General features: G+C 45.8%; 2 protein-coding genes across 3 annotated transcripts; both read right to left on the bottom strand.

The window, feature by feature from the left end:
• Positions 1–16773: 16773 nt before the first annotated feature.
• On the bottom strand, positions 16774–23245 carry LOC124656892. The gene is made up of 15 exons (XM_047195551.1): positions 23034–23245; positions 22131–22221; positions 21965–22040; positions 21762–21846; positions 20748–20817; positions 20037–20106; positions 19724–19769; positions 19582–19633; positions 19386–19454; positions 18971–19176; positions 18770–18841; positions 18062–18131; positions 17844–17924; positions 17526–17605; positions 16774–17364 (listed from the first exon to the last, which is right to left on the bottom strand). Exons 1-15 carry the CDS (start codon positions 23243–23245, stop codon positions 17253–17255), a joined length of 1392 nt encoding a protein of 463 aa, XP_047051507.1. The 3' UTR covers positions 16774–17252.
• Positions 23246–23871: 626 nt separating this feature from the next.
• LOC124654575 (transcription initiation factor TFIID subunit 2-like) lies at positions 23872–38874 on the bottom strand. 2 transcript variants are annotated; one of them, XM_047193573.1, is made up of 25 exons: positions 38694–38873; positions 35245–35878; positions 35001–35152; positions 34841–34907; positions 34455–34654; positions 34163–34316; positions 33630–33714; positions 33445–33536; positions 31990–32115; positions 31857–31910; positions 31385–31441; positions 31147–31244; positions 30712–31047; positions 30549–30636; positions 29680–29805; positions 29557–29613; positions 28951–29030; positions 28796–28838; positions 27265–27351; positions 27064–27153; positions 26346–26404; positions 26170–26260; positions 25908–26073; positions 25655–25838; positions 23872–25150 (listed from the first exon to the last, which is right to left on the bottom strand). In XM_047193573.1, exons 1-25 carry the CDS (start codon positions 38804–38806, stop codon positions 24103–24105), a joined length of 4287 nt encoding a protein of 1428 aa, XP_047049529.1. In that variant the 5' UTR covers positions 38807–38873; the 3' UTR covers positions 23872–24102. The 2 variants fall into 2 exon arrangements, with proteins under 2 accessions (XP_047049529.1, XP_047049528.1); XM_047193572.1 differs by having other exon boundaries at positions 30549–31047; positions 38694–38874.
• Positions 38875–72089: the final 33215 nt, after the last annotated feature.

Here is a 72089-nt window from a genome sequence, read left to right on the forward strand (position 1 = left end):
AAGCCGGTGAGATTGACAACCTCACCGTTACGTTGGGGCAAAGTTCCGTGATTGTGTTGTGCGAGGTTCCACGTTGGCGCCGGAATCCCTGGTGTTGCGCCGCACTACACTCCGCCGCCATCAACCTTCAACGTGCTTCTTGACTCCTACTGGTTCGATTAAACCTTGGCTTCTTACTGAGGGAAACTTGCTGCTGTGCGCATCACACCTTCCTCTTGGGGTTCCCAACGGACGTTTCAACTACACGCATCAAGGTAGCAAATGAAAAGACAAAACCATACTAGATCATGAAGTTGTTGTCACTATTCTATCACTAAACCATGCTACTCCATCTAATACACACATCACCCCACACACTCTTGCATAAAAGTGGATCAGAACAAATACTTAAGAATGGTGTACATAATATGCATCTATCAATATATCTTGCACATAATATGATCAGATCTCATAGTACAATATCATAGAATAAGGATCTACCACATAGGTATTACAAATATGGCCATAATCATGTAGGGCAGCTCATATGGCGCTAATAACTATGAAGAACATGAGAAAAATAGATCAAGCTACTGCCACAAACCCGTAGTCCAGAGGTGGACTACCCCGCCCCCCCTTGATCATGGTGATAATGATGAAGTTGGTGGAGAAGGTGGAGATCCCTCCGGCGGTGAACCCGGCGGAGTTTCCCCTCCAATCTTCGTTGTTGTAGCCTCTATTTTCATGTTTCTATCTACTGCGGCGCTTTTCTCCCGAGAACTCTTCGGGGCCATATAGATATATAGTGATTTTTAGGTGAAAATACGTCGGTGGACGAAAGAATCAAGTGAATTGGACGATCGACGACCGAAAGAGGCTGGGTGGCACGCCCAAACATGTAGGTCGCGCCACCTGTTCTCTTTTGGGCCTCATGCCCATCCAGGTGTGCTTCCAGGTCCCAGATTGCTTCTCCCAATAAAAAAATGATGCTCCAAAAATCCCAGGTCAATTTGACTCCATATACGTCTCTGAAAGTGAAAAATAGAGAAAACTAGGGATTCCTGTTCTGCAAAGTTATAAACCAAATAAAGGGGATCATTGGTAAATCCCCATAAATCAATGTAAAACATTGTATTATCATCGCAAATATGTGTGAATTAAATTTGATAAAGGACAAAGTTCATGTATGCATTTTACATGCATCACCCTCCTAATGAGAGAAAGCCCGATCACTCAAACCCTCAATTCCACCACCAAACTCTTGTCCCTAGCGGACGAGTGCGATTGCATAGAGGAAAGAAGGCCAACCACTCAATGGTGAAGGTGGGAACCCCCTCCCTAGGCAGTAGTTGACGAAAGCAACGAGTTTAAGCGTGACAATGCCCTTCGCTGCCTCACTAGCGGAGGCAGTTTGGTGCGTGGCATCTCTCCTAGCCCCACACCTTGACCGGGGTTTCCCTCAAGCGGTGCCCCGAAACCACCTCTCCTTGACTCGAAAGGCAAACGTATCACATGTCGCGAATGCGGAGGAAGATGGCCTAGGGTCATCGCCAATGGCCATGGTTACGTACCGAGCTGCAGGTGATTCTCAGGCTTCAACGGAAGCCAGAGAGCGTCCTAGAAACTACGGTCGAAGATGGCTTAACGGCCATTGTTGAGAGCCCCAGGCAAACAACCCGAGTGAGGGACTCTTAGCACCCATGGATGCCCGAAAGTGCCTCCTCCCAACCCATGCAACTAGGACGATAAGGAATTTTTTTGCCTTGGCGAGAGTATGGGAGGTTAGGATCGGTGCAGCATGCTGACACGATTCCACATGTTCCCCGGCCAAACCTCGGGAGCTCTCGCCAGCTCCTCGTTTATCCCGACGGAGTCGAGGACACGCTTCTCGGAAGCATTCTCTCCCACTAGCACCTTGGATAGGGGGAGTCCCCGAGCGTCCGGCAGCACCACCCAAAGGTTTACCTCTAGAAGCAGAAGGTGGTTCATCAAGGGAAAGGGAGGAGATGACCTTAGGGACATCACCGATGGCCCTAGTCTCTGGCTGAGCTGGAGGCTTATTCAGGTCTTCAATGGGAACCAAAGAATGCTCCTGTTGGCCCGACATTGCCTCTCTATGACCTCGATGAGATGAGGCCCACGAAGGAAGATGACACACAGGTCATAGTCTAGGGTCGCGGTTTAAAACCCGAGCTGGGAACGGCTCCCTAGCTCCGCGAGCAGGGAGATACTCCTGGATGCCCCAAAATGCCTCCTCCTTGCATTGGAGGATCTATAGGGTGGCTAGGGTGGTCCATGGACCACCCTGGGATTTCATTCCGACCCAAATAGGATATAGGAGAAAAAAGAATGCCCAAGTGGCCGTGTCCGACCCTCACGGCCCAGCGACCACCACGACATGAGCACGCTCGTCGTTCTGGCTCCCATTCGCTTCCTTTTTTCGACCTGAGCGACGAGCAACCCGACACCGTCTGCTCGCCTCACGCCATCGCCGGTCAGTCCAACCTCCGGCCGCCACCAGCACGCCATCTTGCGCCGTCGATCTTCTCCCCTGAAGCTTCCAGTTCCCATCAAGTCCCACCGCTCACCTCCTAGCACCTCCCCTTCCCTTCCCCTAATTTATGTAAAGTAATTATAAGAGAGATACTCTTCTTGGAGCTTTTGAAGGTATGTAGCCATGTACGCCCATTTTATGTAAAATTCATATTTAATCATGAATTATTACTTATTTGTAAGATCATAGTGTTATTGTTAAATTATATGCTAATATGTTGACATTTCCCTATTTTTGTCAAAAAAAATTGAAAGATGACCACCCTGCCTCCAATTCCTAGATCCGCCACTGCCTCCTTGTCCTCATCACCCCGGCAACAAGCAACCACGACTACCGAGGACAGATGAGCGGTCACTGCCACTAGTAGAGAACAGCCGTTTCGTCCAGCACCCCTGGGAGCAATAGTCCCGGTTTTAAAACTAACCGGGTCCAGTACGGCAGAGTATGGCAGGGCGTGTCAGGCCCTGACATAGGCATCCCCAATGGGCCTATCGAAGATGGTACCCGGGGTTTACTGAAAGCCCACGACCCGAAGTTTATGAAGCCCGGAAGCCCAGTTAAGAGATAGTTTGGAAAGATAGAGTTGTATTAGGAATAATGACTTGTATCTATTACGGGACGAACTCAAAGAGTCTCCCGGACTTTGTAACTTGTACATCACGAAACCTTTGGCTCCACCTCCTATATAAGGGGGAGTCGAAGGAGAAAGAGAGGATCGATTTCATTGTCAACACAACCCTAGTTTTCTAGTAGTCGGGTACTTTTCCAGCTGAACCCTCGAGATCTACTTGCCCTCTACTTCCTACTAAAACCCTAGTCTACAATCCGTAGGCATTGACAAGTCGATACCTTGTCAATTGGCGCCGTCTGTGGGAATTAGAGGCGACAAGGAGCTGATCTCGATGGCACGCTCAACATCATCGACATCTTCGGTGGCAAGCAACACGATGGACAGAGGTAAACAGATCGAAACTGGTCTAGTCTATTTTGTTCCCCACCCTCCTCCCGTGTGGATGCATATGCGTATCTGGAGGAGCCTATGGAGATGACGTTCGGGAGGTTCCACTTCCGCGTCGGGAAAGAGGGATCACATCGTCTCGAGGTTCCAGTTTCGTCGGGATCGTCGGTGGCCGACTCCGATCTTTCGGAATCATCGTCATCGTTCGAGACGGGCGATGAGGAGATCTCACCGCCACGCTTCGTCAATACTGCGACAAGCGGAGAACTCGTCAAGATCTTTGGCAGCATGTCCTTCGAGTCGTCTGCGGACTCCAATATAAGCAGCGACTCAGACAGCGTCGACAGCTTCGATTTCATCGACAAATCTACTTCTGTTAGGGAGGTCTTCGCCGATCTATGCGACGGTGTCACCAACCCCGACGAAAGTCAAACTCCAAAATACCATCAAGTCTATGTAATTGGGGAAACAAGTCGCCCACAGGAGGAGACATCAGAGGCTTTCGATGATGCGGGAAATCCATACATCGATCACGCTGATCTCATGCGAGGTTTAGGCACCAAGTATGTCGGACCTGCAACGTGACAGATGGTGCAACTTCCGCAAGCGGCTTGGGAAAGAGCTACAAAATCCATTGATGGCACGGAGCCGATGACTACGACTGCCACAGCTGAAGAGTTGCAAACATACCAATATAGACTCGCCCGTGCTGGACGAGAACTCGAAAAACAGAAAGCCGAGCTTGACAGGAGGAGAGCCGCAGCTTCCGAGTCGAGCAGGCGAAGAGCTGAGCTGAGTCGACAATCAGGTACTTCGGGAGGAGATAGTCATAGAGCAGCTCGCAATAGGGGGAGGTCTCGGTTGCAGCATATACCTGAAGCCGAGAGGGAGAATCTAGTCCAAAACCTCGACATGTCCTTTATGTCGATATACACAAGGGGAAATATTATTCTCAAGACACCAGAAGCTGGATATATGGCGACCCAGGCTTTCATCCTGGCGTCCAGGCCACCTCCCGGAGATCCAAGAGAAGCATTGTACAATATGGCCATGGCAGGAGTTGGAGCCATGGGAACAGTGTTTGCTAGTACAAGCACACCTCCCGAAGGCACTCCAAGGCAAAATAGTCCACGACCTACAGTAGTAGTGCAAGACCCTCCGAGAACGAGCGGTGCAAGAGATACAGCGATGCAGGCAAGGGTCGACAGAGCGCGGCAAGAAAGAAGAGAATGTCGATACTCACCATAGGTCAATGAGGAGGATATGTGCGGGCTCCCCTGCTTCACCCGGCGAGTTCGTAAAACTCGGGTCCCATCGGGGTTTAAATTACCCGACAATTACAAGAAGTTCGACGGCCTGCAAGATCCTGAGGACTGGTTAGTCGACTACCTGGAGACGGTGAAATTGACGGGTGAAACTAAAGCAACGGCAATGCAAAGCATCCAGGTGCACTTGAGTGGAGCAGCACGGTCACAGATAAAAAAGCTGCCGCCTGGTTCCATCGACAGCTGGGAAAATTTCGAGGATATATTTGTGAAGAATTTCCTATCCACGTGCAAGAAACCCGCGTCATTGGAGCAACTAAGGGCCTGCAGACAAAAGTATGATGAACCAATGAGGACGTATATCCAGAGGTGGAACATCATCAAAAACTCGGCAGAAAACATATCTGACGAGAGAGCAATAGATGCGTTTGTTGCTGGAATCCAAAGGAAAGACTTCGTCGAGGATTTGGGAAGAACTAACCCGAAAACAATAGCAGCACTCATGGAAATAGCAAATTGCTGGGCAGATGGAGAAGATGATGTTCACAACAAACGGCATAGGTCGCCTGAGGATGAGCGCAATCGAAACATTCAAAATAGACGGCGATTTTCTCACCAGTTCTCAGATTATGACGCTCCCGGCCAAATATCGGCTGGTTTTCGAGGAAACAGCGGAGGTAATAGTCGGGATGATTATCAAAAGAGTGGTGAGCAGCGCAACGATTACAGGGACTCACCCCTCGAGATCTACTTGCCCTCTACTTCCTACTAAAACCTTAGTCTACAATCCGTAGGCATTGATAAGTCGATACCTTGTCAGGCCCCAAAATCCTTTAGTCCTGGTTTGTATTACAAACCGGGACCAAAGACCTACCCTATATTCTTTTTGTACGCTATATACTATGCAGAATGAAGAAGCTCGAATGCAAAAGAGGCAAGCTCTATGACATGGGGATCATTGACCCAAACACCGTTCATGAAGTTACAGTTTGAAACTACGCCAAGAACACAGAGGACAACATGCTAATGTTTTTACAGAAGCAAGCAAACAAAGAGGATATATTCTTTCCTTACAACTTCAAGTGAGTGTTATAACATACATTATGTTTGTGCAGCTTCCACTTTATTCTCTTAATCATTGAGCTATGCTTGTGCAGCTTCCACTTTATTTTCCTAATCACTGAGCTTAAGAAAGGAGTCGTACTTGTCATGGACTCGAAACGTAAAGAACATGCGGAATGGGCAAACATGGCTTCCCTGCTCCAGAGGTAAATTTCAATCAATTTCGTATCGGCATCTTCATCTGTTCTCATTCGACGATATCATGAACTAATCAATAACTCATTTACTCATTTTTTTCTTTGCCAGGCAGGGCTTGGCAACGGTTCATCAATACTGTTCCGGGTAAATGGAAACCGGAACTTACATTTAAAGATTACCCTGTAAGTAGTACTATATATATAGCTATATCCGTGAATCTCTTTGATATTTTGTTTCAATACGATGCTTGATTATTAGTTTGATCGAACTATTTTTTCGTAAAATGTTTGAAGCAGGAATCCGGGAATAACTTATGTGGATACTACGTCTGCGAGTTCATTCGTCAGATGGCCTGTCACAGGGATGCGAAGTATGCTATACACGCCACTCGTGTACGTGAACAATATTTCACAATTAATCTTAGTTTATTACCATCAATTGTATTGAGTTCCATTCATATATATTAATCTCCTTTTTTAATATAGATGATACGCCTGCGGGACTCTCTCCTAACGGAGGATCGCATAGGAGCAATTCAAAAGGAACTCGTGTGATTCTTTCTTACCGAGGCCATAGGCCGAACTAGAGAACACTATCGGGAGTTCATAACCGACATGAGATAGGCATATGAGGTAGATATATTAAAGAGGTCCGACTTTATATGTAAACATGCATTACTTGTACTGTATTTCATGACGACGTCTATATATACATGACGATGTTTGTGGTTTCTTGAATGATGTATGCATTGCAGAATTGAATGAATAATATAGAATCCTGAAACTCTGCCGCGGCAGAGCAACGGCCAGTTTCTCTGCCGCGGCGGAGAAAAGCTGCTCCACCATAAACCTCTGTCGGGGCAGAGAAACAACCATTTTCTCTGCCGCGGTAGGGACCCTCCAGTCCCGGTTCGTATCTCGAACCGGGACCAAAGGTCCTTCACCACGAGCCCCCTGGCCGCACAACGTGGCGGGGCATTTGGTCCTGGTGCATATTTGAACCGGGACTAAAGGGTGGACCCTTTAGTCCTGCCTGGTTGGTCCCGGTTCGAAAACCGGAACTGATGGCGCAAATGGACCGGGACTGAAGCCCGTTTTCCACTAGTGTGCTCGTCCGCCCCTCAGTGAACTGAGCTACGGTGGTTTCTTCCACGAGCCGCTGGCTCACCTGAAGGCCAAGTAAAGAAGAAGATTGGGCGAATCCCCCGGTTTCTTGCTCTACGTCCACGCAAAGAAAAGCCATTGGAAGGACCTATTGAGGGTCAGCGCTGGAAGCAGATGGCTTCATTAATTACGGCAGCACAGTGCTAGGTGCCGCTGCCAAAAAAATTGTTTCAAAATATGATCATATGTGACATGTGCAAAAAGGAGAAGAGATAAGTGAATAATAATGTCATGTACTATTTACACATATGGTCATATTTTTTAATGAAACTTTAAAGATGCACAAGATACAATACAATGTAGGTCCATAATTTTAGTTTGTATTCTTTTAAAAACTTGGAAGTGTCAAAAAAAAAATTTCACCTAAAACTAGTTGCGCATCGAAGTTTCCCTGCTCTACATGGTAGCACACAACTGTCCCACGACACCAAGGCTATTCCCAGAATACCATACGATCGAAAGCCTAAGTCCTTCATTTTGTGTGGTTTTTCATTGCAAACGGGCTAGCGCAATGCTAGTACTTATATTCCATGCTAGCTAGTGTGATTTGTTCATCGCATGGCATATATCTCTATGCATGCACCCCTGCCACACGCGCATGTGTTCACGTCTACATCGACATTGGACTGATCTGATCCTCCAATCAACATTAACCAGCCCAAGACAAGATTAAACTAATACGTACCACTCCACATAGATTCAAGAAATCGAACTAGGCATTGTATTTCCACGCATATTAGTCAATGCCGTCTTTGAAAGTAACATCCTGTCACTCATTCCTGCCGGGCAGAAGCAGCTCCCGCTGGCCCGGCCGGCCGGCGTTCCCGCCGCCGCCGCTGCCCCTGCTGGCGCGCGCGGCGTAGGGCCCCACGTACCACCGGCCATACATGCATGCAGAGCATGCATGGCGCACACCCTGCGATCGACGGAGCTAGAGCTGCAGCATGCGCGCGCGCGCGCGATTGATCGGTGTGTGAGTGGCCGTACCCTGTCGTTCTCCGTCAGGCGATCGACATGGCCCGTACCCTGAGTCGTCATTTGACGGCCGGGGCCGGCCCCGGGAGAATCTCACTCGTGTTAACTTCTGAATACAAGTCCACAAACTTTCCCAGGCTTTGAATAGAGGTGCATTTGTTTTTCTCCTAGGTTGCCTCCTCTCCTCTCGTGCTGTGGTACTTAATTACTGCGTCGATCGTCGTTGTCCTGTTGCTAGCTAGCGGTAGCTCTCCATCGATCGCTGTCTCGTCGATCCCGGCCTAGAGCTCGTGCATATATGCTTGCTGCGACTTTAAATATCCAGTGTTCAAACCCCAGAAAAGCCCAATCTCTCTCGTACACGTAGCTAATTAGGCTCAAGTACGGATGTACTATGTGGCTTCAAATTAAGTTCAGATAGGTTAAAAGTGCAGCGACGAGATGAGGATGATTAACGTGTAGCTTTCCGTTGTTTCTTGCTCTTGTCTTTCCGTTTCCGCAGGCCGCCACTGCTGGACCGACCAATCGCGCACCTCAAATAGGCTAGCCAAGCTTTTTTCAAGAGGAGTTTGAGACCCAGTTTCCACATAGAAAAGATGCATAAATCTTCTATTATTTATTTACATGACAAATGTCTGACAAGGGTATACATCAAACAACATAAAACCACTATCAAACCCAACAATGGGAGAGATCATGTCATCAGAGCCTTGTGCCCTAGACACACAACAACAACCCACCAGCTAGATCCGGGGAATCACCTAGTCACCCGATAGCGAGCCGGGAGTATACATCTAATCCAGCATACCATCAATGTGTACCGCATGCACACGCTTCAGAAGCCGCCAACGCCATTGTACCATCAACACATCTTCAGAGGAGAGATTCGCATAACCCTCGCCTTACCTGCCATTGACGCTGCCACGACAGCGCCACAGTCCTGTGCTCGTCGATCGTGGTGCATCTACCGCTCAGACCCGCCTTCATCGATGCGGTAGATGCTACTTTGCGCCACCTCGTTGAATACAACCATCTGCCACTGTCACTACTCCCACAAGTCCCACACGTGTCCCCCAAGGAGGAGAATAACACTAGGCTCGCCCAACATCCAACTTGGAAATAGGATCTAGGGTTTCCCTGGGATCATTTGGGCATGAGCCCGAATTTCATCACTGACGTCTTCAATAAGGTTACGATGCCAACGGGTGCCATCTTTGATGGATCCAACCGCCACCAGAGCCATGTATGCATCGGCAGTCCCGCTTGCACACCTTGATGCGGACCGACTAGTCTGCCTAGCAATTTACCCATGAACTGCTCAGCCGCAAGGAACCATGCCCAAGCCCCAAGTTCTTGCAGTTGAAGGAACTAGAGATTCATATCAATGGCTTTGAGGCGCAAGAACCGAGGACGTAGGGCCCTAGCTAAGACCGTCTCGTCAAACGCCTCGTCCCGGCCCCATAACATGAAGGAGAGGCATTTTGGTACCCAGGTTCTCCCGTTTTTTCAAAGGCAATTAGTAGGCAGCTCCAAATGTAAAAAAAACATAGAGAAAAATATTCGCTCGTAAGTTTTGGGCATTCTATGTGTGATCCCAAAGTCGTTTCACAAGTAACCAATATTTTCATACTATGTGTAAAAAAAAGATAATTTTTATGCTAAAAACGCTTTTCACAAGACATTTGTTTTGCCTTCTTGCGTAGTACACAGAAAAGTTGATTAAAATTTGTTATGCGCAAATATAATATTACTATGTACTCCCAAAAATGATTTTATTAACATTTTAAAATATTTTTACGGGTGGCAGGAGCATATCTCACATGTTCATTACTAAATTTCTCCTGTTGCGCGCTCTTTTTTTTTCTCATGTTGCGCGCACTATTTACACGAGAGTGAAACTAGGATTATTTATATTTTTTTTACCTAAATGGTCTTTTTTCAAACTTTAGATCACTCTTGGCTCCTCCTAAAATTTTAAAACTTCTATGGTCCTTAGTCACGACATGCCTGATGGCTTAACTGAAATACATGACACTCTAGTAGGACTTTCTAGACTGAAATGACTTAGCCGTTTTTGTCCCAAAATCAGTTAGGTCACGTCATTTAGGTTGGCTAGTTTGCAAAGATCTTGGACCATCTATGTGTTTTCGAACCCTCCCTCTGGGTGAGAAAACACGGGTAGGTCACGCTATTTGGAATGGCTAGACTCAAATGACTTAGTAATTTTTGTTAAGCTTCATGCACTAGCCACTTGAACCAAAAGTCCGAACTGATGGAAAGGGCTAGGCAATCCACATATACATTTCACAACACCCCCACTCGCGTGTGACGGGAGAAGAGAAAGTCAACACGTGAAAGAAGAAGAGCACACCGAAACAGGGCATCAGCGGTGGCTAAAGAGGGGACAATAGCAATTTTTAGGCTTAATTGCGAAAACCGGGGGACAACAACAATTTTTAGGCTTAATTGCAAAAACCATGTGAAAGCCAGGATTTAAACTCGAGACCTGGGCTCTGATACCATGTTAAGCTTCATGCACTAGCCACTTGAACCAAAAGTCCGAACTGATGGAAAGGGCTAGGCAATCCACATATACATTTCACAACACCCCCACTCGCGTGTGACGGGAGAAGAGAAAGTCAACACGTGAAAGAAGAAGAGCACACCGAAACAGGGCATCAGCGGTGGCTAAAGAGGGGACAATAGCAATTTTTAGGCTTAACTGCGAAAACCGGGGGACAACAACAATTTTTAGGATTAATTGCAAAAACCATGTGAAAGCCAGGATTTAAACTCGAGACCTGGGCTCTGATACCATGTTAAGCTTCATGCACTAGCCACTTGAACCAAAAGTCCGAACTGATGGAAAGGGCTAGGCAATCCACATATACATTTCACAACAATTTTAAGAACAAATTTTGAAGAAACTTGCCAACCAAATTGGCATTTCTTTTATTTCAGTTAAGCCATCTTCCATGGCGTGACCAAAAAGAACAATAAAATATTAAAATTTTAGAATGCGCTGAAAATGGTCTAAGGTTTAGAAAGGAACCATTTAGGATAAAGAACACCCTGATTTGTCTGGATGGAAAACTAAAGCGTCCTGGATCGGCCGATGCATCTCGTACGTCTTCTTTCCGCGCCTGCATGCAGACGTGCGTAAAGTACGTACGCACACGTGCAGCACAGTACACTGGTCGTGTTTTCCCCCTTTCCCCTTGAGTGCATTTCCACAGTACACTGGTCGTTGCAAAGGAAGATCGAGAAATGGCTGGGAACCCTAGAACAAGAATCAAGAACCTTCAACCCCTACACCCAGGCTACAGTGCCTGCCTAGCTATGGCCAGTGCGGCTTCAAGCTTAGATGAGGGTTCGGCTGGCACTTGCAACGGCCACACACGTAAGGGAAATAAAGCAGGCGGCTTTGCGGCCTAGCTAGCAGCCGTTCGGGAGCGACTTGGCACGGATGGGCGGCGGCCACCGGCGAGTGACGAGTATCTATCGACTGGGTCATGCACATGATCGATCGAAGGCCAAAACCCCAAAACGTACGGCAACGTATGGAAAGCAAAGCGGCTACACGCCGACTATACATATGTACACACGGCATAGTGGATGCCCTATTGTAGCAGTGTTCTTAGCTTGTCGTGGACAACAAACGCATGAGATCGAGCTTTGAGTTGTCTCTTTCAATTCCCTTTCCGTCTTCCTTGCAAGCTGAATTAACGGATATGCATGCTTGCACGTAGATGTACTAGCAGTAAGATGACAATGGATAGGGTATAGACAAGATATGGAGGCGGCCAGCGCCCCATGGCACAATCCCTTATAGCTACGGTGCATAAAGAATGATCCAACTAAAAAAGTCTGTGTTACCGGTGATCCAGCTAAAAATAGCAACGAATTAAGGAGTAGAGGTTTGTGTTATTGTTTGATTGGACCCTAGCCACCGTTTATTTAGCTCCGCTTCTGATAGAGCAATATCATACCCATATTCATATAACTCGTGATACAAAATGTTATCCATGGATATAATTGTTTTACCATTGGGAATCATTAATTGGGTAGATCAATATCACACAATAGTTCATAGTCTACCGTGCGTCGGCGCATCAAAAAAATTGTGTTCTCCTTTTCCACCACCTGCATGCTGGGCTTAAAAAATAGAGAATGGAGTGGATATAGAGGGGCATTGTCAGCGTGAGGGGAAGGGTTGGTGGATCAAGAACTCGAAGGCTCACATATCAGGTCGTGATGGATAGGATATGTGTATACCTGTGTGGACTGGTGGCGTGTCATGGAGGCCAACCCGGATGGTGGCCAAGTCTTCGCAAAGTGAAAATTGTTTTTATCATACCCAGAGATCTTCTAAATAATGGCCCATTAAGGATATTTGTATACTACCACCAAGAGTTAACAATTTGGTCCATACTAATATTTCAGTCACGCTCTGTACACATGCCCTACACATAAATTGATGGGTAAGGTATATGGGTGGTACCGGTGGTACCTATAGATATCAAAATATGCACATACCCAATTTATATGGCTAGAGTACCTGCAGGTACCCATGTTCATGGGTAAAATTACCATCTTTAACAAGCGGAGCAACAAGAGCTATACATACATCAAATCACGCATATTTCCTCTCTCTTTCCGATCCACTCCGCGGTCATTTTTTTCCAACTGGGATTTCCTCCCCTTTCCATTAATTGCTCAATGGAAATACAAATGTCTTCAGTTATGTGCACCAACAGTAATTCAAAGGAACACATGAAAGAAGAGAAATTATTTTGGTAGGAAAACCAGCTGCATGCCCTCGGCATCAAGACCATACCACAGGGCAAAAAACCTACCCCTAAACTACTACGGAACATCCAGTCTTCTCAACAATAGTCACGACCATCGATCAACCAAAAAAGCCACAAAACAAAGAAGACAGTAGCACGCATCAGCAACACACATCCCTTTAGCCTTCCATGATCATTAACCTTCCTGGAACAACAGAAGCCGGGTGCGCCAGTCCATCAACAGCCATCGTTTTCTGGAACCCCATAAGCTCTGACGCCTTGTACATCAACTGCTCAGCACCCCCTTTGATCAACATCTCGTCATCAGCTCCATATAAACCTGCCCAATAACGAAGAAACGAGCACATAGAGAAGATGGTTACCATAGGAGACCTCACCACCTTTTTTCAAAGGTTATCAAATTCCGAACATTCCATATTGCCCAGCAAGCCGCTGCCAAAATCAACATATGAAACCTTTTACCATGTGGGAAATAAACATGAAATCAAGTAATACATTGCCACAAGGAATTTGGGAAAGTTGCAGTTTTAAGAGCATTGCCTACCACACCCCACACAACTTTCGCATGAGAGCAGGAGAAAAACAAATGTGGGGCATTTTCCTTACAACCACAAAAGGAGCACAGCTCAGAGCCCTGCCACTTCCTTTTTTCAAATTATCACGGGTGAGAATAGCATTTAATTCTAATGACTTGCCACAAGAATATTTTGATTTTAAGAGGGAAACGCCTTCCAAATCCACTTACTATTGGCCCCATCTAGATCGTTTTCCAAGCACTGATACATCGATTTTGTGGAAAACCATGGACTGTGGAAAACCTCTTATTAGCAGTGAGACTCCAAAGTCCAAACCACACACCATCCTCAACATCAGGTCTATTGCTTTGCAAGGCACCATTTTTTATGTATAGCTTAACAGAGCGAACGATTCTTTACCATGAAAGTCGCAAGTACGTACTGTGTACATGGGTTCAATGCACCTTCGTGGAATCGTGGTGTTAGCATCCAGAGGCAGCTAGCTCTCGCACGATCTGGTTCTCTGCACCTGCGCGCGGTTAGTGCGCGGGCGCCTCGTCTGATACAATCCGTGTGGCCGGCCGGTGGTGTAGCTACGAAATGCGCCTGGACGTAAAGCGTACCGAAGATCGAGCGATTCTCTCCGCCAGACGGCGCCGAGATCCAAGATGTTAGCTAGCTAGGGATGGTGGAAGCTAAGCAGCGGCTAGGAGACGAACCGTACCGTGTGTAGTACAGAGAGTTGCAGACGAACCGATCGATCGACGCGAACGACGGCACGCGCGCCTGGACCTCCATCGCCACCTCTTGCCACGAATTCACACTCAATTGTGCAAAGTTATTGTACCCCAAAGTTGGGTATCTAGAGAGTAGTCGTCGTTAAGGCAACGCTAGCTTAGAAGGGTATCGACAGTTTTTTTCTTTTTCTGACTTGGGGGTATCGATAGTTAATTAGTAGGGTGAAGACTATAAATGGATCCAATAATTTTTCGAATCCGCTTCAAGATATTCATATCCGATTTTAAGAAATCTGGCGGATAAGAATACTCGATTCTGAAATGGTGCCTAAATACGATATAAGATATGGTATAGCAAAGTAGCATGCAGACGTAGATTATCCGAAAACTAAGTTGGATTATCCAAATGTTTTAAATCGAATAATCTGATTTTCGAGTCAAAACCAAGGCCAATCTCACAGAGTCAATAGTTGAGTTAACGAGTTCATTTCGCCAGCATGCGTGTCTAGCTCTAATTTTTTACCACATGATTGAACTATTTATTTTATATTTATACCATGTTTTAAACTAAATTGTGTCTCTATTTTCTTAACTACTTAACTCGTGCAAAGATGAAAGGTTAAAATCCTCTCAAGTTTTGTTGGAATTATAGTTATTTGCCCATGAGAGTATTTATCCGATTATTTTCGTTAGGGGTCCAATTCCGCGCCATTTTTGATTTAAGTCACATGTGTCTAGTATATCCACATTCAAATCCACAACCGGTCAATATCGCCTTTGATTTAAATTCGAGAAAAAAATATGATAAAAGACACGAGCATAATACAATTCGATCCGATCCGTTTACACCCCTACTAGGGTGTATACTCCGACAATGTGCCAAGCCCACCATCACCGTACCCGGGGCTACATCAAGAAGCTACTAGCCACACCTCTAGGTTCTTTCCTCTTGGACCTCTCACTTGACATTTTTCTCACTTTTTTTTTTGACAAGAAACAGTCAGTGCATAGGTGACCTTGAAAAAAACTTTAGTTCGAGAGGCAGATTAACGCTAAGTTGGAAGAATCAGTATTGTGTGTCACGAGATTTTGTGTCATGATTTTACCCATGTACAAAAATATAAGGCGCCTAAGGTTAGTTAAAAGTTAACGTCTTCTAACTATGATCAATTTTATTAAAAAAATTATAAACATCTACGATACTAAATCAATATCAATAGATTCATCATAAAATATATTTTCTCAAAGTATCCATTCAATATTATAGATATGGATTTTTTCCTTTTTTATCAAAGTAGCAAGGTTTGACTTTTAACTAATCTTGGGCGTCTTATATTTTGGGACGGGGGAGTAGCATCTCTGATGTAGTGTTTTCTTGGAATTTTGCGTGACATCTATGATGTGGAGTACCTCAGTGTTTTTTTTTTTTTTTTGGCATGGCCCCTCTAGTGGCTCGTGGGCTATGAGCACGATAGTGGGGAGGCTTTGTTGTTAACTCCACTGAGTTCTTTACTTTCCTGGTTGGAGCCGACCTTGCTTCAGTAGTTCAGTGTAAAAGTTCATGTATTGGGCCTCTTTCCTTTTGGAACTGGTGTAATTCTTCTGAAAGTAAATGGCTGACTAAAATTTTCCCATGCTTGTAAGAGAACGACAATGGCTTCACGCTGTTTAAGTTTACCGTGGCAGATCGAATCGACAGAGATTGATATTACATGTCATCCATTACCGAATCCTCTGCAGCTATGAGTAGGATGTGATATTCTCAAACCACACCTGCTAAAGTCCTTTCATCCTCGGCGTCTTGGGGTTGCAATTAAGTAGACTAACCCCAAGACTGACTTGAAGTCAACCATCAAGTCAAGGCAAACAAAAAACATGTAGTACTACTACATTGCTGAATTGGATGCCACCAGCTTGCGGCGGTACAAAAGAGTTGCCGTCACGGTCTGGCACCATCTGCATCATCACATAAAGACAGAGGCAGCAAAAGCAAATCTACAGCAACGAACAAAGGCGACCTACCTGAATGCATGAAAGCAACACGGATAAGCATCACACGAGTGGAACAGCCCGTCCTTGTGTCACGCGGAGCAATGCACCTGGCGACCTCTTGGCAAAGCAATTGCAAAGAACAGGGCGCTGTAGGCCACAGGACATGCTAAATCATGGCAACCTGACGGGAGCGATGAGAGGCCATGGCTAGCCACAAATGTTGACTTCTGCACCAATCTCGTACTGCAAAGTTCAATCTTTCCGGTGCGCAAGAGAAAGGGTCGGCGCATGAGGTCGATCGACAAGCACGCGCCAACGATGGATGGATGCACGCTCATCATTTGACAGGACCAAGGACGGAAGCTTTTCATGCAGTTGAAACTTCAGATGAAAACTGGGATGCAAATGGAAGACATGATTGCACTGCCTCTCATCTATAAATGTACAATGAAGGTATATCAAAAGATGGTTGTTTACAAAAATGTGTAACTAAACACTAAAACGAGTGTCCTCTTAACTGCAAGAACCGACAATCGTGTCAAGGTAGAATGAACAGTGTTTTCGACACTAAAGAACAGTTATAAACCTGAAGGCCCTTGTCAGCTAGTATTAAGCAGCACTATTTTTGAAGAACTAGCCAGGTAGCATACATGTCGCAACATAGCTGCACGAACTGTTGAACTTGTCAAAGTAGAATAAGATGAGTTTTTTCGACTCTAAAGAACAGCAGTTAACAGCCTCATGTCCCGTGTTAGCTGTTTGAAGAACTGGCCAGGTTAATTGATTCAAGTGGTTATTCATGTTGCCACCATATATGGGTGAGAATCCAAACACTCGGGCACTTCCATCCTGTCATATCACTGAAGAGGGATTGTGCGGCACGGATCTTGATATACTTGTGCTACGTTCTGACACGAGACATATTCTGTCTTTCCTTTGAATTTCATGGACAAAATAGTTTGTCTTCCTCTACTCGGAATCGGTGCTCACCTTTCCTGACTCTAGATGTGACTATTCTAGAGCTACAGTCAACCTGTGAACTTCTAAACTATGTCACTTAATGGCTCAGCTGAATTTGCTGCATCATTAACAAGTAACTTGCTCTCAATAGGCACTCGACAAATCGGGCATGACTGGCATTTGCTAGAGCAGGGTCTGCAAGAGAAACAAAAATGGAACTCTGAAACTGCACTCAAAGATAAATAACAAAGCCTACCACCATCATGTGACAAAAAGATGTACCAATATTTACTTCCATAAGTTCCAGAAAATGACCGGTAAACATAAAGAGGATGTCACAGTGAAGAGAAACTTACTCGCATAGAACATGATGGCGGCATGGACGGAGAACAATGCAGATGTCCCACTCAAAGCAAATTCGACATAAGATTCGTTCCTGTGTTCACGCAAAAATTATCACAATTATTAGTTCACAAAATGCTTTAACATTTTTATTATGACAACATTCTCGCCCAGTCATATCACAAAGTGATTAAACTTAATAATCGTTCCAAAATGCAAATCAAGACAATGCTAGAAGTTGCAGCACGCCGACAAACCGGAGGAGCTCCTGATAGATACTCTTAAGCTGTATGTATTTGTCCATTAAAGAAAATAAAAGGTAAAATGTATACATTCTTTAGCCTCTCACACCGCTGTTGGCTAAGCTTTGCCACCTTGCTTTGCTCTCCTAATGCTAACTGAAGTCTCTGTACCTGAAAGTATACAGGACTAATTAGCACGAAAAATCACTTTTCACATTTCAAAAACCCAGGAGCATATGCTCCTGGGTGCCAAAACGCCTAGTCCCATGTTAACAAATAAGATAGCGCAGAGCATATAACAACATAACCTCTTTGACAAGAAGTTTCTTCGGCATCTCTTTTACCATCTCTGGTGGATAACTGCAAAATGTACTATACCTGCAAAATGCCGATAAATAACAAGACCAGTCAATGGAAGAATTCAATTATCCTGGACACATTTATAAAGCTTCTGAAGTGATTACCTTGTCAAGTATTAAATGTTAAGTGATCAGCAATATTATTACCTAAATACACACAATTCAAGATTTACATGTATAGGTGATTTTTTTGTTAATGAATGAGCACGCAGTTGAAACAAATTAATTTATCTTCAAGTAGTTCCCAATTGAACTGCACTCAAACAAGAAATTAGTTTACTAGTCTTTTAGATTTTGGATCATCTAACATTAGATGGGACTCTCCATATTCAGTTGTGGGCTCAACATGGCAAGTTCTTTTGGACACTGATTATCTTGGTTTTTCCTCTCCACACTCAACAAGACCCAGACCATTATCTTTGCACCGAGATGCATTTCTGCAGCACACTACCCCATTCCCTCTACCAAAAAGGGTGAAACACAGCACCAATAAGAAAAATGTTACGCCATCCTTCTGTTTTAAGATGGCAGTGACCTCAACATGGGCATCATTTACTTAATTATGTTTTATAACTTCTCATAGACTTACATACAAGTACTTAATTATGTCTACACAAGAATACAAGATAGAACTAGATAGAATTATGCAGTGAATACCCAACGTTATTTGTATAGCATAAATGGGCTTGTTCCTCTTTGCTATGTTCATCAATGGACCACGCGATGAGCCTGAACAGTAGTGGAAATTAACTAAATGAGAATCAAATCTGAGCTCCAGTGATAAATATGCAACTTCCAGTTTACAGAAAGAAGAAAGAGGCCTGAGGTAATAAAATGGAAATAGAGAGCACGTAAAACCTTGAACCATGTTGTACCAGCATAAACAACTCATCGATCTTTGATGAGATAAAAATATATCTTTCACTTGTAATGCCATCTTGTAATTTAATAACAAGCCTTTCAGAGAATCTCCAAACGGCAAAAATTGCAGCGACCAGTTGTAGCAGAAGTATAGGTGAGAAAATAGCTCGGACTGGGATAAACCGTGCATTAGAAGGAGTACCCTGCACAGAAAATAGACAGCTCACATGTGGCACACACAATTTATGTGCTGAACATAATACATAGGATGTTGGTATGTCAGCTCAGACATTAGACATTTGTATGTGGTATCCCACTGAACATAAGTTAAAGCAAAGAAAGATGGTAAGACAGTGGCTACCAATAAATTTTGAAGGAAACAAAGCATTTAGAAGAATGTAACTGAACAAACCTCTAAGCGCATACACAGAAGAACTTGAAAAATCAGGATAGGAATTATCAGTACAGGGCCACCAATATCCTGCAGATTACATGGTTTTCTACATCAGAATTCCTTTTGCAGAATAATTGAGCACTTATATTCGTGTTGCACACTCTGTCCATGTGAGATAATTTATTTCTGTACCAAGCACTGGCTGTATACCGACCATGGGATTGGACCACCTTGCGCAGACAAGAAAAGCAAAGCACTGGGATATTCTGCACACAAAAAAATTGTCATCAAGCGATTAGCAAGAACTGTTCAATGGAATCACAGCATGATTTAAAATGTGGAAATGCATTTGTTACCCAAAGTTGATGAATAAATCCCACCATCCCAGAGTAACTGCATCACCTGTGGCATATAATATAACTTGGTCAACTCAAAAGCCAAAAAGTTACTATGATATTCTGGTACATGGATAACTGCTTCAAATTCTTAGCCAAGGTTGACTACGATTGCTACTACTTGTAAACAAGTTATCCTCACAAATTGACAGTGCTAATGTAGCAACAAAGTACATAAAGCTACATATTTAGATGTAATGTAGTAAACGAAGGGAAAATATATAATTTCCAACAGCACAACTACAACATGCTCAATAGTATTTGTATAGCTTACCGCATAATTTAAGAAGCATGAGTGAAGTAGCCGCTAGTAGAAATACCATGGAAATGGCAATCCAGAAGTGCTAATGAAATATGAAGTTGTTAGTATGATCAAGGTTAAGTCTACATAAAATTCATTTAGTAATCAACATTGAAGGACTTATAGCAATGTCAAGAGTTTTGGACATCCCTTGCTGATATCTAGTGTCTTAAAATACAGTGCAGTATGTGTATATAAGTAGGTTTACATCTAAATGTAGTCATGTGCTCAATCATGCAGCACATAACTACACATAAACAACAAATTGATTGGCCTTCTTTAACCCTTTACAGTATGCAGATTCTCCCAAATGAAAGAAAGGTGAGGATTGTTACAGATGATGAAAGGGTGGAATTTAAGGTTCAATTTTAATATATAAGTCAAAGAATCAATAACAGGAAAGAAGTGCAGTTGATTAGAGGGAACTTCATGTTCAAGTGCCTCCAAGAAAAGCCATGTGAGACACCTTTGCCACAAAATATATATTTACTTGATAGAACTAGACCTAGCAGACATATCACTTATTGGGAAAGGCAACATTTTTACAACATTTCTGGTCAAAAGTTTACAATTGATATTCGAAAGCTTATAGGTCCTATTGATTCGATTTAATGGTAGACAAACAAACCAACACAATCGAAATGTTAAGGAACAGCAGGTGCAAAGAGTACTCTGGATTCTTACAGGAAGCCTCTCCCAAATCTCTTCATCAGTGATTGTTTCCCCGTGTCCAGGCATTAGAGCACCAAACGTCCTAATGAGTGAAATGTAGGAAGCGCAGCAAAACAATGATCATAATGCACTCAAGTGGAAATGATAGCTGAAGTATTCTTTACGACATATTTCCTGACAACGGTGAATTTTGTTCGCTCAAAAGCTACAGTCATTTTGTTCACATCACCCTTTAGTAAATTGCATGGAAATTAGCATCCCATAAAAGGTATTCAGCAACACAGTAGCAAATAACAAATATGCAAGTGATAATGATCGACCACTAATTCACTATCATGTGATTGCTAAATTCAAAAGTATTCTCTTCACAATTGCACATCAGTTTCTACATGTGAGACAATGAAAGTAACACTGTACAGGTTGGGTTATTGTTGATTAAAATGTATTGTTGAGTAAAGTCTATCAGTTTGCATCACAGTAAAATCTTATCATGGCTAGGAAGTCAGAAGATTGCTTTAAAATCCTGCAAAGGTTACAACAATACAGTATGGAATGCTTGTCAAACTGTTTTATCAACGCATGGAACTGAAGTTCATAAATCTGCACACTTATTAGTATAGCCAGGCAGTTCACACGGTCTAAATGTTAACTTATGGACAATGATTGGCAGTGGCTCAGCTTGACTGGATAAGTGGGGTGCATCAATAGCATGCCTTGATCAAGTATTTAATCAAAAAAACTAGTCCACATTAACGGGATGTCGATTTGGAGGGACAGTGAGGGCCCACCGAGTTAACTATACTACTGTTGATTGGACATACAGGCGTTTAAAGTACAGGGTTCAAAACGTCAGTGAATAACATGAAAGAGAAACACTAACTTTTCTATAGATTCTAGTAATCCCTCTGATCCATAATAAGTGTAATAAATCCCCGACAATTACTATGGATCGGAGGGAGTAGTAAATTTCCAGTAGTGATACATACAAAACCATTTGTAGCTTTTCCCTGAGGAATTGCCACTTACCTAAAATTGTCAACCAGCGTAATGATTTCCAAGGCCAAGAGTGGAAGGAATACGAGCTTTAAATCCAGAAAAGATTCACCGTGACCTGCAGATGACAAATGCACATTCAGCTGGAAGGTGATAATAAAGAAAGACATATATAATTGAATTGTGTTTTTTTTTTTTGGAGAATACATACTAGGCTTTAGATTCACCATTATTACCTTCCAGGTAAATACAGAGAAGCAGCTCAAACGCAACTAGCAAAGGCGTGGCAACAATGGAATGGCATGGAATCCGCTGTGAAGTCTAATATTCTAATTAGCATGCTGCCAACAAGTTCAACTTCAGAATGGAAGAATGAATTTGGACCAAAAGAATCAAACGCACCTGGTAACTTTGAGGCAATGCTGGAGAAGGCAATGTGAATCTATACCGAGCAACAACAGCATGGAACAACCACAACGGGATGAAAAGCACCCTGCGGATTTGTTAAGCATCTGGGTATAATTAGGTTGTGAATGTGAAAGCTTGTTTTATCTGAAAAATAGCTGGAGCATGATTTATACGACCAGTTGCCAGTTCTGGGCAGTGGACACTTACACATGTGCCATGAATAACCATGCAGTACAACACTAGAAGTTGATGCGTGCGAGCAGCACACCATCAGACGAGGGGAAAAAATTGGATGATCAACAGTAAATGCATGGTTTTAGCTGGTTTCCAGAGAATATGAGTTCAGAACACACACACACACACACACACACAGTACTGAATTGAACAAATAATTTCTCAATTCACCGATACGAAAATTGGGCCCCTGCCGACAGGGTTCCTCGCATTTTAAGAACAGTCGTTTCTCCCTTACTTAAATTACCGCGATGCTACTTCCCCATTGTACTCATCCTTTTTCCGTTTCAAACCACCAGTATCAATAGGCCATATGCCATACCGTAGAAACACGAATCTGCTGGCCAAATTGAAATGCAGCTTTCCAACAGTAACAGGTCGGTCGTGGGCTATTTCCTATTCTATTCTCGTCTTCCTCAGCGATTAATCTAAATAAAACGTCCAGAAACAGCAGCATGCCACCCAACCAAAGGAATAAGAATGCTAGATATAACTATAGTACTCCCTGGTTCCATTTCATCAAGATGAAACCACAGACAACTACACTAGATTTAAACTACACACGACGACAAATGACGCCCTCCAGCCCAACTTTCGAGCTACTGCTAACTGGCAAACGCGAGATATTTGCAGTAGGGAAGGGGATTGGAGCAGTGAGCTCACCACCAGGAGCGGGGGAAGAAAATGCCGTCGAGCTTGAGGGCGAGGAGGACGGTGAAGCAGAGCAGCAGCGCGTGCGCCGCCGCCTCCTGCGCCGCCCTCCGCACCCGCCTCCACGTCCCCGGGGCGCCCCTGCTCACCCGCGCCGCGGCAACGGCGGCGGCGGCGGCGGCGCTTGTTGCGTCGGCTTCACCTAATGCTGCTACCCGTGCCATGATACGGGCCTGTCACGGACGGCGGCGGCTCCGCTCCGCTCGTTTAGAAGCGACGTTTTCTTCGTCCGTGATCTGCGAGTGGAGTGCGAAAACGATGTGGGGGCCCGGCCCGTTGGATGTTGCTGCTTCTGTACTTGTCACTTGTCAGCTTTAGGAGCCCCGTCTCATACTCTCATTATCCTTTTCTTAGCTAAAACCAAACATGGTACAGTGTACATACACAACACAACTTCAGGTGCACTTTTCAATGGATATTATCTAAAAGAGACAACAAAAACATGTTGTACAATGGATATTATCTCTACCGCTATCTTTAACTGGTTCACATATAAGCGTTAGACAACCTTCTTTCTCCGTTCTCTCTGCCAAAACAACAAAAAATTCATACATCAACTCTAAGGGAAAGGCTAACAGTCCATTGTACATGCCCTTACTACACCTTTTGAGTTTCTTTTCACAAAAACACAACACTCCTGTGCTAATTAAGAAATTATTCACAACACCCTAATGCAAGCAACAAAAAAAATTGTCATTCAAGGGCCTGAAGAGTATTTTCTCATCCTTCGTCAAGTGAAAGCCTCCACAGCAGACCATCATACATGATGGGGAAACCCAACCTGGAGCAATCACAGAATGGTGCGTTCTCATTCATCACCCTAAGTTTCCCTAGAACTTGGTCTGAATTACTCCCAGAAATTACTGGGGCGGTATTTGTTTACAAGATACATTGGGCCATTCACAAAAAATCTGGCTACTCCTCATACAACCTACAGCTCGCCTGTTTCTTTCCTACTGTACACCAATTAATCCTCACAAATGGTGGCGTAAGGACAATCCAGAACTTCTTCCAACTCGGATCAGTTTATCTTCTTCAAGGGCTTGAATCTGATCTTTATTTTCTTGGTCGGTGGTGTCCTTGCAATATCTACAGCAGCAGCATCCTTGTTTGAAACCTGGGGTTCAGCGCTTTGCTCCGGAGCTGGTGGTGTCGCTGCCAAAGTACCCTGCGAGTACGAAGGTTTCACTATTTCTTGCTGAGAAGAAAGACGGGCGCCTTCCTTCTGCTTTCTGGCCAACTCCTTCTCCATCTTTTTCTTCTCTTTCTTGAGTCGCTTTTTCTCCAGATACTCCGGGTCATCTTTCTTGTCTCGTTTTTCGTCTCGGTTCCGCTTCTTATCTTTCTTGTCCTTTCTCTTCTTCTCCTTAGAGTCCAGCCCGTTGACAGATTCTGGAGCTTGGGTTCCAACATAGCTGGTGGACACTCCTTCAAGCTGACTGCTCGGCTTATCTACGCTTTCCTGCACATTAATGGCAGGAGAGAACTGATCCTTAACAGCATCTAGCCTTGAATCAGCACCATCTAGCCTTGAGTCGGCTGTACACTGTAGTTCCTTGGAAACCTCATGTGTGTCCATCTGTTTGGCATTGCTGACGCTCGCAGACATCCTTGATTCACGGTCATGACATGAGTTCTGCTCCTCGATATGATTACTTGTGTTCAGTGGCTCATTTGGCGCTCCAACCATGGGGGCATCCACCGACATTGAACTACAAGGACCTACTTCGTTTTCGTTTCTTCCACCATGTGAATGAACTTTGTTATCAGCACCATCTGCTTTACTCACGGAAGATGCAGCACCATCTGCTTTACTGGAAGATGCAGCACGCCTAACCCTGATTTTGACAACGTTCCTTCTCTCGCTGCAGTTAGATATATTGTCAGCCTCTTTGGAAGGTCCAGTGGTAGGTAAAACCTCACGAACACTAGGAGTGCTAGTGGAAGGTTCTTGAGGCCTAGATAGTTGAGGAACTGAGGAATCAGCTTTAGTATGCTGATCGATAGATATCTCCTGGACCAGTGGAGAAGGGGCGGAAAACTTTGGAACTCCATACAGTGTTGGAGGCCTGCAATGGAAAACATATCAGTACAAGGTACAATAGACAGCAAAACATATTTTATGTCACGTTCCATGACTTCAGATTTTGTGTGTCATTAGAAGAGACTATATCTAGCAAGAGGAGAGCATGTCCGGTGATACCACTTTTTAGGTGATACCGATACCAATATTGAAATAGTACACTTCTGAAAAGCATTCCATATTTCTTTTTAAATAACCATATATACTGATTAATTACCACAAATAAAAAATGGAAACGCAGGCCACAATTAGTATTGATCAGGCACTACTTTTTTAGAGGAATGATGCACTACTTAGCATAACAAAAGAGACACTACTTGTCACACCTCAACAATATGCCAGTTAGCTTTGCAGTTAAAAAGCATATTGAATAAACAAACTTCATTCCTTTTGCCCCCATTTCAGTAGTGCCAACTTATATGCAAAGGTTGCATCTCACAATATAACAGTTGAACATGAGAAAATGTGTCAAGTACTAACAATTACTAACCTTCCAGCAGCAATTTGCAAAATGCAGAATACATTGTGGCGGAGTAGAACATTGTTGTACGATTTTTTGCTACCAAGCAAGTGAAGGAGACCAACCAGTGTTGGTAATTTTATCTGATCAGTGAGGTTAGATTCAATATTTGCTTGACATATGCGCAACACATGAACAGCCAACTTTGTGCCTCCTGCAATAACTCCATGTCACAAAATCAAATCATACAAAAACAAACCTAAAGTACTATACAAAATCCAACCTCGCAAAGATTTTTCTTCATCGGCATATTTCAAGAACAACAAGAGAGATGCATCTACGCCTTTATGATGAAGTTCGAGATCAAGAAGAACCCTGCTAGCTTCTATTCGGACTTTCCATGGTTTATCCATGTTACGGAAAGGGGAGATCAATTCACAAATACGTTCCTGCAGCAACAAAAGGTTGCACCACATGATTGCAATATGGAGGAAGCCCCTACGCTGGGAAAATATAGGGAGGACAATTAAAGGGATCGTTCTTACAAGGCAAATGGAGGATGATACCCTCTCCGCTATACGTGCAAGGGCCCGAATACAGCTGACAGTCAAAACCCCATTGTAACCAGGCATAAAGCTGCACGGAGATTTCAGGCCAGTTAGAAGGAATTGCCAAGATAGGAGTACAAGTACATAAACAACAGTACTAGGGCAAAACATACTTGTCGAATTGCAGGAGTCGGTCGATACGCTTCAGAAGAGAGGATAGCAGGCCTATACCCTGAAAAGAAACACAATGCCATTCCTCAATATTAATGACCTCTCCCAAGGTTTTCTGAAAATAACACTTTGCAATCTCTCAAAAGAGTGCCCAGTAATATAAACCAGTATATACTTTAGGGCCAAACAGATCAACCTACCAACACATCTTGCTTTGGTGGCCAATCAGAGGCAAGGAAAAAGAAAGTGCTAAACCAAAAGGAATTAGGATGGACCAATATATCAGCCCAATCTGACCCACTTGCATGTTGCATCATTAATTTTATTGTTGGCAGAATGATTAATGTACCAGTTGAAACAACAGTTGCACACTAGGCCAGGACAGGATTCAGTCAGCCTGTGCAATGACAGTTATAAGCGGTTTTAGCTGGTTTGTCAACCCGGTGAAATACTCTCTGGTTTTGACCAGGTTGGTTTGGTTTTGGCAGGTTGGTGTAAATTATAGCTGCCATATAACACTCTGGTATGCCCTTAAATATGGTCTGATCTAAGTGTAGGAAAAAACCATGATTAGTTCAGCTATAGTGCCTTAACTGGTAAAATATATTTCCCCCAGTAAGACTGATCATCCAGTTACTGCATAGTTAATCCCACACAGAAGGTATCTAAAAGATATACATGAGAAAATGTATGTAGTAAACGGGGTGCATCTATACAAACCTGCTGGCCAAATTCTACTTCACCTATTGCCTGGACCATTGCAGCTAGCCAGTAGGCATCAGAGTATACATTTCCGTTGTTATCATTGTACTGAAAATGGACAGTAGAAAGAAATATACAAACGATTAATGGGCTAATTATTATTGTTAACAGATCAGCAAGTAAACATGGGCTACAAGGTACTCAGAGATAAATGCAAACCTTTAGAAGCTGAAGAATAAACTCAATAGCTTGTCTCGGGCTACTCTTATCTGATGATCTCACAAGAGCTACTGCGTGGGGAATTGCCTAATCGAAGGAGCATAAAGATACATCAGTCAACAATGGCTTGTGATCTCAAAAAAAAACAATGGCTTGACAGAACACGACTTGATTACTGCAGCATCATTTTACAAATAATGCAATGAGATAAAATCCAGCCGCCACCCCCCCCCCCTATTTGCTTTCTATTTGATTGTTCAGTTGAGATATCATGAACCAAATGTAAGGATGCAAGTGCAGTCCCGCTTATACTAGAAGCAGGATCCGGTTTGACACCCTAGTCATGACCCAAAAGTCTTTGATACGTTTGATTGAAAGTTTTTCCTTGCAATTTGAAACTTCAGAAAATTCCAGAGTCTCAGTTTGTACAACCAAGGTCCAGGACCCACAAGATCCCAACCCTGATTGTTTGTCATTGACCAAAAAAAAAGTTTGCTTCTAGGTTTCTTACAAGGGAGAGAGAGAGAGAGAGAGAGAGAGAGAGGATGGGCAATCCACTGCAATAATCTTTTAAATAGCTTGTTACTGTTGAAGTATATGTGGATTGCCCGACCTTCTCCAAAAGTTCGGACTTTTGGATCTACTAGATGGCACCAAGCAGTAGAAACATAAGCCTGGACTGATGGAAAAGGTTTAGCAATCCACATATACTTCAACACCCCCTCTCACATGTGGCTTAATAAGGTTGTTGTTGTTGTTGTTGAAAAAGCCGAGACTTAGAGCCCAAGACCTATGTTCCAATATCCTATTAAGGGCTTGTTTGACTCGCAGGATTTCAAAAACATAGGAATGGGAAAAACGTAGGAATAGGATGTCATGACATATGAATCCTGTACGAAGTAAGAACTGAAAACAAAAGACTGTGTATTACATGTTGTTTGGTTGTGTTGTAGCAAAATCACAGGAATTTTTCTGGAGGATTGTATGTATGTCATAGTTGTCATAAAAACAAAGTAAAATTTCCATGAGGTTGGACCTAAGGGAAATTAACTTATGGACTTGCATACAAAGTAGATCGTAGGAAAAAAAATCTATGGTTTTAAATCCTACAGACCAAACAAGCTCTGTGGGGAAAAAAAATCGTAAGGAATATAATCCACCAAAATCCATATGGAATTCCTTTGAACCAAACAAGCCCTAAGTTTTATGCGACAACCAGTAGAACCAAAAGTCCAAACTGACGGAAAAGGTTGGGCAATCCACACATACTTCAACATGAAACTTAATGCTGGTTATTTCATGCATGTAAGCCTAATTTTCCTTTCTAATGACCCAGGAGAAAGAATATCTCGCTATTATTGGTAACTGTAAGCCCAACTCTTCTGATATTTCCAAAAGGGTGTTGAAAGTGTATTTAGCAACTACAGACAAACACTCCTGAATATGCATAGATAATGTTGGTGATGATGCTATATGATGGATTATGTTGCCACAGTTAATCACAAATACAATTCCTACCTCAGTGCATTACCTCAAGAACAAAGTATTCTGGAATATCATGGAAGTCGTTTGGCCTATCAGTAAAATAAAACAATGTTTATTACACGTTTAGAACTCAAAGCAAACGGTTATGGATACATGACGGTTTGTGATAAAAAAGTTCTATTGCAGAATGTAGATCTTGACCTGGGTAATCCAATATCTGCATCGAACCGGCGGCTTTTATAGAATTTAACCAGATGAAGCAGCCCAGCTAAGTCGGTGTCCTAAATGAAGAGTAAAAGGTTCAGGTAAGCAACAAGACAACAGGGAAGAAAGTCTTACACCAAAGCATGTTTCCTTGAAAATGATAGTAATGTACAATCTTCCAATTTTTTGACTGAGCAGTGTAAGAAAGTGTTACACCAAAGCATGATTCCTTGAAAATAAAAATGACAGTAGTGTAAAATCTTCCAATTTTTCGACTGCCGCAGTGTAAACAAATGCGCACATCCTAGCATAAGCTATTAAAGTGGGACGACATTTAAAGATCTAGTCACCACAAAGGCATACTGTACACACTGTATTTTACTTCCAATTCAAGTATATTTTAATCCTTTGATTTTTCACCCTATCTGCACCCACATCCACATCAACAGTTGAAATATTAATGCTACATTTCACAGCCTGGATCTCCCTTAGTAAAACACAGGAAAAAAGACGAACTTTCCAACCCTTCCATCACAAATGTGTGAACTGAATCATCCTATAAATCATAAATAGTAGCAAACAAACGAGCTTAAAGAAGTGTACCTCAGACGCAGTTACAGCTAATGCATATGCCGCTTCAACTCTGACTCTCCAAAAGGCCTGTCGGGTTACAAATCATTATGAAGTGACATTGGACTTACAATCTCAAGAATGATGTCAAAATACCTTTGTATCATTTAAGAAATTATTGAGGGCATTAATCACAGCAAAAGAGAGCTGAGGTAATTTCTCCAAAACAGCTATCGCCTGTGACTGGGAAATGACATCTTTGTCCTTCTCCAACTGATTGATCTGCAAAAAATGATACAGAACTTGAAATGCTGAGGCATACAATAAAAAAACAGATATATCTTGACGGTATCATGTTTAATTAATTATTAATTTCCATTCTCCCCAAAGCTTAGGGTACTGGCAAACAGTCATTTCAATAAGCGTCAATGCATCATATACAGAAGTCTGACAGAGATGAAAGTGATGTGTTCAAGCTCATTTACTTATAAGGATCATATTTTCCACAATGTATAAGCGAGGATACTCACACTCTTACAGACACTCGTTAGTGTTTCGCTGGTATGAAGCAAAAAAAAATACATTATTTGAAATGCACTATGGATATTTTATGGATGTGCTTTTAGATCAACAAGGAGGCAAGACCATCTGTATTTATATACAACAAACATTCAAAAGATGTGGTAGACCAGAGGCTGGGTAAGACATGTAGTATAAATCTAACCAAACTCAGCCAATATTTATGGTGCCATCCAGAATATAAGGCAGAAAAAGATCTGAACCGTGAAGGCAAAAGCTACACTAGTCCTGACTTACAAACACCTTCTGAACTTATAGATTTCCCTAACCAGTAGATCTTCACAACCAAGTATAGAGTTTAACACATTGATCAAAATGATAAAAATAAAATAGAATAACCACAGATCTGGATCAATAGGGAAGGCACCGTGGTAGTTAAAGAAGAAATAACAACTAATTTCCTTTGCGCAAATTATTCAGCATTAAGTTTAACTGGTGATACGTACCCACATCTGAATAGGCTGGTGAAAATGGATTTCAGCAAGGTATTCCATTTCTGGGTCCACTCTGATCCATAGTAAAGGTGCATCCATGCTGCAGTACATAGATCCAAAATAAGTTTCAGGCAAATAGCAGGAATAAAAAAAAAGTGAATTAGGCAAAATAGACCTCATGCGGTTCTCTTGAGTCGAAGCATCTACGTTGTCATCAGAACCATCAGGTTTGGAGCCCTTTTTGGTTTTCTGAAACCGCTTTGCTGCTACTTTGGAATGGCACTGTAATTCCACCACCTGCAAAGCTTCACCAGCCAATGGTAGAATTGGATGATCATACACTCCGTCAGTTTCATGAACACGCACGCTCATCATTCCAGGCCATCCAGTAGCACCTTCTTGAATATCTCCATCCGTGTGACTATCAGAACCAGGCTCAGCTTTTGCTGTGCAACCCCGTGAAACAGCTAATTCAACCATATTTCTCCTTTTGCTATAGGAGATTCCCAATCTTAAAAGCAGAAGAAATATGTGTGCGTAAGCACATGGGGATGACAAAAGGATGGATTTCTCATAACTGGGCAAATCTGAACAAGGAAGGCTCGTTTACCTCATAATTGGACATCCACAAGATTCAATCCACCGTGGGAAAAATTCTTTCAGGAATGGACGTTCCAGATTACCAATCTTATTCGCAAGGTGCCTAAACTGAATAATTGAACATAATCTAATGAATCATATTGTGTGCAGACTGCGAAGTGCAGGTACTGCTATGCCAAGAGAAGTCCCAAACTCAAGATTATGATCACAAAGTGAACAAACAGCTAAGGTAGATGAGATTGATATACCTCTTTCGTACTTAGTGTTCTTGAAGCACGAGTTGAAGCCACTATCATCTGCAGAATCTGAAATTGGAAACGATGAGCACATCAGCCTAAATGTGTGTGTTCATAGTTGACAATCAAGAGATCTATAAGTACCCAAAGATAACCAATATGTAGATAAGAAAAGGAATGTTCAGTCACAACGAACCATTCCTTTTTCTTTTGCAGATAGTATTTAGAATCGAAAATTTGAGCAAGAACGAACCATTCCTTTTTCTTTTGCAGATAGTATTAAGAATCGAAAATTTGAGCAAGTGGCGTTCACTAGTAATAACGTAATCAATTGAATATCAATATGTATCCTACAGGTACATCACAAAAAGTATGCAAGTAGTTTTCAGAAGTTAAATCAACTGGTTAGGCAAACTGCTGCATTGATGTAGACAGGGATTGTCAAATATACAAACAACAGAATAAGAAAGAGGCACATAGCAACCTTCCGAAAAAAATCTGGTCCCATCTGCTTCTCCAATGTTTGAAGAACAGCTACCTGTTTAAAAGGAAAAAAAAAAATGTGAGGGAACAGTGCACAAAGCTAGTTGTATATAGTTCAAAAAATCAGAACTTACTGCCTTCAATGAACGGATTTTCCCATACGAGCCAAACGTTTGAGTTCCATACAGATCAGTTGAAGCAGCAGGAGACCCCAAGCCAGTTGCACCACTGACATCAAACTGACATACGGTGCAGTTGGCCTATTGCAAGTACAAGAAAGGGTTTTAGTAGTAACAAACAAGAATCTAATGAGTAAGATCAAGATGAGAACGCATTGCTGCAGAGAATAATTGGAGCTTCAAAGCCAGATATTAATATTTGATCCTTTCATCGGATTTATTAATCTTTTGTTCTTCTCCCTTCAGCCAAGACAGGCAACTTAGTCCCAAAAGGTAGGGAAAAAATTCTTGGAACCAATTAAGGTGAATTCTCCAGGCCATATCAAGGTGAATGAATATAAAACAAAAGGCAATTGAATCCTGTTCAACGTGGTGGGTTAATGTTTAAATGATGATGCAAATCCACACAACAGCTGTGCGCGATAGCCGATAGGTATATGCGTTTGAAGAGCAAAGTTGGTTTAACCATACATCCACATATAGTATAGCTAGAACATATAAGAAGGAGCTTAAGTCAATGACACAGTGTGACCAAAGATTTGTTGGTTAATGATTAGCAACCACACATACATATAACAAAATAACAAGTGGCTTCATCAGATAAAATCCTTGTAGGTGCTCCATGTATAATAGGAACATTTGTTTCAAAATGGCGCACTTCTGAATAACATGATATATACATCATATTTACAATTTCCAATATATAGTTATGGCCTGAGATGCATGTGTACCTGAGAATACACAAGGTACATCATGTGTCGTTGCAATTGCAGGTATACTAGGCTGTGCTTTAGCATTGAGGTGGATTATTATCACAATTTCGTTTGGCTGACCAGCTTTTGCCTATTTTATCGTTCGGCAAACAAATTTATTTCTATTTCCATTGCTATTTACTGACAGAACTACAATAATAAGTTCAGAATAGCAGGTTCAGCAACTGCAAACTGAGCTCTAGTAGTCATACCTACTCCAAGGACGAGAATCAAATTACTATTATTAGCTATCATATAATGTTCTAACAGCAAGATCAATTAGAATGGCACTCATTTGTTAACAAATTAATAGAAGGCAAGGCACTACAGTAAGAACTGTATATCAACGTTTCTGATAACAGCAACATCATGACAGCCATTATTTTCAGGACGCTGTAGCATAACGAACTAAGATACAGAAGCATTTCAACATTAATTAACTCCAGCTTTCCTTTTAAAAGAAATATAACAACAAAACCGGGTAACCAAACATGAATAATTTTCAGTAACTGATTTAGCATTATATCTTGATTAATTAGAGAATTCTGGTTCAAACTTCCAAATAGGTAGTTCTCACTCATCATATATGTATGATTAACAATTGAATGTTTAAAGAGAAAATCAATACAAGTATTATGCAAGTAAAAAAAAAACATACCTTGAAACGCCTATAGCGTGCCTCATTATTCCCAAGGTAACGCTTGATAAAAAGGTCCGTAAGAAAACCAGCCAAACCATCCAGTAGCCATTCTGCTCCAACAGAATATTATACCATCAATACTTCGGCATTTTTTACCTATGTAAGTTGTATCACATCTGAATTAGCAGGTAGAGATGATTTACCATCATTTGGCTCTTCTGCACTTGTGTATACGCCGAACCACTGCCTTGCAAGGGCGTATGCTAGTTTGATTCTCGTGCCAATAATCTGAACTATTTTATATGTTAGATACAGCAGAACTATCTGTTATGTCTTAACTAGGTAGGTTAAGAATTTGCCAACAAAATTTTAATCGAAATGTCTTCACATAAGAGCAAAATATGCTAAACAAGCAGACCTCGGGATATTCTTATTACTAATAATGGATCTGTCAAATATTAATACCAGCATGAATGATCATTAAAGCATTATACATCCATCATAACCAATAAAGAAGTTGCGCAGAGATGACAGAATAATTTCACATACAGTTCTGCTTTATGCTATGAGCGGGCGAACAGGGATGGAAATTTAAGGACCATGACAAGTACTTCTGAACAACCAATTTGTTAAATATTGCATATCGTGGTTGTGAAATAGTCACATTATTGGTGGACTAGCAGGGGAGAAAGCAAGAGAACACTGGGGAGAAAGCAGAGAGAACACAAGCATGCACCTGATCTATAACTTTCTCATCATTTAAGATATCTGCACTGAAGATGCATGTGGAGGCTCCAAAGCTCATTGGTGATACAACCATTTCAGATGGAAGAAAAATTTGCTTGTATAAACCAAAGGGAAATGGTGCAGCAAGATAATCTTCGTAACAGCTGCAAAACAACAATCATGAAAAGCAAATGTCAAGTAAGAAAGTTTAGTGATAAATGCCAAAGCAGAAGCTTCTCAAGATATTGCTACTATATATTAACTCCATACAGTAATATTTGACTAAATTCTGTTTTTAGCACCTGTAAGCATCGTGGAAAAATGATATGGTGTTCTCAAGCTTAGACAAAGTCGGAGATAAACACATGTGTGATACACTTGTTCCATTCTTGTCAGGAAGAACTTCAAATGGACCAACAACCAATGATATCCACTGTGCACTAACAGGAGTGTTCAACTTATATACATAAGTTTTCCTTGGAGGATCTTCCTTGCTTAAGACCTGCATGACGGTGACGCAGCATAAGCAGAATGTAAAAGCACAACAACCTTCCACCATCAGAAAATAATCATTATGCAGTCAATCATATAGAAGGTTCATCGTCATTATGAACACACACAAAAAAAACACCAGATTTCCATTTATAGGTATTTAATTGGGTCAATTCCTGGCCGCATTGCAACATACCTGGTAAAGCAAGTCGCCATTGCTGACTGCGACTAGATCTGTGCTAACTGTAAACTCTAGGTCAAATCTGGGAATAGCACCATTGTGAAAGAGGATTGTTAACATACAACATCAACTAGAATAGCCAGATAGACAAGCAGAATTAAGTAAAATCACTTACGGACAACGTTGTGTGGCACTATCAATGCAAGGGAACCAGCAGTGTGCACGTCTTATTTGACTATTACTATGTAGAACATTGTTGACAAAATGGACGCCGGTTTCAGCCTTCTCCAAAATATAATCTACACGAACCAGTTTTGTGTTCTTCACCTGCAATAAATTACAATAACACATTACAACTACACAAGTCCACTCCAAATTTGAAAAAAAAAAGCCATTTGCATTAACAAAAACCATAATACCTTCTCATTCTCGATATGCATTTCATTTTCCTTGCCCTTCTCATTTTCACTTATGTCTTTCTTTTCTTTTTCCTCATTCTCCTCCCTCTCCTTTTCCTTCTCCTTCTGTGTCTCCTTCTCCTTCCCCTCTTCAGTTTCCTTGTCCTTGTCCTTCTCCCTCTCTTTCTCCTCTGTCTCCATCTCAGTTTTCTCTTCCTTTTCGTTCTCCTTTTCATCTTCCTCTTTGTTTTCCTTTTCCTCTTCCTTGTCATTTCCCTCTGCAGAACCATTGCAGATTTTAACTGCTTTGTCATCAGAAAATTTAACAGAGTTTCCACCATTTTCTTCATGATGTTCACCATTTTCTCTTTCGGGTAACTCAGTGGTTGACTTGACTGATCTCTCAGATGAAATGATGAGATTAGGTACAGATTCGCCATATAGAGAAGAAATGTAAGCTGAGCACGCAGCATCAGCTGCAGTCTTCGGACATGATACTGATAACCAACTCGGTTGACCGTCAACATTTTTCCAGTGAGGAGAATACTCAAACTCAGCAGCCTCACCATCCACCAATATGTTCCGAATTGTCATACTGTCAGCATGTAGAGCGAAAGTATCGTTCTCAGCTAGAAGAACTTTTATCTCGGTGTACCTTAATAAATGAAGCAAACATAAATTTCAGCAAGCTCCCACCGCATCACAAAGGAAATTTGCACGGTACCATTGCAAAATAGCCATAAAATGGTAAAGTACGATCAGTGTGAGGATGACATGCGGCGTGACATGATAGTGTGACGGGACACTATTTTCCAACTCAATGATCTTTAGAAGGTACACACATGCGAGAAGGCTACAATGTGAAGGGCCAGTGCTGCAACACCATGTAACACTATGATGCACAGAATTTCATATAATAACCACTCTGTCCAATCATCTGTATTGGGCTAATGTGCAACCAGAGCTATGTAGTGAGATACTATGCATGAAGGAAGCAGAGTAAGACCAAGAAAAGCAAATGTGTGATTCATAAGTCATAACATGAAATATTGACAAATTTGCTGCTTGCAGGTTTCTGCTGATCTCTCGGATGCTGACTATTAGTCATAACCGTCTTACAACTATTGAACCAGTGGGGTCCTTTGCACTAGCCAATGTAAGAGAACAAATAGGTGTATTTCCTGTATCAAGACCGTTGCAACATGTCATTGTTACTGGCATACACTCTTATGATCTGAGAGCTTATTGCTAAGGCAGTAAACAAAATGGGTTACAATAAAACTTATCCACACATTTTGCCAGCGATTTACTGAAAAACAACTGTTCACCCAGACCATGAGTCTAGTCTAGAACATAAATGTTTTTAACTAAACCACTAACTCCAGCTAAGATTATGATAATGCACACTGGAGAACTACAAAAAACAATGAAAGCAAATTGGAACATCAAAACACTGTGTCTGTGTGTGTGTGCTCGCACACCTGTGCACATTCTGCCTGGCATGTTACACTTGTTTATGTTTTATTCATCCCCTGAAGACAGTTCACACAAAGAACATAACACCAATGCATTACCAAATTACCAGTCAGCGTTAGCAAAACTGCCCTAAGAGGTCACGTTGAAAGGCCTAAAAGAAAACAGGCTTCCGCATGCAGGGGTGTCTACTAGTCGGTATGGCAAACCGTGGAAGTAGTGATAATAGGGCTCCTGATAACTGCGTGGAAGTCATCCGCACAATAAGCATAGCAGATCAGCATGTAAACCCGTCAAAGTTATTTGGGCAGCTTTAGGTAATTCACCCAATTATCCAATGACCATACTCACATCAAGAAGTCAAAAACATGGACTGTGTATCTGAGATATGATAACATGAGAACCAACTCACATGCAACAGATCTGTAGGGTAAGGGTGAGTTTGGTTCCCAGCAAAAATCACTGCTAGCATAGCTAGGCAAGACTTGGTATCAGACAGCTAGCAGAGACAACTCTGGTAGCTCTAGAACGTACTGCACTTTCTGTGTGCATTAACGCTGCAAGTTATGCAGTGTCTCAGACATTTTGGGCTAATGCACTCGGTTGTAAAACAAGAGCTTCTGTTCAACTGTTTTAACATCACGTTAAGTGAACTGGTACATGAACATACAGGGTCAACGGAGTCGAACATGGTACTTTAATGAACTATAATCTGAACATCTTCCTTATGTTAAGAAGAGAGCTACATAGAATTGTGTACATTTTAGCTGACATGTAACATAAATCCAAACTCATATTTCTTTTGGAATTCTGAAATTAACAGTTTTTGGTTGTTCCTTGTAGATTTAAGGCAGTCCAATCGCTCCATTTAAATTTTCCAAATCAAGTGAACTAGCTTCTGATGGAAAACTACATCAGACATCACCTCTGGAACATATTGAATCATCGCACAGGTTTCCAAAACCAAGTGTACCAATTAAGAAACTCCATTTTCAAAGGAACTCTGACTCACAGGTACATATGAAGGAACTACAATGATAGTTTTTCTTTAACCAAAACTTGCTTTCTTTTTCTTTCGGAACAGGTTTGTACCAGCGAAATTCGCATAGTACACAAAAAGACTACTCAAACTGATCCCAGCAGTAACAATTTAGCTGTAAGTATATAAAGTAGCTTTCCCGCAAAAAAGACACAAAGCAGCTTTTGACCAATGGTAGATGAGCACACTACGTCTACAATTTTTATAACAAGGATAAATCAGTTGTTTGTGGAGAGTTCAAATCCATTAAACGTTTTTTAATACTGTGGGAGCACACTACGTCTAGATTCATGTAGAGAAGCAAAAGAGAATAAAATTACTACACTCCTAGGTCCTAGCATGCCTCAATTTTATTCTCTTTTGCTTCTCTACATGGATCTAGCAAGCATGAGAAAGGAGATGGATAGCTAAGCATGAAAAGACTGCTGTATATGCTTATATCAGGCTATTCGCCAACTGGAACCTCATTTTTAACAGTTCAGCTCAGGTAGCTACTGGGCATTTGCATAAGGCAAGAAGCATTATATTTTCTTTGGTACAAGGCACACTGCGTTGCATGATAAACCCACAGGAAAACAAAAAACAACAAATCCTCACCAAATACAATGTTAAAACACTACGAATGTAAGTGTATCTCTATTCAATTAGCTCTGATTCATAGACAAATCAAACAAGGCGACAGTCAATCCTCTGGAACTAAGTGGCCCACTGCATTGCACAATTCCAACGACCATTAAACATGGACCGAAGAATTCAAACTCCAGAGCAAAAACACAGACGCTCACGCCAGCAATATACCACTCAATCACCGATTCCAAACCCTAGGCACCGCGGCCGGAACCATCAACACGCTAAGCATCCGCGAAGAGCAGCTAAAGTCGAGCGCATTAGGGCACGGGCGTGAGCTGGGTGGAGGCTATTGGGGCACAATAAGCGGCGGCGGGGCGGGGCGGCTCACCCGTAGATCAGCTGCTTCTCCATGTCGATGGAGAGGCAGAGCTTCTGGTGGAGCACGGTGGCGCCTCCTCCGCCGGCGCCCCCTTCCGGCTTCTGCTTCCGCGCCTTCGCCATCCCGAAGCTCCTCCGCTTCTAGGGTTTGGAAGCTTCGAGAAGGGGAATTTGGTCGGAGTGCGGTGGTGTCGGGGAGCTTAGCAAGGTGGTGGTGGCGGAGGCGTGGAGGGGCGCCACGTCATCGCCGGCGAACGCTCTGGGAGAGGCGAGCCGGGGAGAAGGGGGCGGACGATTTATAGACCGGATGGGCGAGCGCTCGCCGGCGCTGGAGCCCGTCGCTCGCGGCTCAGATCTTTCGCCGCCCGGCGACGGGCCTGCGTGGACCCGGTCTATGGGCTTCGGCGTGGGACCGGAAGCAGCAAGGGCCGCGAGGACTGACATGGTGAAGTTATGTCACGGCGGTCTATAGACCGGGTGTATGGTGCTGCTGACGTTGCCGCTATCCACTTTTTCCTGTTCTCTTCAGTAATCGGTAAATCGGTTCGGCCATGGAACAGCTTTTTAGGCTTTTAGGCCGAGTTTTAGGATGGGCTGTTATATGGGCCTGGGCTTTGAAGTCCATCTAGGATTCAGTTGAGGATAAGTGCCACTACTTATGGGCTTAGTCACCCTCAAAAAAAACTTATGGGCTTAGTGACCATGGTACCCCTTTCGTCGTTGTTCAATGGTGCAGCACATGAGGAGTTTTAGTCCCACCATTTTAAGGTGAAACCTGCGAATGTCTGGTGGGATCACGCATCCCACAAATAACTCACAGAATGCCATCGCACTATCTCCTCCTGCTTCCCGCGCCTGACTTTTGATCCCGTAACACTCGTGAATTTACCACGTTATCTATACCTAATAATAAAGGAGCTAACGTTTCCGTGGTTTGGTCCGTCAAACTGCGTTTTCGTCCATCATGAAAGGCGTCTTCATAAGTCGTACGTCGCCCTTCGGTTCACGTTCGGTCCATTTTTTTTTTTTTTTTTTTTTTTTTTTTGCGAAACACAGTACAATCAAAGACGCTCATACATACGCGCACACACTCACCCCTATGAACGCACACACGCATACCCTACCCCTATGAGCACCTCCAAGAGACTGCGTTGAAGAATTGATCCGGCGGGTCTTGAGATTGACGAAGTCACCACGAGCGCCTCGCTATCGACGGGAACGTCGCCTCCCACCGAAGAATATTCCGCCTTTATGAGACCCCAAAGTGTCAAATCTAGGATTTGAACTCCAGTGGTCGAGAGTGCCATCGCTCTTCCTAACCATCCAACCACAGGTTGGTTCTCCGTTCGGTCCATATTAGTTCGTGTGCTTGTGAAGGAAACTGCTCGGACAGTTTTATTCGGAAGGGAAACGATAGTTGGTACAAAAGGAATAAATACGAACGAGGTTTCGTAGCGTTGCTGAAATCCTATGCGAATCCATAGCCTTTACGTCAGCCCAAACCCAACGTCTATCAGGTTATATCAGGTCCGGGTGTTTCCAGGTTTAGGATGCATGTACGGTTGCTCTATACATAGTAGTATATATTGGACCGCACTACACGGCGGCGCCGCACAGAGCTCTCGTCCGTGCGACGGTTTTGGATGGGCCCACCCACGTGATTCGGTCGACCGGGTGCGCGCGAAGGACGCAAAAAAACGTGAGCTTCACCGCATGTCCACCGCCAGCTGTACTACCGGCCCCACCCACGCCCTGGATATTTCTAACCAACAAACCACGTGGGCCCTACCATAAATTTCGTCCAGGGAGACAACATCACGTGCAAAAAGACTCTCTTCTTCCCGAAGCTTTTGTCGGCCCTACACAACAATTTCGTGACCTCCCATCACTGGATCTTCTTCTTCCTCACGTTTTCTCCAAAAACAGAACAGAAAACTAGATCTGGGAAGAGAAGAAGAACACGGGAGAGAAGAGGAGAAACACAGTGCCAAGATGAGGTGACCACCTTGTTCAGGGGGAGAAACTACCAGATTTCAAAGGGAATTTGCAGATCTACAACAGACAGGTACGATCTGGAAAAACACCATCTCCCCATAATTTTTTTGACCCTCCCTTGATCCCCCTAAACAGTAAGTATTTTCCAAGCATCACATGCACTGGCAGAATTTTAGTTCATCCATGAGAACAAAAATCAAAAAAGGAACCCCTATCATGTTCCTAAAATCAACAGCACTTGCCTGGCAGATTCTTGTTGATCATCATGTTCCTATAAACCAAAAACGACATACACTTGCCTGGTAGATTCTTGCTCATCACCATGTCCATCAGAACATACTAAAAAAAACAGAGTCACACGCACTTGCCTGCTGGGTTTCTAGAACCAAAAAGTACCACATGCTAAAAACAAGAAGAAAATGCATAACTACACAGCCAGCATTCATCTTGCTTCACTCTCCATTGGTCGACTTATCCGTGCTTCATCGTGCCTTCCAGAAACAAGAAGAAAATGCATAACTACACAACCAGACATTCATCTTGCTTCACTCTACTTCCTGCATTACAAAAAACCAAAACAGTATTAGAAACTAATTCACATTTTGATTTGCAGGTTGCAGAAGATGAACATCACAGAATTCAAAGGGCAAGATGTGCCTAATGCTACTTTATCAGTTCAAGTATCTTCGGCAAACACAGGTTAGGCAGTTTTTTAAAAAAACAAAGTGATACTTTTTGCCATTACATTCTGCAGCAAAAACCATGCTCAAAAACTAAAAAAGCATGTATGAATTTGATAAAAAATTTAATTGAAAACTACCAAGTTAATTGTGCCCAGATACCAGATTGTAAGCAACAAACCAGGTTAATTGTAATAAGCTAATTTCTAAGCATGCTGGAAAAACCTACCAAGTTAATTGTAAGCAGAAACCATGTTTACTCCATCATACTTGCCAGATTTAATTGTGCCCACATAACAGATTTAATACATCACAGTTATCAGCTAAAAAGCAACAAACCAAGTTAATTGTAAAAAAGCTAAATCTAAGCCTGCTGGAAAAAACCTACCAAGTTAATTGTAAGAAGCAACCAAGTTTACTCCATCATACTTGCCACACAAAAAACACCCCCCGTTTTACCGCTACTATAATTTGCAGATCTTTATTTGCTTGTACATTATTTTTTGCAAAAAAGCGAGGCATGGACAACGCAGGATCCACCTCCAGGGCTATGTCAGCAGACAGAGCGTGCACTGAGATTACACTTCCACAAGCAAGTTCTGCACAAACTCCGCCGGCTGCACAGAACGATGGGATCGAAGGGAATGCAGAAGTAGTTTCAACTCCACAAGCACCTAGAGCAGATATGAGATTTGATACACTTGAAGATGCTCAGAGGCACTACTTGGCATTTGCAAGGAGGAGAGGATTTGGAATCAGATACAATTACAGGAAGAAATCCGAGGTCACTGGAGAATACATAAGAGCAGCTATGGTTTGCCATAAAGCAGGTCACCAAGCAAAAGAGAAAGAAGATACGCGAAACCTAAACCAGTTGTACCAGAAAGGATGAAGTGCAGCAACATTAGGACTGACTGTCCAGCTAGGATGGCATTGAAATTCAGAGACGGTGCCTGGATGGTGACGGAATTCTGTGATGATCACAATCACCCTCTAATCAAGAAGTGGTCGTTGACTGGTTTCCTACGCTCACACAGAGACATACCGGAAGAAGACCAAGAGTTCTTAAAAATACTACACACTGTAAACATGGATACAAGCAAAATGATGCAACTTATGGCTACACTATATGAATCAGTAGAAGGAGTGCCATACACACCAAAAGACATGGCAAATTTCAGATCCAAACTTCGGGCAGAGAACAAGTTCGTAGACATGCAAAACACTATGGAATACTTTGAGGACTTGAAGTCCCGAGACAAGGATTTCTACTACATGATGGGGATATGCCCATAGGGGGTGGGTCGCCAGTCCCACTCGCCGTGAAGACGAAGGCCCAGGTGGACTGCCAGTCGCCCGAGCGACTGGGCCCAAAGGCGACCGGGCCGCGATCCTAAGGAGAAGATCTCGTGCGACTCGGATTAGAAGATTACTTGCTAGGGGGTTAACGAATCCCGGATTAATAGCAACGAATATGATTTGGAGTTATCGCCATGTAACCCTAAGTCGGGGGTGTCTATATAAACCCCCGAGCTTAAACCCTAGAGGACACTTGATTCGAGATCCAATCTCCCTTTGTAAGCTCACGGCGTAGTCGCCGACTGAGCCCCCCCATTGTAATTCTCCACTGAGCAATAAAGATCTAGCAGGACGTAGGCCTTTTACTCTCCGGAGGGGCTGAACCTGGGTAAAACCCTTGCGTCTCTTGCACCTCGACCCGTAGATGGCGATGTTCCATTCCCCTCGCATCAACGAAGTGCTACCCCTCGTAGCATCCGCCGTGGCCACATCCACGACAGTGGCGCCCACCGTGGGGCATGGGACATCAAGCCTCCGAGCTACGGCGAGGCCCTACTCGCCGCTGCGGCGGCCGGTTGCTTCCGGCAGGATGATCGCCACCGGCAATTTCTTCCACATCCAGCCGAGCACCTACCGACCCGCCTCGTCGCCTCTCAAGCACGCCTGGATGGTGCCGATCGGCTCCATCAACCTCTTCGTTGGGCTCGCCGGCGTTAGCGACCCCTCTGAGCCTCGCCCCGCCGCTCGCACGACCCCTTCGCGCCGTGGCAGCTCCTCACCGCTACTCGCCCGGTCACCGGCGAGGTATACGCGGAGGCCGAGGCGGCCCCGGAAGACGATGCCGAGTCGGCGGTCGTGGCACCGACTACCAACTCCAACATTGCCTCGGCAGCCGCCGACTCCGCCGACACTCGCTCCAACCGCCGACTCCATCGACACCATCCCGGTCATCGACTCCGTCATCGCCGCGATCGACGCCGACTTCACCGACATCATCGCTATAACGTCGGCTGCGGGATCCACCGCCGCGTCCCCGACCGCTCGCTCCATCGCTACGGCGTCAACCAAGGACTCTATTTCCATGGTCTCCCACCCGAGTGACTTCGAAGGTGGCTTCGAGGACGACTCCATCCTCTCCCTCTTCGGCAGCCGACTCCGACTCGGACTCCGTCGAGGCCCCGCGCTACCGCTACCCAACCGCAGCCTTCATGGCAGGGGGTGAAGAAGAGCATCCGGCCGACGCCTTCACCACTCCCCTCCCTGCAACCGCCACCGCAACCGAGATCGAGGCGCACCGGGCGGCCCTCGAGGAGCAAAGGAAAAAGGAGCTCGCCGAAAGGCAGAAATTCCGCCTCGAGCAAGACGAAGTGAGAGCTGTATCCCACTATCGCCGGCAGCGAAACCGCCGGCGTATGGAGCGCGCCCGTGCGAACGACTTTCCCGAACAAGCACGCCTTAACTTCGACGACCCGGACGGAGAAATCCGGGTCGCCCGAGTCCAAAACCCCGACATCCCGAAGGAAGTCGGGCTGCTGCAGATAGAGCGGCGCACGGAGCACCTCCGCCACCCCCACCACCACCACCACCCGAAGTTCCTCGGGCAGAGTCGACGCCAATGGCCTACCACCGCACTCGTCTCCGGCCCGACAACGTTGCAGCCTGCGCAGGCTGTCCTCGCAAGAATCCCCGAAACGGGAGACGGGGCAATCCTCGTCCAGCACGCCAAGGCTTTGGTAGCCAAGGCATTGGAGCAGCAACACGCCGCAGCCCGACTCGCAAGGGCGACTCTATTCGCGCACATCCGCCGGCCGCGCGGCGTCGTCGACGCGGCAAACCGAGCAATCGTCAACGCCAACAATGGCCCGCCCCGACGACCGCGCGCGGCCCACTCGTCTAACAACCGAGTCGAGCCGCGCCCCGCGCGGGTGATGGTCGCCGCCAACGGGCAGCCGGCCGACGCCCGAACCCACATCGTCAACGATCAAGAATGGCGGGCGCGCAACCGATTGAACGACCGCCACGCCGATGAAGCCCCGCGCCGAGCGCGTTCACCCGAATCGGCCCCGCTTGCTTCGGACCGATGATCGAGGCGAGCCGTACCCCGTGGGGTTCAAAGGACCCCGCGACATCGAGAAGTACGACACACACATCGACCCTACCGTCCGGATCGACTCGTACGCCATGGCAATGGGGATCCAGGGCCACTCCGAGCTACTCGCAAGCACGCTACCCGCCTCTCATGATGGACGGCGTCAATCGCCACCGGTTCAACACCCTCACCGTCAACGACATCGACTCCGGGAAGAAGCTCGCGCCGCATTCATCCAGCACTTCGCCGCCGCATACACCCGTGCCACAACCATAGAAGACCCGGATCGCCGCGTCCAAGGCCCACGCGAGTCGACCCGCCGGTGGGTGCAACGCTGGCAGGATATGTGGACGACCTCCAGCGGCATCAGCACGGACACGGCAATCTATTGCTTTCGACGCTGTTGCCGGTATGAACCATTAAGCGCCAAGCTCCGTCGCGTCAGCCAGGGATAATATATCAATCTCCGAACTCTTCGACATCGCCACCCGCTACGCCGACGAAGACCCTACGGTCGACTCGGACGACGAGTACGGTCAACGACGCAATCGCCGCCCTGCACACACGGAGCCCCGGCGTGGCGACTACCGATTCGCCGGCCGGTCCAACAACGGCAAGCGTCGCGGAGAGGGAGGACACAATGAGCTGGTCGCCACCACCGACTACGAGCAGCGCGAGCCAAAATCATTCCGGCGCGACACTCGCGCACCTCGGGAGGACCGGCCCCAACCCAAGCGCTTCGACGCCCGCAGCCTCCTAGACGCACCATGCATCTATCACAGCAAGGAGGGCAAGCCCGCCAATCACACGACGGGAAATTGCTACTCCCTGAGCGGATAGAAAGAGCTCGCCGCGCCAAGGAAAACGACGGCGGCAATCAGCACAAAGACCGCGCCAAAGACCAAGATCAGCACAAGGGAGAAGGCTTCGGTCGCAGCGCCGGCTCGCTCCACACCTTCACCGGGGTCGGTGACCGGCGGGACAGGAAGGTCCTCGCAAGGGCTGTGGCAGTACACGCAGTCATACTTTCTGACGTGCCCCGGTGGCTCAACTGGTCCGAGCAAAGCATCACCTGGAGCCGCGAAGACCATGCCCCCCGCATCGAGTACCCCGGGCGAGTGGCGCTAGTCGTCAGGCCCAAGGTCGCCGACTACTGGTTGCCAAAAACCCTGATGGACGGGGGAAGCTCCATCAACATTATGTACTACGAAACCTTCCAGCGGCTTGGCCTACCAGACTCACGACTCGAGAACACCAAGGTTACGTTCCACGGCATCGTCCCTGGGCGGAAGGCCTTCCCGATCGGCAAAGTGACGCTGCCGGCCACCTTCGGCACGCCCGTGAACTACCGCACCGAGCGGATAACGTTCGAAGTGGTGAACTTCCGCAGCTCCTACCACTGCGTACTCGGCCGGCAGGCATTCGCCCGCTTCATGGCGACCCCACACTACGCATACAACATGATGAAGATGCCAGGGCCTCGAGGCGTCATCACCGTCCACGGCGATCCGGAGATGGCGCTGGAGTGCGAGGATGACAGCGCCAAGCTCGCCGACGCCGTCATCGCCGACGAACAAGACAACTCCACCGAGCTCGCCAAATACCCAGTCGACCGCAACGACCCCGCCATCCTGGAGAAGCCAACCGAGCTCGACTCGTCCGCAACAACCTTCAAGGCCGCAGCAGGCACTCGCCAAGTAGATCTTGTAGAAAATGATCCAAGTAGGCAAGTTACCATTGGGACGGGCATGTCCGCCCAATAGGAAAGCGCGCTCATCAAGTTCCTCCGTGAGAATCGAGATATCTTTGCATGGAAACCATCTGACATGCCAGGTGTCCCGAGAGAACTTGCTGAGCACAAATTACACGTCGATCCCACCGCGCGACCCGTTAGGCAGTGCAATGCGCCCCGTGGGAGAAGAACGGCGACGCGCAATCGCCGAAGAAGTAAACCGGCTACTCGCTGCCGGCTTCATCATAGAAATCAAGCACCCAAAATGGCTGGCAAACCCAGTCCTAGTGCTAAAGAAAAACAAGACGTGGCGAATGTGTATCGACTACACAAGCCTCAACAAGTGCGTGTCCCAAGGACCCATTCGTCCTACCGCGAATCGACCGGATTATCGACGCGGTCGCCGGGTCCGAGTCGCTATGCTTCCTTGACGCATACTCCGGGTACAATCAAATAAAGATGGCCAAGGAAGACCAAGAGAAGACAAGCATTCATCACGCCCCTAGGCGCCTATCGCTACACGTCCATGACCTTCGGCCTCAAGAACGCCGGAGCAACATACCAGCGGTGCATGAACAGCCTGCCCGGAAAGCCAGATCGGCCGCAACGTGCATGTCTACATCGACGACGTGGTGGTCAAATCGACTCGCCAGGCCGACCTCGTCGGCCGACCTCGCCGAAACATTCGCCAACTTACGGCGGTACAAGATCAAGCTCAACCCTTTGAAATGCACCTTCGGGGTCCCATCGAGACAACCGCTAGGCTACGTCGTCTCCAAGCGAGGCATCGAGCCCAACCCGGAGAAGACACCGGCGGTCATGCGCACCAAGCAGCCGACTTGCCTAGTCGACGCGCAAAAACTCGCCGGCCGAGTCGCCGCCCTCGCCGCTTCATACCCCGGCTAGGAGACAAGGCCATGCCACTCTACCGCTTGCTCAAGAAGTCAGAATCATTCAGGTGGACAGACGAGGCGCAGCGGGCCCTGGAAGAACTCCAACACGCTCTCTCGACTGCCCCCATCCTCGCAGCCCCGCTGCCAAAAGAAACCATGCTCCTATACGTCGCCGCGTCGGATCGCGCCATAAGCGCGGTCATGGTCGTCGAACGGAAGGAAGAAGGAAGGGAGCAACTGGTACAACGCCCGGTCTACTACATCAGCGAAGCCTTAATCGAATCCAAGCAGCGGTATCCGCACTACCAAAAGCTGGTGTACGCAGTCCTCAGGGCCCACCGGCGACTGGCCCCTTACTTCCACGAGCACCCCATCAAGGTAGTCGCCTCAACACCACTCGCCGACATCATCCGAAACCGCGACGCAACCGGCCGGATCGCCAAGTGGGCAGTCGAGCTCGGCGTCCACAACATCACCTACGAGTCGCGCCACGCCATCAAATCTCAGGCACTCGCCGACTTCCTCGCCGATTGGGAAGAGGCCCAGCCAGCCAAGCTCGCCCGCGGACCTTAAACACCGGACATTGCACTTCGACGGTTCTAAAAACCTCGAAGGGGCGGGCGCGGGAGTCGTCCTCACATCACCAAAGGGCGACACAGTGAAGTACGTCCCGCAACTTAGATTCGAGCCCCGCACCAACAACATGGCCGAGTACGAGGCGCTCCTACACGGCATGCGAGTCGCAAAAGAGATGGGCGCAACACGGCTGCGCCGCCTCGGCGATTCCGACCTAGTCGCCAGCCGGACCTCCGGCACTCGCGACGCCACCGACGCCAACATGATCGCATACAAGCGCGCCGTCGACCAAGCCGGCGCCAGCTTCGCCGGCCACATCGTCGAGTGGGTCGACAGACGCAAGAACGAAGAAGCCGACGCGCTAGCCGGAATCGGGTCCAAGCGACTCCAACCCCCTCCGGCGTCGTCCCGGACATCCTCGCCCACCCCTCGGTGCGCGCACCACGCGAGCTGGACATTGCCGAGCCACCTCGCTCCCGACTCCACCTTGGTCGCACTCACCGCCGATGGCATCGATTGGACCGAGCCATACATAAGTTACCTCGAGCGCCAGGCACTGCCAATGGATGAGGCCAAAGCACGGGCCATCGTGCGCAGATGCAAGTCCTTCACTATTATCAACAATGAGCTATACAAGCGCAGTGTCTCGGGAGTGTTCCAACGATGCGTCGCCACTACGGAAGGGCGCAACATCCTCGCGCGACATCCACGCAGGGGACCGCGGCCACCATGCGGGCGCGCGTTCAATCGTCGCCAAGGCCTTTCGTCACGGCTTCTACCGGCCAACAGCCCACGAAGATGCAGGCCGCCCTCGTCCGTTCGTGCGCCGGGTGCCAAAAGTATGCAAGCCGGCCGCACATGCCAGGGTCGGCATTGAAGACCATCCCCCTCACCTGGCCCTTCGCCGTCTGGGGCATGGACATGGTGGGAAAATTCAAAACGGCCCCCGGCGGATACACTCACCTCCGGGTGGCGGTGGACAAGTTCACCAAATGGGTGGAAGCAAAGCCCATAAAGAAGTGCGACGGGAAGACAGCCACAAAGTTCCTACGCGAGCTCATCTATCGGTATGGCTACCCTCACAGCATCATAACCGACAACGGCACCAACTTCGCGAAGGGGGAAATGGCTGATTTCTGCGAAGAGAAGGGCATCCGACTCGACCTCGCCTCGCCGCCCACCCCGAGTCAAACGGCCAAGCGGAAAGGGCAAACCAGAGCATCCTTCACGGACTCAAACCGCGCCTGGTCGTGCCCCTAGAGCGCGCAGCCGGATGCTGGGCAGAGGAGCTCTCGTCAGTGCTATGGGGCATCTGCACAACGCCTAACAGGTCAACCGGCTTCACGCCTTTCTTCCTGGTGTATGGAGCCGAAGCCGTCATGCCTACGGACATCGCCTATGACTCGCCTCGGGTCGCCAATTACGCCGAACAAGACAACGAGCGAGCTCGCCAAGATGACGTCGACCTCCTCGACGAGGCCGGAGACCTCGCACTCTCCGTAACCGCCATCTACCAAGCAAGACCTCCGTCGCTACCACGAGCCGCCGTGTTCGGAGTCGCTCCTTCCAAGTCGGCGACCCGGTACTTCGGCTAATCCAGGACAAGAAAGGGATGCACAAGCTGTCCCCGCCCCGGGAAGGACCGTTCGCCGTCGCCCGCGTACTCGGCAACGACTCCTACTACCTCATCGACGTCCGCAAGGACGACAAAGGCGAGCCACTCACCAAAGAGGTGGAGCGTCCCCGGAACATCAACCTCCTCCGACGGTTTTATACCTAAGGACAAAAATGTAGCCCGACAATTCGGAGGTTAATAAAAATCGCCGACCATTTCGATCTCCAGCCTTCGACTACCTCACCCTCACCCGCCAGATATTTTCATCTCTCATCCCGGTATATACCGGCCTAGTCGCCGCGATAAGCGATTAGGTACTGAGAGACCTCCGGTCGCCGCTGCTGGAAGAGCGAAGTCCACGATCGGCCAAGTAACCGAGCTAACAAGGGCATGACGGAGTGACCGGTCGCAACATCAGGTCCGGCCACCCACCACCCCTTACGCCGTCGGGTGAAAACGGCGACTGGAACCCACAGCGAGGCCGCATGCTCGGCCAGCCCCACGGGCCACGGCGACCGCCTCGTGCTACGATATACAGCACAACAATGCCCTCCTCTACCTTAGGCGGGCGACTTGCGTGGCTAAGTACTTCGACTAGGGACCCCGCAAAACGGACCCGCGGCTCGCCAAGGAAAATACGCCCGCAATGACCCCCTTTGGAGTCGCCCAGCCGATCGGCTCACCGAGCCACGACGAGTGGCGCGCTACATCCGAACAGCGCAAACTACAACTCACCGCTACTCCACCCATGAGGCTGCTATTTGTACTATAATGACTACGTACTGCGACTGGGGACGCCCAGCTCGAAAAGGAAAACAGTCAAGTCAATAGCCCTCATCGGGGTCGCAAGGCGACTGGCCCGAAGGCCATGGATAGTCGGAACCAACTCCAACACATCGCCGCAACAAATAACGCAAATTCAAAAGCAACCACCAAATTATATTTAAGCAAAAGTTATCACTGTATTTACAACTGACACCCGCTCGCGGGAATCCAAGCTCCTTCTTACACAGGGACTCATGAAGCTACGAGGACGACCCCGGAGCCCCCTCTACGACAGGCTCGGCGCCACCATCGCCGTGACGAAACTTCGGCGTGTACAGCACGACCGGGTACGTCGACAACGAGCCGGCGGCCGCGGCATGGAAGAGGCGCTCCGCAGGGAAGTCCACCGGGCCTTGCTCCTTCTCCGCGTCCCCGTGCGCCGCTTGGCCGGGGATGCGAGTCTCCAAGTCCGCGGTCGCCGCGCACTCGGTCGGCAAAGGGGCGCACCGCGTCCATCAGCCGCAGCACTTCGGCAACATCAAATTCGCCATTCTCCGAGGGGAAGCCCGCAGTAACCTCCTCCACGTCGAACCCCTCGGAGTAGTGCGCCAGCACCATGCTCAGAGCCATGGTCATACCAACGCGGCAGGAGGAACGGCGAAGCCAGTCCACAACAGCCGGAATGTTGGACACGGCCTTGAAGACGGACGACGTGTCCCGCGGCATCACCTCCCGCGGACTCGGTGTACCGGAGCGCGGCCGCATCTCCCCCGCACAGGCGATGATACGCGCGGTCGCAGTCGACAGGCACTCCCGCGGGGTCGCCGTCTCCACGAAGTCGCACGTACCTGCCATCAACAACACAAAGGGAAAAATGAGAACTCCCCTCCAACGCCAACTCGCCACGCTCGGGGACTGGCCCCCGAGGCCAACTCGCCATGCTCGGGGACTGGCCCCCAAAGCCAACTCGCCATGCTCGGGGACTGGCCCCCAAAGCCGACTCGCCATGCTCGGGGACTGGCCCCCAAAGCCGACTCGCCAGGCTCGGGGACTGGCCCCCGAGGCCGACTCGCCATGCTTGGGGACTGGCCCCCGAAGCCAAGCTGCCGCGACCGGAGACTCGACGCCTCGGCAAGAAAAACAAGCAAACCTCGAGCACAGGAGCTTACCGAGAATCCGCCGCGACATCTCCCGGACGAAAGCCTCGAAGTTGGTCTTCTCGGCCCGTACCGCCGGACGCGTGCCTTCGGACGCCTCCTTTCTCGCAGCCAACTCCTTGGCGTGCTGCTGCTTCAAGGCCGCAATCTCCTCCCGCAGAGACGCGGCAGCCCCACGCGCGGAGTCCCGCGCTTCCGCCGCGGCCGTCGGCCTTCCCCTTGTACTCGGTGATGACGTCTTCCGGCTCCCGGCCCTTTGCTCCGGGACCTTGGTCGATCGGCCACCTCCGCTTTCGCCTTTTTCCGGGCCTCTTCGGCCTGCGTCGCCCGGAAGTCGGCTTCGCGGTAGAAAGACTCCTTGACGAATCCTTCCCGAGCCTCGGCAAGAGCCTTTTCCTCGCGCCTCTCGTCGCCAAAAATAGAAAATGGTGAGAACCGAAAGCTCATCCAAGAACAGCGATACCGAAAGAGGAAGGCGAGTGGGCGTGACTTACTGCCCAGGGCAATCAACTTGCGGTTCTTTTGAGCCGCCTCTTCCATGAGCGTGGTTAATCTCTTAACCTCCGCCTGCAAAAATTCAAGAACAATGCAAAAGGTCAACAAAAGGAAACAAACAAAAGGAGACTCGACTCGCCCCTTCGGACCAAGTCGACCTCTGGGACCGGGGGCGACTAGACTAAGAGTTCGAAACACTCACCGCGTGTGCTTCACCAAGTGCCGTGTGGAGCTCGGCGAAGGTCAAGGTAGAAGGCGGCGGGTGGCGCGACCCGGTCACCTCTCCAGCTCGCGTCACCGCCTCGGCCGACGGGCCTCGCCCACCCGAGTGTCGGCGGCCACCGGGTGGGGCTCGGTCCCCGGCAGCCTTGGACCGGCGCTCCTTCGATGGCTCCGAGAGGCCGCCCTTCTCAACGACGATATCCTCGACCTCGGGCGCTTCCTCGCTCCTTGGTCGACTCGACGACCGCCGACCCCTTCTCCACCATGGGCGGAACGGCGTCCGACCCGGTCGCTGCACTCGCCATCCCCCCATGAGCCATGCTCGGGTAGAGGGAAGACCTTGGCGGTGGACTCGGCGTGGCGGGCTCCCACTTTCTCAGCTTGGCTCACGGCGGCAGGCTCTTCCGGAGCCGACCCCGCGCCCCCAAGATCGGACGGCGCCGCTTTCTTCTCTCGCGGCTTTCTTCTTCGCCTCGCCCGCCTTTGTGGCCGCCGCCCCGCCCACGGCCGGTTTCACCAAGGTCTTCTTCTTGGACCTACAGGGAGGCAAGGTGAGTCGACACCCAATCCCGCCACAAGGAGAATAAGTCTGGCGAGAAGCACTTACTTCACGGTGGGGATTGCCTTTACGCCGGGGCCGGCCCGAGCTCCCGCGTCAATCGCATCCTTCAGAGGGCGCTGAAGCCTCATAGAACCCTCCAGGAGAGTGGGGCGCAAGCGCTCGGCAGCCGGCTCGGCCCCTTCCTTGGAAGGCTCCGCCTCGCCTTCCGGACGCGAGGTCGCCTCCTCCTCAACCGCGCCCGGGACGAGGACCCGACATTCCTCTTCGTCCCGCGCGGAGTCCGATGAAGTCTCGCGCCTCGGAGTCCGACTCGGTGCGCTCCTCCTCATCATCGACCTCCTCCTCTTCGCCTTCGGTCATTTCCGGTGGTTCCTTCCCGGCAAGGGGGGAAGGTGGTCGGCGATTTTCTCGCCGCTGCATTTGAATCAAGGAAACGAGTCGAAATGAGAAAATGAGGCCAATCCATGCGGAGTCCCTATTCTAAAATGATACCCGGGGCGCCGGGGTTTCTTCGCAGTAAGGTCGCAGGCCGTCCTCGAAGGAGGTAAAAGTGGCCGTGGTGACCTTGGCGAGCGCCTTCCGGTACTCGCCCTCGTCCCACTCAGGCGCTGTCGACCGGGTGCAGTCGTTTTGCCCCCGGTACTCCCACATGGGGTGAGCTCGGCACCGCAGGGGGATCAGCCGCCGACCAAGCCAGCAGTTGTACATATCAACCGCCGTCGGCCACTATCCTTCGGCGCCGGATCGCTTGGCGCATCTCCTTCACCACCTCCTCCTCGCTCGCGCGGTAGCGACCGGACATTGAGGCGCCGCGGGACGCTTGGCTCGGGGCTGTACCGAGGAATGCGTACCTCGCCGGGAGGAGTGTACTCCTTGGCATAAAACCAGAAGCGGCGCCACAGTGACTGCGCCTTCTTGGGAAGCGCCATGTCGATGAAGCTCTCCCCGGACTTCACCTGGAAGGTGATCCCGCCGTTCGGGATGAGAGCTTCGCTGTTCTTGTTGGCCCGAGTCGCCCGCCCGTGGAAGATGGACACCCACGAGCGGGAAGTATGGCGGACAGCCCAAATAGCATTCGCACAACGCCACGAACAGAGAAATCTGTTGGACGCCGTGCGGCCCGAGGTCGGAGACCTTGATGCTGTAAAAGGCCAGCAGCCTGCCGGAGGAAATCGGAAGTGGGGAGAGCGAACCCGCGATCAAGGAAGCTCGGGAAGAGCACGAACTCCCCGAGGCCGCGGGAGGGGCTCCACCTCGTTCGCCGGCGGAACCCGCCACCGTTCCTTGTTGAACTCGGGGATGACCCCGGACGCAACGTACGGGAGGAGAGACTCCCGCGTGACCTTCGACTTGCCCCAGCCCTTCGTCGCCATGGATACGTGTGGAGTTTGGAATGAAAGTGAGATGGGAAGAAGATGGGAGAAGAGTGCGGAGGAGTGACGAACCCTAATCCCAGGGGTGATCCTTTATACCACCCGCACTCGCCCGCATTAAGGATGAAATCTGTTCGTTAAATCGTCCCGGAATCGCCGCCCCGCAATCAACGGTCGAGATCCGCGCCGGTTCCGCCGAGTAGCCGTTAAACTAGCCGTTAGCGGTCACGTCGGGCCCAACGGTCAAACCAGCATGCAAGTGGCTCACGCCTCGGTCAACGTGAAATCCAGCCGTTGGCTCCTCCACGTGTCTTCATGGTAAGTGCGCGCCGACTGGCCCACGACGACTGGCTAGCGCCGACTGTCATACGCCGACTGGCCCACGACGGCTGGCAGACGCCGACTGTCCTACGCCGACTTACTGATCAAGGCCTGGTTATTAGAGACTGGCGCCAAATCCGCAACTTTATCTTTAGGAGCCCGGAGGCGATTCAACTTGACCCATGACTGCGCCTCTCCAAGACTTGCCATAAATCTACGCTTCATCACCACCGCGCTCGGGGACTACTGATGGGGATATGCCCAAGGGGGTGGGTCGCCGCTCCCACTCGCCGTGAAGACGAAGGCCCAGTGGACCGCCGCCGCCCGAGCGACCGGGCCCAAAGGCGACCGGGCCGCGATCCTAAGGAGAAGATCTGTGCGACCGGATTAGAAGATTACTTGCTAGGGGGTTAACGAATCCCGGATTAATAGCAACGAATATGATTTGGAGTTATCGCCATGTAACCCTAAGTCGGGGGTGTCTATATAAACCCCCGAGCTTAAACCCTAGAGGACACTTGATTCGAGATCCAATCTCCCTTTGTAAGCTCACGGCGTAGTCGCCGACTGAGCCCCCCCATTGTAATTCTCCACTGAGCAATAAAGATCTAGCAGGACGTAGGCCTTTTACTCTCCGGAGGGGCCGAACTCGGGTAAAACCCTTGCGTCTCTTGCACCTCGACCCGTAGATGGCGATGTTCCCTTCCCCTCGCATCAACGAAGTGCTACCCCCTGTAGCATCTGCCGTGGCCACATCCACGACACTACAGATACAAGCTTGATGATGAGGACCGTGTGCAGTACTTGTTCTGGGTAGATAGTGCAGCAAGAAGAGCTTACAAGAACTACAATGACTGTATTTCTTTCGATGCAACTTACATGACAAACACATACAAGATGCCCTTTGCACCATTCATTGGTATAAACAACCATGGTCAGTCGATACAACTAGGCTGTGGGTTCCTAAAGAATGAGCTCAGTGATAGCTACATATGGTTATTTGAGTCGTTCTTAATTGCAATGGATGGAGTAGCACCAGTTAACATAATAACAGACCAGGATGGTGCAATGCGTGCTTCGGAATTGAAAAGGTGTTTCCAAACACAACGCATCGTAATTGCAGGTGGCACATTGTCGATAAAGCAACAGAAGAAATTGGTCCATTTGTTGCAAAGATACTAGGGCTTCGGGAAGAGATGAATGACTGCATAAACTGCAGCTTGACACCGCAGGAGTTTGAAACAAGATGGAACTTAATGATTCAAAAATACAATGTGCAAAACCATGAGAAGATAGCAGCTTTGTACCGAAAAAGAAGTTCATGGGTTCCTGCCTACTTCATGCACAAGTTCTATCCGTTCTTACAAACAACTCAGCGGAGTGAGGGTTTCAATGCGGTGCTGAAAAAATACATAAGTCCTTCAAATTCTGTGCTTGAGTTTGTTCTTCAGTATGCTGATATCCAAGCTAAGATAATGAAAGCAGAGAAGAAACAAGAGGCAGATTCATCACTTTTGACAGCTAGGAGCTGGTCTTGGCACCCAATAGAGAAACAAATGGAAAAGCTCTACACAAAAAACATACACACCCGCTTTCAACGAAATGTCGTACACCATGTCTTACAACATAAGGCAGGTAGCTGAGAATGCATATGAAGTGTACTGCATAACACACTTTGTACCAAGTTACCACAACAGCACATATCAGGTTTATGCAGACCCCCCCAATGAAACTTACGGATGCACATGCCGCAAATTTGAAAGAGATGGCATCGTCCGCTGTCACATCCTAAAGGTAAAAAAAACTAGACCTTACTTTCTAGATTGTTTGTGCGCGGTAGCCTGCTAAAAAACATTCATGATTTCAAAAAAAAGAATTTGTAGAGAAAATACTAAAAATGACATTCAAATGCAGGCCATGGTTCAACTAGGTGTTTGTCAGATGCCGATGGCATATGTGTTGCGCAGGTGGACATGGAGCGCTGAAGAAAACCTAGTGGAAGAATTACCGGGACAACCGGCACGTTATGCCAGAGGAATCTAAGAAGAAGATGTGGCTAGAAGTAACATGCAATGAATTCAAAGGCCTAGCGCTTTGCGGGAATGAAACCGAAGATGGCAGGAAGATAATTCGGAACCACATGAAATCAATGAAGAAAGACTTGGCTTCACTGAAAAGAGAAACAGAAAAAAGAGCAAAGAAGGCATCTGCTTCAAGCGATGCAAGGAAAGCAACGCAATCTGCTCCAGCCCAAACAACACACAAAGATTGTCATACACAGAAGGTACCTCCAGAAGAAGGTACCTCTTGTCCGAAACCACGACAAACTAACCGTCAAAAGAAACCTACAGGACCATCGTCAAGCACAAATCCAGCGGTGCAAACAGAAGGTTCACATCCCACTGCAGCTGAACAAACTTCAGAAACTACCGAAGCTAGTAATATCCGTGATCCTCGCGTATCAAATACTAAAGGAAGAAAGCGGAAGCAAGCATATCGAAACCACCGGACATAGGGAGAAAAGAAGTACGCGTTCGCAAACAATGTGGCTCTACTCAACATGATTTGAGAATGTGCCCCCGGAGAGGAGAACTTCCAGTCCGTAACTAAAAACTCGGATCCTTGTATTCGTTGCTACCGTACTTCATTTATTATTGTCCGTATGTTTGAATGCAAGTACTAGACATTTTTGTAATATTTATTATTGGAATACCGAGAGGAAAATGGATGTGATTGTACCTTTTAGGTCCTCCAACTGACCTACCAGATTATTTGTTCCTACCTATGAGATTTTCATAGAGTAACTACCAGATTCTAATATTTATTACTGAAATATTTGCACCTACCTATGAGATTTCTATAGAGAAACTGCCAGATTCTGATATTTATTATTGAAAAATCCAAAATAAAAAATACATGTTATTGTTCCATTTGTTCTCTAAGACTGACCTGCCAACTTAGTTGTACCAAGCTATGAGATTTCCACAGAGTACATACCAGGTTCTGAATGCATAAGTACCTACTGGGCTATTAAATTGGGGGGAGAGGGGGATCTACTTGTCAGTAACGTATCGGCCTCCTAACGCAAAAAAAAGCCTCCACTTCCGAGATTTTAAACTACTGCATATTACTACAGGTACACATTGGCATTGTAGAAAAAACTTGATAGTTCTATAGAAAAGAGCTATATTGACGTGTGGAAAAAAACTTGATAGTTCTATAGAAGAAATTGATGGCTACATGGAAAAATTGATTTGGATAACCTGGCAGCTGCATAAAAATAAAAAGAAAAGAGATAGTTGTAGTGGAAAAAACTCGATAGTTTATCCGGATATATAGGGTAGGTGTATTACCGGACAACATTGTTGAACAAAATCCACTTCCAATTATCTTTCTCTTTGTTAAAATCGGTCGTCAACCACCTGTGAGGTAACACCCTCCGTAGCTTAGGCACATCGTCTTTCGCAAGTGGAGGAACGTTCTGTCCATCCCATTTCTCAACATTGTATATGGCATGATACCCACAATCAAAACTGCCAAAAAAAAGAGTCACATATTAGAAACATGAAACAGGGAGGAGTATATGGTGCATGCTACAGAAAACACAAAAAGAAAAGCTGAAAAACAGACCAGAAAATCCTGTGACTTACATGGTTGCCTGAATTGGAACATTTATAATTTTCAAATCCCAATTCTGGATTTGAACCTTAGATGTGATGTAGTGTATATTCCAGAGTGCCTTAATCCTACTGATTAGAGCATTTGCGTGGCTTATTAGAGCTTCATCACCTTCGCCCCGCATTGAATCAAGTGCTTCGAACCTTTGAGCTTGAAAGTTCATATGCAAGGAGTACCAATGATTTCCTTCCCTTTGCCGCCTTGTCATCTCTTGCAAACCGGGAATGAAATCTGAAATGGATAACATACATGAGAAAAAAGTTAACACAATGAGCAAGAAAAAAAGAGAAAAGAGATCTAAGAACATGAAAAATAGAGAAGCATTCTTACCAATTTCATCACACTTAGTGAATAATCCTTGGACCTCTTGAATAGAGAAACCACCGCTTTCTTCTCGAATTCCCCATTCATAAGGTAGACAGAAATTTGGTAAGGCACTATCAATTTCCCCTCAACAGTGTTAGTACGCCGCAGTACTCTATTGCAACTTCCATGCAATGATTAGACAAGTTCACCTCCGCCATGAATTGAATTTGCTAAATCACTCGTGTACGCAAAACTGACATTGTATTTTATTATCCGGTACCCGATATAGAAACGAACCAAACACTCATGTAAGCGAAAACTGCCGGTGTATTTTACTTGTGTAACCCAAAAAAGAAAACGAAGCTATAGCTACAACAAAAAGGGCATATTTAAAAAAGGCTTGTAAAAACATAAAATGCATGGAAAAAAAACTTACATCCTTATGTTCGATTTGACTGGCCTCTGATGCTTGTTGCTAAGCATTATCTTCTGATAGACTTCTTCTTGTTCAGCAGTAACTTTGATTGAGCTGTCAAAAGGTGATTGCATATAATGTGATGACTTCTTCACTCTAGCTTTATGCGGGTATACCTTCGGAGTTGCACTGTGAACATTGGTTTCCTCTTTTGATGCTAGGGGAGCTGCATCAATTTGAAGTTTTCGCTTCCTTGCTATAAATGCCTTTGACAACTCCTCATACCTTGCAAGCTCTGCCATACCATTTTCACTTAGATGGACGAGTTTTCCTCGCCATGACATCTTGTACCTCCTCGGATAGTTGGATTTGTTCAAAATCATCACCACTTGATGCTTCATCTTGAGTTCCAGGTTATTTGACCTATCGGATAAAATGAAGACAAAAATGAGATTAGCCTATAATGAAATACAAATAACTATAAAAATAACCACTAGTATTTGCCATAAAAATATGAACATACAAAAAGTACCTTCTGGTTCTCGGTTCAGCCCAAGCCGTTGGTACCGCAAGATTAGGTGCCGCAATATTGGGTGCCGCATCCTCATATTTGTCAAACTCATCCACTTGGATATCACCGTCTGCTGCATTCTTGGGAGCTAAAGCCAAGATGAAAACCCGGTGGTGTGAACATACCAATACGGTTGTCCCTAACAGCTCCACTTGATCCACCCTTTCCAATTCCCACCATCTTCCTTTTCAGAGGCATCTCTTCTACTGAGCTTGACTTTTGTGCAGCAAACCTTGATAGTCCTCCCATTTTCTTCACAGATTCAGAAAATTTCCTAACTGCATCTTCAACTTCACGTGGCACGACAACGAGTCCATGGTTCATTAACACAGAATCCCTAAGTTAGCACCAACAAAAGGAGACACTCTCCATTGCGTTCCATATTGAGAATTGGCTGCAGATGGAACCGCCTCTCGTGCAACCGGAGAGGACACTAATGATTTGCATGAATTTGCATCAATGTGTGATGCCCGAGCTTCAAGAACATTCGGAGAAATTGGGATAGCGTTCTCTTTGGTTGCGCCTTCTTCTACTGACGAGCACTTCTTATCGCCAGAACTACTCGGAACATAACTTGTGCCTTGCTGCATTGTGACATTAGGAGAAATTGCAATGGCAGTTATCACAGAGTTGCCATCACCAACAGTATGGCTACCATCCTTTTGATCTTGTTTGGTAGTAACAGCTTGGTGATACAAGGATTGCTCGTGCTTGAGGTCTTCCCATCTTTTGGTAATCCCGATTCAAGTACTCACATCATTGCCACCAACCTCACCAGATTTGTGATTATTCATAGAAGCAAGCCTTGGAGACTTCCTTGATGGTGTAGTTGCTCGCTTTACATTGGCGTTTCCTATATGTTCAACATGAAAAAAAATCAACATTTCCGTAAAACCCGATACACATGGTCATGGCTATCCTCTTTGGAGTTATGCAAAAACAAAAAACTCGATTGAAACCTTTTCTTTGGAGTTTGATTTGATACTACTTGAGGCACATGGTCATCCTCCAAAAACCCACTGTTTGTTGACTCTTGAATAATGACATCCTTGCCTTTCAATTCAACATTACCACTGATTGTATTTAAATTATGATCAATAATATCCCTACATAAAAAAAATAAAGAAACCTTAGGTACTAACCAATCAGTATTTTCCACATTATGTCAGCAAAAAGCTATCAGGATAAAATGCATTTAAAACACACAGATAAAAAATCCACTTGTTGTAAGAGTTTACCTTTTCTTTTGAGTTTCATTTGATACTACTGGAGCCACCTGGGCACCTCCCAAAAAACCACTTGTTGGAATTAAATGATCATCAACAATATCCCTGCATCAAAAAACAAAAAAGAGACAGGAAAAACCTTACTTACTACCAGATTATGTATACAAAATATATCATGTTAAGTCAATGATTCCTACCAGGTTTATCAGGTTCAACTATCATATTATTTACAATTAACCACCATGTTTGCCCAAAAAGAATAACTAGCAGCTTTCTTCAGAGGAATTATTCATGCAAAATTACCATATTATATATGAAAACTTATCATGTTAAGACAGAAATAGCTACCAAGTTTATTTGGTTCAACTATCATATTATCTAGCATTTACTACCAGCTCCTTCATGGTTCCCTTGAGAACTAAATCCACAGTTTTCCATGCATGTAAACCAGATAAACAAATGTAAAAACAAAAAATACCTTTCTGGAATGGTTTCCAAAACTTGTTGTCCATGGTCGTGTACAAACTTTAGCACGGCAAGTAGGATCATTTCCTTGCTCGGACACACGAACAGGAATTCCAAGTTCTCATCGCTACCACATTCTTGATCCTACTATTTGCAATTTTTTCGTAAGATGATGGAAACCCCGACTCTTTCATCATTTTACAATTGCTAAGGCTTGCCGCAAGATGTGCTCGCACTACCCCCGATTCTCGTCATCATATTGCGGAGTTGACTCAAAAGGTGATTCACTTTCATTCCCGCCGCCATTCACTTCATCGATACATCCAAGTCACCGAAGGACGGTACATTTATTTGTGAGTGCATAGCAGGAGGAGATTCTCTACTAAAATTATCTTCCTGAAGTTTCTTCTCTATTCCAACAGCAGGAGATAGATTAGCTTGGCTTGTAGTTCCATCTTGCTGACCTCCATTCCTTGTGGCCAGTTCTGGAAGGGGCGCAAGCATCTTCTTCTTTCCATGACCAGTTGCACATCCAACTTTCCTAGTGGCAGGTACATTTCTATATGTATGATTCTCGTGTGCATCATGTTCAGATACCTCTGTGTCAACATCTTCGTGATACGAATCAGCATCATCATCGCTTGATTCTCCGTCGCTACATTGTGTCAATCCTTGAACTAGGCTGCTCAACAGACCATTTAGACTTGATGCAAAGTTCTGCATTAAACTGAATGCTTTCACCCGTTGCTGTACAAAAAAGAAACAAAAGATAAAATATGTGAATACAGAATTGAACATGAAAAAAAAATGAAGGCACACACACAACCAAAAACACAGACTAGCTAGCAGCGCCTTTAGCAAAAAACACAAAAAAGCGTGTTCAAAGTTAGCTACCTTTTGTGTACAACTGGGATGTGTATTAAGCTTCATCCAGGAATCAAATCCATCTGGACCACCAAAAAGACCCATTTCAAGGGCGCCAACATCTTTATACTCATCCTTCAACTGAAAAAGTGAATGAAAAATACAGTGAGCGACAAAAATACAGAGAATTACATGCATTTGAGTACAAAACTGCATGGAGAAAGTTGTACATATACAAAAATGCTAACCTCCAATACACCAAAAGTGGTTGTATCATACTCCTGAACATCCAATGCTCCCACTACATCAATAGCTAACTTTGACCAAGCATTTATAGCAAAATTAGCATTGCCAAGCTCTAGCTCAAAGTGATCAGTTTTAAGAGCATCGAAATATCTCAACTTGTATATCCACGTAAATGAAGACACATGAAAAAAAGATAAGCAGAAAACAGAAATTAGGATTATTACATGAAAACAATGTGTAGAAAGAAAAAAGAAAAGAGCAATAATAAACAACCATTTGTTTCAGTTTAAAAATACAGAGGAACTACAAGAAACTCACCATACAGTACAATAAGCAACCCTTTGTGTATTTCTGATTTGATAGGTGATCATGAAGTTGATTGGCAACAAATTTGCAGAGGTTAAATTCATTTGCTCGAGCAATGTCGACCTGGGTAGAAAATGCAACCAACCAGAATCATGAGATAACACACACACAAAACAAAAACAGATAACCACCACTTAAAAAAACACTAATAAAAAAGGAAAATGTTATTACCAACATAGGATAACATTTGTTACTCATCTTGTTATCAGTTGTAGGGGCTAATACTGTTGACATGATGAACAACATCCACAGCTCCTTGAAAGAGTCATCAGCCCCCACATACTGCTCAACCATCTTTGCGAGATCGGAAACCTTTGGTCTAATAGTTCCACCAGGAAAAAGCCTTGTAGCAATGACGAGCTTCCAACTCATAATCAGCGTAATACTTAACCTCTAATCGCCCCCGTGGAAGACCAGTCATGATATAAACTGACTCTTCTGTCAAAGGTATTACGCCACGACAAGGGACTACAAACGCTCTCCTAGCTGGTTCGTAACATTGCACAAACCAACTAATAAGTGGATTGTGCAGATGTTCACACTTGATATCCGTAAAGCTTCCCAGTCCCATTGATACTATTGCATCACGCTTATCTTGAGTCAAACTGCTATATAGCTTAATTATAGGAGCTGGAGAAGCCCTATTTCGGTCTCCACTAAAACCCTGCCGAAAAAACAATAAAGAAACTAAAATGAATATGATACCCAGGTTTCTTGCGAAAACTAACATGGTTTTCATACAGCTACCATATTTTCAAAAAGTACCCACCAGCTTAGTACAACATGGCTACCAGGGAAAAAATGAAATTGCGTATAAAAAACGAACCATCATCATACAGCTACCATATTTAAAAAAAAAACCTACCAGCTGATGCGTGTAGTTGACACGTCCGTTGGGAACCCCAAGAGGAAGGTGTGATGCACACAGCGGCAAGTTTCCCTCAGTTAGAAACCAAGGTTTAATCGAACCAGTAGGAGTCAAGAAGCACGTTGAAGGTTGATGGCGGCGGGATGTAGTGCGGCGCAACACCGCAGATTCCGCGCCAACGTGGAACCCGCACAACACAACCAAAGTACTTTGCCCCAACGAAACGAGTGAGGTTGTCAATCTCACCGGCTTGCTGTAACAAAGGATTAACCGTATTGTGTGGAAGATGATTGTTTGCGAGAGAAAACAAGTAAAACAAGTATTGCAGCAGATTTGTATTTCAGTATTAAAAGAATGGACCGGGGTCCACAGCTCACTAGAGGTGTCTCTCCCATAAGATAAAAGCATGTTGGGTGAACAAATTACAGTCGGGCAATTGACAAATAGAGAGGGCATAACAATGCACATACATGACATGATAAGTATAGTGAGATTTAATTGGGCATTACGACAAAGTACATAGACCGCCATCCAACCGCATCTATGCCTAAAAAGTCCACCTTCAGAGTTATCATCCGAACCCCTCCAAGTATTAAGTTGCAAAGCAACGAGACAATTGCATTAAGTATGGTGCGTAATGTAATCAACAACTACATCCTCGGACATAGCGCCAATGTTTTATCCCTAGTGGCAACAAGACAACACAACCTTAGAACTTTCTCACATCGTCCCAGTGTCAATGCGGGCATGAACCCACTATCGAGCATAAATACTCCCTCTTGGAGTTAAAAGTAAAAACTTGGCCGAGCCTCTACTAGAAACGGAGAGCATGCAAGATCATAAATAACACATATGTAATAACTTGATAATTAACATGACATGGTATTCTCTATCCATCGGATCCCGACAAACACAACATAGAGTATTACGGATAGATGATCTTGATCATGTTAGGCAGCTCACAAGATCCAACAATGAAGCACAATGAGGAGAAGACAACCATCTAGCTATCGCTATGGACCCATAGTCCAGGGGTGAACTACTCACTCATCACTCCGGAGGCGACCATGGCGGTGTAGAGTCCTCCGGGAGATGAATCCCCTCTCCGGCAGGGTGCCGGAGGAGATCTCCCGAATCCCCCGAGATGGGATCGGCGGCGGCGGCGTCTCTGGAAGGTTTTCCGTATCGTGGTTTTTCGCATCAGGGGTTTCGCGACGGAGGCTTTAAGTAGGCGGAAGGGCAGAGTCGGGGGCCAGATGAGGGGGCCACACCATAGGGCGGCGCGGGCCCCCCCTGGGCCGCGCCGCCTTGTGGTGTCGCCACCTCGTGGCCCCACTTCGTGTGTTCTTCGGTCTTCTGGAAGCTCCGTGGAAAAATAGGCCCCTGGGTCTTCGTTTCGTCCAATTCCGAGAATATTTCGTTACTAGGATTTCGAAACCAAAAACAGCGTAAAACAGGAACCGGCACTTCGGCATCTTGTTAATAGGTTAGTTCCGGAAAATGCACGAATATGACATAAAGTGTGCATAAAACATGTAGGTATCATCAATAATATGGCATAGAACATAAGAAATTATCGATACGTCGGAGACGTATCAAGCATCCCCAAGCTTAGTTCCGCTCGTCCCGAGCGAGTAAAACGATAACAAAGATAATTTCTGAAGTGATATGCCATCATAACCTTGATCATACTATTTGTAAACATATGTAGTGGATGCAGCGATCAAAACAATGGTAATGACATGAGAAAACAAGTGAATCATATAGCAAAGACTTTTCATGAATAGTACTTCAAGACAAGTATTAATAAGTCTTGCATAAGAGTTAACTCATAAAGCAATAAATCAAAGTAAAGGCATTGAAGCAACACAAAGGAAGATTAAGTTTCAGCGGTTGCTTTCAACTTGTAATATGTATATCTCATGGATAATTGTCAACATAGAGTAATATAACAAGTACAATATGCAAGTATGTAGGAATCAATGCACAGTTCACACAAGTGTTTGCTTCTTGAGGTGGAGAGAAATAGGTGAACTGACTCAACATAAAAGTAAAGAGAATGGTCCTTCAAAGAGGAAAGCATCGATTGCTATATTTGTGCTAGAGCTTTTATTTTGAAAACATGAAACAATTTTGTCAATGGTAGTAATAAAGCATATGAGTTATGAAAGTTATATCTTACAAGTTGCAAGTCTCATGCATAGTATACTAATAGTGCCCGCACCTTGTCCTAATTAGCTTGGACTACCGGATCTTTGCAATGCACATGTTTTGACCAAGTGTCACAATGGGGTACCTCCATGCCGCCTGTACAAAGGTCTAAGGAGAAAGCTCGCATTTTGGATTTCTCGCTTTTGATTATTCTCAACTTAGACATCCATACCGGGACAACATGGACAACAGATAATGGACTCCTCTTTAATGCATAAGCATGTGGCAACAATTATTATTCTTATATGAGATTGAGGATATATGTCCAAACTGAAACTTCCACCATGAATCATGGCTTTAGTTAGCGGCCCAAAGTTCTTCTCTAACAATATGCATGCTCCAACCATGAAGGTGGTAGATCTCTCTTGCTTCGGACAAGACGGACATGCATAGCAACTCACATGATATCCAACAAAGAATAGTTGATGGCGTCCCCTGAAACATGGTTATCGCTCAACAAGCAACTTAATAAGAGATAAAGTGCATAAGTACATATTCAATACTACAATAGTTTTTAAGCTATTTGTCCCATGAGCTATATATTGCAAAGGTGAATGATGGAATTTTAAAGGTAGCACTCAAGCAATTTACTTTGGAATGGCGGATAAATACCATGTAGTAGGTAGGTATGGTGGACACAAATGGCATAGTGGTTGGCTCAAGGATTTGGGATGCATGAGAAGTATTCCCTCTCGATACAAGGTTTAGGCTAGCAAGGCTATTTGAAACAAACACAAGGATGAACGGTACAGCAAAACTCACATAAAAGTCATATGGTAAACATTATAAAACTCCATACCGTCTTCCTTGTTGTTCAAAACTCAATACTAGATGTTATCTAGACTCTAGAGAAACCAAATATGCAAACCAAATTAGCAAGCTCTAAGTATTTCTTCATTAATGGGTGCAAAGTATATGATGCAAGAGCTTAAACATGAGCACAACAATTGCCAAGTATCAAATTATCCAAGACATTTTAGAGTTACTACATGTATCATTTTCCAATTCCAACCATATAACAATTTAACGAAGAAGAACTTCGCCATGAATACTATGAGTAGAGCCTACGGACATATTTGTCCATATGCAACAGCGGAGCGTGTCTCTCTCCCATAAAGTGAATGCTAGGATCCATTTTATTCAAACAAAACAAAAAACAAAAACAAACCGACGCTCCAAGCAAAGTACATAAGATGTGATGGAATAAAAATATAGTTTCGGGGGAGGAACTCCGATAATGTTGTCAATGAAGAAGGGGATGCCTTGGGCATCCCCAAGCTTAGACGCTTGAGTCTTCTTAATATATGCAGGGGTGAACCACCGGGGCATCCCCAAGCTTAGAGCTTTCACTCTCCTTGATCATATTGCATCATACTCCTCTTTTGACCCTTGAAAACTTCCTCCACACCAAACTCGAAACAACTCATTAGAGGGTTAGTGCATAATAAAAATTCACATGTTCGGAGGTGACACAATCATTCTTAACACTTCTGGACATTGCATAAAGCTACTTGGACATTAATGGATCAAAGAAATTCATCCAACATAGCAAAAGAGGCAATGCGAAATAAAAGACAGAATCTGTCAAAACAGAACAGTCCGTAAAGATGGATTTTATTGGGCCATCAGACTTGCTCAAACGAAAATGCTCAAATTGAATGAAAGTTGCGTACATATCTGAGGATCATGCTCGTAAATTGGCGTAATTTTCTGAGCTACCTACAGGGAGATAGACCCAGATTCGTGACAGCAAAGAAATCTGAAACTGCGCAGTAATCCAAATCTAGTACTTACTTTTCTATCAAAGACTTTACTTGGCACAACAAAACATAAAAATAAGATAAGGAGAGGTTGCTACAGTAGTAAACAACTTCCAAGACACAAATATAAAACAAAAATACTGGAGTAAAAACATGGGTTGTCTCCCATAAGCGCTTTTCTTTAACGCCTTTCAGCTAGGCGCAGAAAGTGTGTCTCAAGTATTATCGAAGGGTGGTGCACCTACAGCGGGGTTTGGAGTTTTCTCAACCATGCATAGTATATTGGATACATAAGTTTCAGCGTCTCCCTTCTCATTAGTCTTGGGCTTGCTACTCTCATCGAACAAATTTTCAGGAACAAGCCAAGCATAGTTATTTTCTAGTGCATCATTCATAGCTAGGAGTTTACATGGTATTGGTGCTTTGATCTCCCCACCATCATCAATATTATTAGTGTATCTTATTCTATCCATGTCCATATTTTCAAGGAGACTAACAAAATTAGTATGAGAACCAAGCATATTAAATTTAGCGAAGACCTTTCTAGCCTCTCTTGCTAGACCACCAAATTCTCTAAGAAGGGTTTCTAAAACAAAATCTTTCTTTTCCCCCTCTTCCATATCACCAAGTGTAAGAAACATGTGTTGGATTATAGGATTTAGATTAACAAATTTAGTTTCCAACAGAGCGAACTAAAGCAGCAGCAGCAATTTCATAAGTAGGAGCAAGTTCTACCAAGTGTCTATCTTCAAAATCTTCAACGGTACTAACATGAGTGAAAAATTCTTCTATATTGTTCCTCCCAATTATAGACCCTTGTCCTACCGGTATGTTCTTTGCGGTAAAATTAAAAGGAAACATGATGAAATAAGTAAAGTAAATGCAAGTAACTAATTTTTTCGTGTTTTTGATATAGAGTGCAAGACAGTAAATAAAGTAAAGCTAGCAACTAATTTTTTTGTGTTTTGATATAATGCAGCAAACAAAGTAGTAAATAAAATAAAGCAAGACAAAAACAAAGTAAAGAGATTGAGAAGTGGAGACTCCCCTTGCAGCGTGTCTTGATCTCCCCGGCAACGGCGCCGTAAATTTGCTTGATGCGTGTAGTTGACACGTCCGTTGGGAACCCCAAGAGGAAGGTGTGATGCGCACAGCGGCAAGTTTCCCTCGGTTAGAAACCAAGGTTTAATCGAACCGAGTAGGAGTCAAGAAGCACGTTGAAGGTTGATGGCGGCGGGATGTAGTGCGGCGCAACACCGGAGATTCCGGCGCCAACGTGGAACCTGCACAACACAACCAAAGTACTTTGCCCCAACGAAACAGTGAGGTTGTCAATCTCACCGGCTTGCTGTAACAAAGGATTAACCGTATTGTGTGGAAGATGATTGTTTGCAGAGAAAACAGTAAAACAAGTATTGCAGAAGATTTGTATTTCAGTATTAAAAGAATGGACCGGGGTCCACAGCTCACTAGAGGTGTCTCTCCCATAAGATAAAAGCATGTTGGGTGAACAAATTACAGTCGGGCAATTGACAAATAGAGAGGGCATAACAATGCACATACATGACATGATAAGTATAGTGAGATTTAATTGGGCATTACGACAAAGTACATAGACCGCCATCCAACCGCATCTATGCCTAAAAAGTCCACCTTCAAGGTTATCATCCGAACCCCTCCGAGTATTAAGTTGCAAAGCAACAGTACAATTGCATTAAGTATGGTGCGTAATGTAATCAACAACTACATCCTCGGACATAGCGCCAATGTTTTATCCCTAGTGGCAACAGCACAACACAACCTTAGAACTTTCTCGTCACTTGTCCCAGGTGTCAATGCAGGCATGAACCCACTATCGAGCATAAATACTCCCTCTTGGAGTTAAAAGTAAAAACTTGGCCGAGCCTCTACTAGAAACGGAGAGCATGCAAGATCATAAACAACACATATGTAATAACTTGATAATTAACATGACATGGTATTCTCTATCCATCGGATCCCGACAAACACAACATAGAGTATTACGGATAGATGATCTTGATCATGTTAGGCAGCTCACAAGATCCAACAATGAAGCACAATGAGGAGAAGACAACCATCTAGCTACCGCTATGGACCCATAGTCCAGGGGTGAACTACTCACTCATCACTCCGGAGGCGACCATGGCGGTGTAGAGTCCTCCCGGGAGATGAATCCCCTCTCCGGCAGGGTGCCGGAGGAGATCTCCGGAATCCCCCGAGATGGGATCGGCGGCGGCGGCGTCTCGGCAAGGTTTTCCGTATCGTGGTTTTTCGCATCGGGGGTTTCGCGACGGAGGCTTTAAGTAGGCGGAAGGGCAGAGTCGGGGGCCGGACGAGGGGCCACACCATAGGGCGGCGCGGGCCCCCCGGGCCGCGCCGCCTTGTGGTGTCGCCACCTCGTGGCCCCACTTCGTGTGTTCTTCGGTCTTCCGGAAGCTCCGTGGAAAAATAGGCCCCTGGGTCTTCGTTTCGTCCAATTCCGAGAATATTTCGTTACTAGGATTTCTGAAACCAAAAACAGCGGAAAACGTGAACCGGCACTTCGGCATCTTGTTAATAGGTTAGTTCCAGAAAATGCACGAATATGACATAAAGTGTGCATAAAACATGTAGGTATCATCAATAATATGGCATAGAACATAAGAAATTATCGATACGTCGGAGACGTATCACCAGCTTAGTATAACATGGCTACCAGGAGAATGAATTGCGTATAAAAAACAAACCATCATCATACAGCCAACATGTTTTAAAAAAATACCTACCAGCTTAGTACAGCATGGCTACCAGGGGAAAAATAAATTGCAGATAAAACAAACCATCATAATACAGCTACCTTATTTTTAAAACACACCTACCAACTTAGTATAACATGGCTCCTGCCACAGACCATAATCATGTACCATACCATAGTTTACAAAAAAAAACCTACCAGCTTAGTATAATATGGCTACCGGGTTCATCAGATGCATCTACACGTTATTCACATGCTACTACCACAGGGAAACACATACATGGTGACGCTTACGAACTGCTTTCCCTTTATGACCAGCATTGTTCCGCGCTGCCTTCCTCCTAGCCATGGTTGTAACACCTATGATTAAACAAAAACAAAAAGTCCACTCTATTAAAAACATGAATGAGAGTAACATAATTACAAAAAGCTTATCAAAAAACAGAGACTCCACATCATATCCAGTTCTCATTTTGCTTCTACTCCACATAAATATCCCCCCTGAATCTTAAAAAAATTAATCTCATTTTCCTTATCCACTGAGTCAACTCATATCCCTCAGTCTAAGACAATACAACAAAAAACAGAGGCCATGGCTGGACAAAATGGAGCTAGGAATCATGCAAAACCAAAGAAGCTTGTAGGAGCTTCTAAAAAAAATGCTCCATCGGTAGAAAAATTGTAGCCCGGGGTTCGCATCCTCGCAAAAATCCTACCTCAAAACCTGGCAACCCAAAAGAAGCACGTCACCACCATCCCCCCACCCCGCCATCAAACTCACCATCGACGCCATGCCCAACGAGAAGCTACAAAACGAGCTTGTCGCGCAGCTAGATTAGTACCAACACTCCAGACTGCCACCATCGTCATAGAGATGTAGTGGGAAGGGAAGAGGAACCTTAGGCAACCAACAGCACAGCCGTGCCCTCCTCATCGCATTCATGCAATTCGTGCCCAACTGTAACTTCCCCCTCGACGACTTCACAACGACACAAACTTCAGCCGTCTCGTACACAAAAACGACAGGGTATCCTCGACGACGGCCTCCCCCAGCGGCAGAGACCTCACCAAGGAGCGTGACCCACAAAAACGACAGGGTATCCTCGGTAGCGACCTACCCAGCGCTTCCTCGCCGTAGCTAACCTCCCTCAACGGACAGCTCGACGGCGGCGCCGGTGTTCATCGACGAATCTACTCTGACCCGAGCCATCACGGGGGGCGAGCCTTACAGTGCGCAGTCACGGAAGCCCCCTGCCCTCCGCCGCAGAAGCACCACACGAGCACCGCAACGCCGCCCACCCAGACAAAAACCCCAAACCCATACCCACCGACGACCAGCGATTCCGACCGCCGGGGACGACGAACTACCAGCATAAAATACACGCAGATGCGGCGACGAGAACGGCTAAAAACACCACCAGCAGATGCGGGGAGACTCACCGAGTAAGCGCGTGCGGCGGATCTAGTCGCCGTCGGCGAGGAACGGGAGAAACAGCGGCGGCGAGCGAGCTCCGCCGCCGAAATCGCCACCGAGACGGACAGAAAAGGATAGGACAACCGACGCGGAAATGGGCGGTGGGAGAAAAAAAACTGAAAATAATGGGATGTAGCCCGGATCCCGAAATTCAAAACGTTGAGACGCTGACATGTGGGGCTTCAGAGCGCTGTCCACCCGAGCGACGTGGTCGTGCGCTCGCGCCCTTAGATGGCGACGCACGTATCGCGACGCACCGTCGCACAGAGAGCCCTTCCGTGCGGCGCTTTCGTTTAGATTTCTCCTTATATAAAACCGCCCGATCGAGGTGGATCAGCACAATCTTCCTCGGCGAGTCACAAATATCGATCGTCTTTTTTGAGGGTTATCAATGAGGATCTGATCGAGACGAATACCACCCGACGGA

This window comes from Lolium rigidum, chromosome 5 (assembly GCF_022539505.1).
Source record: "Lolium rigidum isolate FL_2022 chromosome 5, APGP_CSIRO_Lrig_0.1, whole genome shotgun sequence".
Classification (NCBI taxonomy): Eukaryota; Viridiplantae; Streptophyta; class Magnoliopsida; order Poales; family Poaceae; genus Lolium; species Lolium rigidum.

Bases quoted from the DNA above. Each gene is read 5' to 3' on its own strand.
- LOC124656892 (XM_047195551.1), bottom strand. From the start codon at position 23,245: ATGGCACGGGTAGCAGCATTAGGTGAAGCCGACGCAACAAGCGCCGCC. The intron at 20,107-20,747 runs GTAAGAATCCAG...ATATTTCATTAG, and splicing joins AGATTTGGGAGAGGCTTCCT to CACTTCTGGATTGCCATTTC. The intron at 17,365-17,525 runs GTAAGTTTCTCT...TTTCTCTTGCAG, and splicing joins CGCCATCATGTTCTATGCGA to ACCCTGCTCTAGCAAATGCC.
- LOC124654575 (XM_047193572.1), bottom strand. From the start codon at position 38,806: ATGGCGAAGGCGCGGAAGCAGAAGCCGGAAGGGGGCGCCGGCGGAGGA. The intron at 35,879-38,693 runs GTGAGCCGCCCC...TCATTTATTAAG, and splicing joins GAGAAGCAGCTGATCTACGG to GTACACCGAGATAAAAGTTC. The intron at 27,352-28,795 runs GTAATGCACTGA...TCCTTCGATTAG, and splicing joins CAGAATACTTTGTTCTTGAG to GCAATTCCCCACGCAGTAGC.